Genomic DNA, 72,089 nt, shown 5'->3' with positions numbered 1-72,089 from the left:
ATTTATTTAAATTATATTTAATGGTCTCAGTTGCGTCAATTGTCAGGCCAGGTAAGATCACAGGTACTAATGGTAAGTGTGTGGTATCCTCCCTGACCGCTCTTGCCTGGCGTTTACACCTGTGTGACGCGGCGTATTTCGATGTACCAGGCAGTGATTCAAATCTAAATTGGGTTCCATTTTAAGGGTTTCCATCCAATTTGGGTACTATTTTGGAGTCTCGTTCAATTTAGGTGGGGGTTCGGATCCAATTTAGTTATTATTTAAGAGTTCGGATTCAAATTAGATTATATTTTGTAAGTTCAGATTCAGATTAGGTTCTATCATGAGGGTTTGCAGCCAATTTTGATACTATTCGGAGTTTCGAATCCAATTTGAATGTTACTTACAAGTTGTGATGTAAATTGGTTCCTATTTAGAAGGTTCGGATGCAAATTGGGTGATATTTTGACGACTATTTGGATCCTGTTAGGTACTCTTTAAAACTTACCAATTATTATTACTCAATAGTTAAGATACAGTTGATGTGATTTTCAAATGCTATTATAACTAATTTCGGATCACCTGGAGATTCTTCACCTCAGCTTATTTCACCTAAAGATTAACCACCCTAACACTAACCTAACCCCCCAAATAGTGTAAGGGTGGCTAATCTTCAAGTGAAATAAGCTGGCGTAGAGAATCTTCATCGTGTGAATTTCTGTGAGCTCAGATCCAGGGGTGATGACACTGCCTTGGGATTCATAATGCAGATCTTGAGAAATCCCTTTGAAGTGCAATTGGATTTCTCTCGCCTGCTCCTGCATTAGAGAAAACGACGAGGGGGAAACTAATGTAGATTTATGAATGTTTTTTTTTCATGGATGTATGGGTGTAAAGTATGTTTAGAGGGTGTTGAGAGTGTACCAAAGGTGTTATTATTATTATTATTATTATTGTTATTATTATTATTATTGCCTCCCCAACACTACTCTTCATCACGTGTCCTACACACCTGACATAGGGGCCGAAGTTCACCACACACACACCTGCTGACCCACTTTCCTAGCCTCGTATACATGACAGTTGACAGGTGTGTGTGTGTGTGTGTGTGTGTGTGTGTGATGATCTAATTAGTGAGAAGACCGTCTTGAGCTTATCGTTATTTTAATTATATGATCAAGTTAATAATAATAGTAATAATAATAATAATAATAATAATCATGTTTCTGTCTCCTCCCACATGTCTTTGATATATACAGATAGATAATAACAGCTCTTAGTGGTGTTGAACTCTTAATGATGGCGTCACACGTAGGTGAAGTCATTACTGTTAATAACTCCTCAGTATTTTTGAGAGACTGGAGGTGGGAGATGCTTCTGGGCAGGTGTTGTTGTGGGAGGGAAGTGAGGGAAGTGAGGGGAGTGAGGGAAGTGAGGGGTGTGAGTGGAGTGAGGGAAGTGAGGGGTGTTTGTGTACTGATGGTAATGGTAATAATATGAACATCTACTTTTATTATTATTATTATTATTATGTAGATGTTAAGAGTTATAAGATAGGGAGCGTATTGTTTTAGGTAATGTAGTTTCAGGCGGTATTTTAGCATTGGTTTAATTGATAGACTATGCGGGAGATGCTTGTCGACCTGACCCATAATGGAATGTGATAGTTGTGTGTGTGTATAGGGCAGACCCCATGAAGGTATGTTATTAGGATGTGTGTGTGTGTGTACGGTATATATAGGTTAGGTCATTATGTAGGTCATATATATGTCAGAGGAGGAGGTGAGGTCACAAGGGAGGAAGGTGCTGGCATCGAAATTTGGCAAATAAAAAAAAAATTAAAAAATATACAGAATATATTAGTAATGAAATATTAGTATCTTGAATATTTTTTCTTCACTCTTTTACAATTTTAACCTTTATCGTCAGATGGCGAAAAAAACACTTACAACTCCAAAAGAAATTAATAATTACATTCTATCGGTTTAATAATAATAATAATAATAATAATAATAATAATAATAATAATAATAATAATAATAATAATAATGATGATGATGATATAAGAATTTCACTCACATAATGCAAATGAGTTTAATCACAAGTATTTTTTCGGCTAATTTATATATGATTTCATTCTCTATTACTGAAAGATACGACTCTTCCTCTATACTGTGCTGTGTATGGTTGTGGTATCAGCTGTTTATACACGTACTGTACCTGTGTCTGTTGGTTTAACTACAAGTATGAAGAAACCATTAAGGCGACTTGGTGACTCATGTTCGCTTCCTTGGTTATTAGTTACCAATTACTTACTAGAGTGCAGGTGTGTGTGTGTGTGTGTGTGTGTGTGTGTGTGTGTGTGTGTGTGTGACTCACTCGGTCTCTAGGTCAGTATATCATCCAGGTGTAGGCCATATATTTGAGAAACAACAGGTGTGTCTGTCTGTGTGTGTGTCCTAGCTTGGTCGGTGAGACACTTGTGACCTAAACGAAACAAAATGGAAAGTTGGTAGATATGTTTTCAAGACACATTAAGGAAATGATCAGTTTTGTTCGACAGTAATTATGGAAATTATTTATTGTGTCCATAATTAACTATGGGAATATAATGTGTTATAGTGTTTTTAGAAGACTGTACAAACCCGGGCCTTAAGACTCTTGCTGATAGTCGAATGAATGATGACTCACCCCAGTAAACACCTGTTACATGTCACACCTGTGCTCTCTCTCTCTCTCTCTCTCCCTCTCTCTCTCCCATCATCACTACACCTTTATTCTCCCCATCTCAACTGCGTCCCTTTCCTCATTTCACACCTCCTCCCCCTTCCTATAACCCCTCCCTTCCCTCCCGTAATCCCCTAGTCTCTATCCTATTAATCCCTCACAGCACCTTTACTCACTCCCCAACTAACCCTATCGCACTCCCGCTTCCCTGTCACCCTCTCTCCTTCTGCCCCCTGCACTCCACGCCTATCACCCGCTCCTATATCACCCTCTAATACAATGCTCCCCCCCCACTCACACCCTCACCGTCTTTGCTCCATGTATCAGTGGCCTTGCAGTGTCCCGCCGACATTGTCGTGCCAGTGTTAGGTATTAATGATATGTAGCTTCCTGTGTCCTATATGAATGTATTTATCTGTATATTTTACTTTTTAACCCATTTACTTATTTATGTCTTCATGTATGTACTGTATTTATCTAGTTTGTTTATTTGTTATAACTATTGTGAGTATCTCGTCTAATGCATCAGCAGGGAGATGACGTCACCCAACCTATTGTACATTATTTATCAGTCGCTCATTTGACGAGATTTTGGAGCGAAGTCTTACAGATCTTCTCGCGAGATATTAAGACATCCCAGTGAGGCCAGATATAACGTTAATTGTGTCAAATTGTAATTGAAAAAAAATCATCCCTCAATCGTGAAGAAACTCTATCAGTCATGTCAGAATTACAGTGTAACTTTTCGATATATGTGAAATTCTTCTGCTTCTCCTTCCCCCTCTCTCTTCTCCTCCCCCTCCCCTGTCTTCTCTCCCCTCTCTCTCCTCTCCTCTCCTCCCTTCTCCTCACCCCCTCCCCTCACTTAACCCCATCTCGTGAAGACATGACTAAGTGCTTCCTCCCATGGCACTGACAACCAATGGATGACTCAACAAGACCCAGAAGAATGGTGCCAAAAACCAGGGCGACGCAGGTAGCGCTGGGTGACACGGAGGAGAGAGGAGGGAGGAGATTTGGGTCATCGATCGTTAGGGTAACACAATCAGCGTAGCTATAGGAACATGAGGAAGCGAGTGGCAGTGGTCGTCTGTGTGTACTGTACGATAGATAGACAGATAGATAGATAGATAAATACATACATACATACATACATACATACATACATAGTTTTGCCATGAGGAACAAGTTATTGTATGTCAGGAGAGTTGTTTAATAGACCATAGGTGTGTTTTATTGTGTATTAAGATAACAATATGTCATGCCGGAACCCAGTTGTTAGTGACATAACACAGAGCCATTGTATGTAAACAAATGACGTCACTGTCAGTCATAAGGGCAGTGTGTGTGTGTGTGTGTGTGTGTGTGTGTGTGTGTGTGTGTGTGTGTGTGTGTGTGTGTGTGTGTCTTGTATCCAGTAAAGGGTCATGTGCTGTAACGCCTCAAAGGGTTAAAACATCATTCTCAAAGGATTAACCATTTTACATTAAGGTTTAACAACACTAAAACAGAAAACACAACTTATATTAAACACACAGTACATTTTCCTAGTGTTTTTACACCTTAATTACGTATCTAATGTTTTTGTTCACCCGGGCAGGTAATGAATATAGGTATTTTACACTCGGGTTAAATACAGTTTAGTGTTCGCTAGGTAAACAACATTTAATGGTTCAAGTTACAGCCTGACATAAATAAGGGTTGAATGTTATGTGTCCAGGGCCGAGGTTATATACGTGGTCGATGTTATGGGGGAAGAAGACCTCGTATTGAAGCTGTTGGATAAAGATCTTTTTTTTTCAGCTGGCAAAAAATATATATTTTCGCGTGTACTGTATATTGACGATGATGATACTAAGAGAGAGAGAGAGAGAGATGGATGGATAAATAAAAAGAGACACAGACAGACAGACAGACAGACACACACAGACAGACAGACAGACAGACAGATAGACAGACTTACCTGACAAATAAACACATTTTGCTCATTGGACTCGGGAACAGTTGGAACAGGTCGCTTTCCCTCCTTAAACCGCAAGAGGTCATACTTGGCCCACCAGCCCATGAAGTCCCATCCATTGACGCCATGCACGAAATCTGTCACGTCGACATATCGTTCCTCCTCCGGGTTCTGAGTGCCTTCCGTTTGATTGTTGCCGTTATTTGGAGTTGGGTTCGTGGTTTGGGAGGTGTCTGTGTCATTCTGGGAGAGGCTGATGGACGTAAACGAGGCAAAGATGACGGTAACGAATAACATCTTATACAACGCCATCTTGTTTCTTCCTTAGCCAAAAGTCGTATTTACTGATTTTTTTTTTTTTATTTGGTGTCGTTTTCTTTTACTGATTAATTTTTGTTTTCGATGATATTTTTTTTCAGCTTTAGTTTATGTTTGTGTTTGTTTTTCTATTATTTTCCGTTGTCTTTTTCCTATTACTTCCCAAATTTTTCTCACCTTTTGTTATTATTGTCTGTTTCTTATAAGTTTTTCTTTTTTCTTTTACTTTTGTCTTTTATTCGTCTCTTTGTTCATACACTATTCAGTTAAAGCGTCTCCTTGTCTCACGGTCATCCCCTTAACTGTGGGTATACAGAGTTTATTTTTACAGGTTAATGAACGCCACTCACTACTATACATCATGTCAATAAATAAAGATGACTGTAAAGTGTACGAATGAGAATATACAAAGCGCTTAATTTCGTGTGTGTGTTTGCGAGAGAGATGAGTGACCCATCCAGGAAAGCAACAGGTGTTTAGGCTCTCTCTCTCTCTCTCTCTCTCGTTATATTTTACACACCACTCTAATGTTCCCTTATATAACAACAAAACCCCCCTTTTTCCATATATTTTCGCTATTCAGACATCATCGTTCTTTCCCTTCAAAATGCATAGCTCGCTTACCGTGATCATGACCTATTTCACCAGCCCACTTTCCCTTGCGTGGCGCAGGACGGATGATAACGCAAGATATACCCACTCTGTGCCTGTCTAATTCTGAAAGCTCGTATACAGTATATTATATTTCTCGTTACTGAAGCGATATGAATACTTTTAATTCTTTGATTTAAGCTGAAGTACAAAAGTTACGTCCACATTATACCAACAACGTAACACTGAAATTCTACGTTTATTTTATCATGAGTATAGTGATTGTATTTAGTTAAGGTTGAGTCTCGGTGTAATTTGAATGGTATATATAGATGTAACTTGTGTGTATTTCTATTAAGCCAACCAGTTAGAGAAAAATATTAATCGTACTAATACTAAACTCATAACCAAGGGGGTTATTTCGCCTGATGATGAAGCTCCCTAAAGTTACCTAGCAATGGTCGTTAGGTTAAGGTTGGTTTAAGTCGGGTTTAGGCTAGAATAGGTTAATGTTAGAGTGGTTAATATTTTTTTTCTTTTTATCCTCTTTACCACTGATCGGCTCGTTAGCCGCTTGGGCGATCGGTCACGTCTTAGTTACCCACTGTTGGCAAGTACTGGGCATGGCCATGCACCGGCTCCTGAATGTACCTGAACCTGCTCCAGTGTTGGTCAAGTCTGGTCTTGAAAGAGCTCACACTCGGTGCCGTCACAACACTTTCTGGCAAATCGTTCCAAGAGTTCACAACTCTCACTCCGAAAAAGTTTGCCCTCACAGTTTTCTGGACTTGTGGCTGTTTCAACCTTGCCCTGTGACCCCTTGTCAGGCGGACGTCCGCCAGCTCCAGGTATGTACATTCGACCAAGTAACCGAGTAGTGCCCCCTGAGATGTTTATACACTTCGATTACGTCGCCCCTCGCCCGTCTGTAGTATAAGCTAGGTAGTTGCAGGCGTTCTAATCTCTCTGGGTAACTGAGGTTCCGTAGAGCAGGCACCAGTCTGGTGGCCCTCCTTTGGACATTTTCAGTCAATTGACAGTCTTTAGCATACTTCAGAGATACTGTCAATTGACAGAAAATGTCCAAAGGAGGGCCACCAAACTGGCGCCTGCTCTATGGAACCTCAGTTACCCAGAGAGATTAGAACATCTGCAACTACCTAGCATATACTACAAACAGACGAGGGGCGAATTAAGTTATAGGTAGGGTTTAATCTTCACGTGCTTCTCTTCATATATCTCTAACATATTAATAAACTGTTCACAAAATTACTGGACATAGTTTACATTATATCGTTCTGTTTGGTGTAGTGTTCAGCTGTCAAGTCGGAGGCTCGTTTTCCTGTACTGTGTGTATGATTTATTTGATGGGGTTAAGTTACTAGAAGTACTGTAGAGTTATATTACCAATTACTCGTGTATGTGTTCAAAAAGTCATCATCACAGTGTTATGGGCTCCTAGTGCATATGTTTAAATCGTTTTAAGTCATTATCTAATCACTAATGAACGTGTAACACTGCGTGACTGCAACACTTCCTTTGTGAATGTTCTTTTGGTCGTAATCTTAAATCTAATCAATTTCATGATTTCTTGACCGTTCGGATGTTTTCAGTGTTTCACATTATTTGTCATTTGTTTTATATTTTTGACTACCACGTAAAATATCTTCACCATTAATCGATTTTTTCACGGCGTGTCTGTATACGAGCTCTCTCTCACTCTCGTTCAGTCGGTGTGACGGTCCTCAATGCGAACTGACTGGTTGACTCACCGTACTTGGTTGTACTTACACACACAAACACACACACACACACACAGCCCCCGAACGTCATCTCATTGCCAACACCTCGCTAACTTGACCTATCTATTATTGGCACGAATTTCAATTGTATCCAAGTATTTCGATGCAGATTACCCACAAATACACAACACCATTGCCTTGAGAATAATCCTCGAGAGATGCACACACTCAGGACCCATAAACTGTCGTCTGAAAACGTGTGAAATTGAAGAGAAGTAACCGTGTGAGAGGCAACAAGTGTGGCTGCGTTTGCATCTGCCACAGGTGCAAATAACACCTGTTGAAGCTCACTAGTGGAGGGCAGACGATCCACAAACACCCACAACACTTACTTTTTGGCCTCAATATTTAACTTAACCTAATCTAGCTTAAACTAACATAGCCAACCCTATCCAAAATTAACCTAACCAAACCTTAACGTAAACTAAACTAACTTTACCTTACCTAACCTAATTTAATCTTCACCTAACCTAACCTAACCTAATTTTCACATAACTTAACTTAATCTGGCTTACATTAACTAATTAAATTTATCATTAACCCAACCCAACCCAACTTTAACCTAACCTAATCAAACCCATAATATGTAACGTACTTGAGAGTATTACCAGAGATGCCGCGATGGAACATCTACTACGAAACAACCTTGTAAAGGATTGCCAACACGGTTTTATGCCGGGGCGCTCTTGCTTAACACAATTGCTCAAGGTATTGGATATTTGGACCCATATTCTGGAACGGGGTGGTAATATCGACAATATTTACCTAGATTTTGCCAAGGCTTTCGACAATGTACCCCACGAAAGGCTGAAAATCAAACTGGAAGGGCACGGAATTCGGGGAAATGTCCTAGCGTGGATAGAAGACTTTCTACATGACCGCAAGCAGTGTGTGGTGATTAATGGCACGAAATCGTCATCTGTACCTATAACAAGTGGGGTACCACAGGGCAGTGTATTGGGCCCGCTGTTGTTTGTTTGTTTCATAAATGACATGCCTGACGTTGTACACTCCTCCATACAAATGTTTGCCGATGATGGCAAGTTATTTCGGGAAATTAAGAACCAAGCGGACTGTGAAGAGCTGCAGAAGGACCTCTGTGGGCTCCAGGAATGGTCGAAGAAATTGCTGCTGAGATTCAATGTCACGAAGTGTAAGAGGATGCACCTGGGGCGTACCAACGGTAAGGAGGCGTATCATATGTCCCAACGGGATGAAGAAAATGCACTAGTTGAGACTGTGTGTGAGAAGGACCTAGGTGTGTATGTTGACAATGAGCTGAAGTTCTCAGGCCATTGTGAGAAGAAGGTAAATCAGGCAAATAAATTATTGGGTCTTATAAGAAGGTCGTTCAGATATCTAGACGGTCCGTCCCTCGTGACGATCTTCAGGAGTGAAGTGCTTCCCCATCTGGTCCCCGAGATATGCTAGGGACTGTCAGTTGGTTGAAAATGTTCAAAGGAGGGCCACCAGACTGGTGCCTGCACATCAGCTGCCCTGAGAGATTGGAGCGCCTGAACTTGCCTAGCTTATACTACAGACGGGCAAGGGGGACCTAGTTGAGGTGTATAAGCATCTCAGGGGCACTACTCAGATGAGTGTCCTTACTTGGAGCTGGCGGACGCTCGCCACAAGGGGTCACAGCTCAAGATTGAAGAAGCCGCAAGTCCAGAAAACCGTGAAGGCAAACTTTTTCGGAGTGAGGGTTGTAAACTCTTGGAACAATCTACCAGAGAGTGTTGTGACGGCACCGAGTGTGAGCTCTTTCAAGAGAAGACTTGACCAACACTGGAGCGGGTTCAGGTACATTCAGGAGCCGGGGCATGCCCAGTATTTGCCAACAGTGCGTGACAGAGACGTGACCGATCGCCCGGGCGGCTAGCGAGCCGATCTTTTGGTGAAGAATATCAATGAAAAGAGACGTGACCGATCGCCCAAGCGGCTAACAAGCCGATCAGTGGCGAAGAGGATAAAAGTAAAAAGTAACCATAACTAATTCTAACCTAACCTATCCCAACTAATTCTTTTTTATCCAGTTTCAGATGTCTATTGAATTTATATTTAAAATATATATATATAGCTAGAAACTCTTAAAGATATATTGAGAAATAACAAGAACCTCTCATATGGGTCAATCCCAGACGAGTCTCAGTGCTGTACGATAGTTTAGGACTGGCTGGCACTGATCTAGGCTTCTTCCTTGCTCACCCCTTATGGCAGCTCATCGGTGCTGGCGGGCGTATAAGGAGTTTATTTTTTTTAATCCCATTAATATGCAATACCCACTGAGACAAAATTGCTGAGTTTAATCATCATCACAATCGTCACCACTACAATCACCACCAGGACTACTATCATCACCACCACAACCATCATTACCACCACTAATACTTCCATCACCAATGCCAAATCACCACCACCACCACCATCATCACTTCCATAACCACCACCACCACCATCTACACCACCATCACCACCTCACCCAGGTAACCTTGACACACCTCAGCCATCAGGCAGGTAGTGTGATGGTCTTTCCTGCTGTGAGTAGATAGGGGTACCTCCACCTGCTGGTTTGCCTTCCCATAGTTCAGTATAAACGAGTATGTAGGGGTATCTGATATTAATGTTGTCTAGCACTCAGGATGGAAGGAAACTCTAATGTGGTTTTCTTGTATAATATAAGTTATATGATAGACAGTCTGGTGCTGGAGGTGCCGTGTGGTGAGGAGCTGGTCAGTAGAGACGTTCGGTGAGTAGCGTGTTGAAGGAGGTAGATGTGCCGGAGCTTCGTTAGAGAAGATGTTGCCTGTTGCTGGCCTCCTGGTTGAATGAATGCTGGACAGCTAGGAGCTTGCTGGGAGGATATGTTGCGTGTTCAGGAAGATGGGCCGAATGAGAGTTGGTTGGTGAGGAAGCTCAGAGAAGGACGGCTGGTGGGTCGCCATGCTCGCTGGCGGGAGCGAGGACCGCCAGGCAGGCGAGGAGAAGCGAGGGCTGCCAGGCAGCGGCAGAGGAGGAGGTGTTGCTTGTTCAAGAAGAATGGTCAGAATGAATCTCAATGGAGAGACAGAGCTTATATACCCAGCAGCAGCCGCCAGTCCTCTATGAATCATGTTGGGAAAACCCAGAAAGTTGCCAGTGACTAGTTTCGTTGCTAAGCAACCGTACCATCTGGTTGGTTGCTAGGGAAGGCGGTAGCAGGTGGTGACTGTGGCTACGCAGTTGTAGGCAGTTGTAGGGGAGACGTCCACTACAAGTACGTCACCAGCCATCTCTCACAATACAGTACTGTAATAATAATAATAATGCGGTAATGCTAATACTAATACTCTGTACAGTAGTAATAATAATAACAATAATAATAATAATAATAATAATAATAATAATAATAATAATAATAATAATAATAATAATAATAATAATAATAATAATAATAATAATAATAATAATAATAATAATACTGTACCAACAACAACATTCACTATCTGTGTACTGGACAGTATATACAGTACTGTACTGTACTTGTACAGCACTTTGTGTACAGTACATTGTACAGTATATATTTTCACTACTTCATATGTCCCTCCGTAAGATTATTTTCAATACAATACCTTAACAAATTGTGAAAATAAACTGCTGTTACAAACCTTCAATCTGTCTTACTAGAAAATTAAACTCTACCCAAATTTGTTTACAATTACGTACACTACTGTACAGAGATGGAGTGTGTGTGTGTAAGTTAACCGCATCATCTCCTGGGGAATACCACACAGTAGACATTTTTAATTTCTTTATTTCTTATTGTTCATGTCTGCTACTATAGTGTATGATTAACTTTGAGTATGCACTTAGAGACCTCGGTTGTTAATGAGTGATAATACAGTCCAATCCAGGCGAGAAAATGATTGAACGAGCACTGGGGAGATTATAAAATACAATCCCTCATATAATTGTAAAGAAATGAAATAATAATGCTCGCGAAGCCAGTTATGATACTCGCCTTGTAGGGTAACAACGACAAGTTCAGCTGCAACATGCTACGGCAGACAGGTCAGACAATATGCTACTGCCATCGCGTAAAATGTCAATGAAACAGAGGAGTCAAAGTTTTCCTGCCACTACCTGTGAGACGAGGATGTAGGCCAGGGCAGTAACTCTCTTTGGGCATCATCAGGAGAATGCAGACCACAGAGAAACTAAGGAGGAGAGCCCCGGCCACGTCATATCTGCTCTGTACGTATAATGGAAATATACATACATACGAGCCAATCAGTGGTGAAGAGGATAAAAGTAAAAGTAAAATGGTAAACAAGCAGTGTGTGGTGATTATTGGCACGAAATCATCATGTGTACCCATCACAAGCGGGGTACCACAGGGCCTGCCGTTGTTTGTTTGCTTCATAAATTACATGCCTGATTCTGTACAGTACATTCCTCCATACAAATGTTTGCAGATGACGCCAAGTTATTTCGGGAAATTAAGAACCAAGCAGACTGTGGAGAGCTGCAGAAGGATCTCTGTGAGCTTTAAGAATGGTCGAAGAAATGGCTGCTAAGAAAAATTTTTGCGAAGAAACTGCATTAATTCAGACTGAATGTGAAAAGGACCTAGGTGTGTACTGTATGTTGACAATGAGCTGAAGTTCTCAGGCCATTGTGAAAAGAAGGTAAATCAGGCAACTAAATTATTAGGTCTTATAAGAAGGTCGTTCAGATATCTTCAAGAGTGAGGTGCTTCCCCATCTGGAGTACTGTCATTCTGTCTGGTCCCCGAGATATACTAGGGACTGTAATTTGATTGAAACTGTCCAAAGGAGGGCCACCAGACTGGTGCCTGCACTACGGCATCTCAGCTACCCTGAGAGATTAGAGCTCCTGCAATTGCCTAGCTTATACTACAGACAGGCAAGGGGCGACCTAATTGAGGTGTATAAACATCTCAGGGGGCACTACTCAGTTGAGTACCCTTACCTGGAGCTAGCGGACGCTCGCCCCACAAGGGGTCACAACTCAAGGTTGAAGAAGCCGCAAGTCCAGAAAACTGTGAGGGCAAACTTTTCGGAGTGAGAGTTGTGAACTCTTGGATCAATCTGCCAGATTGTGTTGTGACGGCACCGAGTGTGAGCTGTTTCAAGACCGACCAACACTGGAGCAGGTTCAGATACATTCAGGAGCCAGTGCATGCCCGGTACTTGCCAAAAGTGCTTAACAGATATGTGATCCATCGCCCAAGCGGCTAATGAGCTGATCAGTGGTGAAGAGGATAAAAGTAAAAAGTATTATGGAGAAAGTCACTGGCATGAAACCACCAGGGATATGAAGGGAGGTATACATCACTCTGAGGAGACTGGCTGGATATGATAGCAGAGAGATACAGTGTCTGCAGAAAAATGGCAACTATGTATTTACATTTCCTCATGCTACATTGATCACGGTTTTCTTGTCTTTTTAGTTTGTGACTGACAAGAATAATAAACTGGTGCTGCTTAACGTTAAAATATGTAATACAGGCATCCCCTTGGGTTACGGAAGGGATGTGTCCTTGAAAATGTTTCCGTATCGTGGAATTCCGTAACCCGGGACCAATTTTCCCATTGACTGCCATTATTTAATTGGAGATGAGTTCCCAAGGAAATATTGTCGACAAAAATACGTAATGCAAGCACACATATAAATGAAAATACACATTGATTACTTCATGGTGTACCTTGACAATAAATTCACATAACACTTGAATTTAACTCACCAGCAAGGGTGGATCCAGGGGGGTCCTGGGGGTCTGGACCCCCCTTTTCACCAGAAAATTGCAATACTTTTTCTTTAATGCAGTATTGTACTCAGGCATTTTTGTATAGTAAAGAGTATTTACTATTGACTTCAGAATATCTCCTAATATCAAGTGTACATGGCTTTAAAATAGCCTCTAAATGTCCTCAAAATGCCCATGATATTGGTCAGATTTCAAAAAAATTTCTGAGAGGGCTTACACAGCCTCCCAAAACCCCCCAACTGGGTGGGCTTGCTGTACTCGCCATGTTCCCCCATCCACAATTTCTTGGTCCCCCCCCCCTTTTGATATTCCTGAATTCACCCCTGACAAGAAATGATGTTGAGTGCTGCGTGAGGTGGTGAGGTGAAGTGGTGTGATCAAAGGTACTGTGAGTTACCTTCTTAAAACATCAAGTTTAATGTCCAACATAATTCCTTTACGAGATCTTTTAGCACCACTGCTTTTACTTGAACTTGATGGCCTCTTTCTACTCATCATCTTGAATAAGGGTACACAGTACAGTAATACGTTCCTGAACACAGATGCAAAACTGAACAAACTGAGGAATGATATCAAACTGAGCGACACTGTTAGTGTGGGTATGTGCACCGTCCTCCACCATATTCAACCACCAAGAATCCACATAAAAAAATAATAATTTTGGTGCAATTTTTTGTTCTATATTGCAATTATCATGTTTAAAAAACTTAAAAATTTACCCCAATTCCATAAGGGTTAATTTTTTGGACGTATCCTGAATTTATTGGTCATAATTTCTAATTCCATAAACGCAAATTTCTGCAACCAAAGTTTCCGTATCCTGGGGGATGTCTGTACTGTATTAGTGTAAAACAGCAATGTTATGTTGTGATTTTAAATTACTGATATAAAAGCACACACTTCAGAGGGAATTATTGAACAAAGTGAGTGAGTTGTGGGAGAGCCTTCACGTACCTAGAACCTCAACTTACCCCATCTTGTAGTCAATGCTAAGAAGGCTGCAACAAGTACAGTACAATAATGTATCATCATTTAGTGAAATATGATCTATCTTTATCTTGATTGCTCCCCACATTTTTCAGTCGTGTTCCAACTAGAAAGGGTCATTGAAGAGAATACTTTAATAGAATGTCATACTGTATGAATTGGGTCGGTATTTGTACCATTTAGTTGAATAGTCAGACATTATTTTGGGACATCAAGGTGGCATTTACATATGTACTTGTATTAGTTATTCTTGAAATATTGATGGAAAGTCTAGTATCATATCAGTGACATCATGAAACACTCGACCACATTTTACCACCTAATCACGGAAAGTTACTGTACTGTACGTACTGATATACTTCAAAATGAAGGACCACAAAGATGATAGGGAGAGGAATTATGGAAACTGGCACGTCAGGGAGAAAGAAACATTATATAGTATAGATTACAGATAGAGGAGGCTAGACTTATTGATTCAATAAAATGGTGAAACATTGATATATTAACAGACTGTGATAATATCTGGAGCAACTGGCAACTGATCCAAAGATCCTCAACCCAGTGTTTCAAGTTCTTGGGAATTTTTCTGAATCTCAGGAAATTTAGATGCTTTGTGGAACTTTCTCAGATGGAAAAAATCAGGAAATTTAAGGAATATCAATTATAGAAAAGGTAAATTCTGCTAGGGAGCATTCTAATGAAGGAATCTGTCACTTGTTGAACTACCTATACTATTTACCATAAAACACAACTCATCATGATAAGTAGAAAGGAATTTAGCTGTTATTCTTTCAACCATGAGAAGGATGAGAAAGTGTAATGTACTGTAGAGTATCATGAGCATTATGTGTTGACCCATTTTGCAGCACCATGTATCCTTAACAGGTAGACATAATATATAAAGGCATGTAGACAATTGTATACATTACAGTATCAGTAATATCTCCGTTAGCCAGAATCTCTCAAACCCGGAACTCTACGAAAGCCGGAATTGAAATTTTCATGGAAAATCATTCCTAAAGCTGCAATTTTCCAGAAAAATCTGGCTTTGGGAGCAATTTCCCATGGGGCACATTTTCTGGAAAATTACGAGAAAATTTTTCCAGTACCCGGAAAATTCCGGGGATGGGGGGTCTGGCTTTGAGAGAGTCATCTCGTTACCTGGAAATCTCTCGATCTTGGAAGTGCTCTGCATCAATTGTTCCGGCTACTGGAGATGTCACTGTACTGTATTGTATTAGGGAAGCTATGAATAAATAAAGAACAAATAAACCAGCATATAGTTTAGTAATGTTTTTATTATGCCAAATGAATATACAGATAATATAATATGTACAAATATTAATAACAGGTTCCACAGGAAAGGCAGCAGAGTTTATTTAATGTGTTCATAATAATCTTGACAACACCTATAAAGATAATTTCTGTGAACATTACTTGTGGAGGGAGGGGAAGGAGGGAGGGGGGAGAAGGAGGGGTGGAAGGAAAGAGGGAGGGAAGGAAGGAAAGGGAGAGGGAGGGAAGGAGAGAGAGAGGGAGGGAAAGAAGGAAAGGGAAAGGGAGGGAGTAAAATGGCTGAAGCAACTTGCATTACTTCTGTTGCTGTAACATCAGAACACCAAAGTGGCAGACTTGATACTTAGCTCAACATGGCATATATTGTATTGGAGCATTATGTATGGTGTTAAACACTGCCTATTACCTAAATCATACACATAAGATCATTTAACATTCAGTAAGGATCCATAAAACATATACAGTAACATTATTGTCTAAAAAAATTCCATTTCAAGTTGATAAATTGCAATGTTTCTATTGTCTAGTCCCTGATAAGAAGTATTAACACCTACCTAGCAAAATCATTCTCATTAACCCCTTCAGTAGTGCTTCACCCCTGGCAGGATATTGTCTACTGTGCTAAGGATATTGCAGCTTGGTGGCCAACATGAGATTTACACCTTACAATACAGTTCACTAGTCTTGAAGGTTTATATCCTGAGAAATTGTGCCCAGACAAATGTTCAGGAGTCAGTTTTGAACAGCTGAATACATTATAGGCAAGGGATATCTGTTTCTATTGCTCTTGAACTTTAAAAATCCTTCGATACAATGAGGTTTAGTGCCTATATGTCAGCCAAATACTGTATTTATAATTTTCCTTTTTTAAACCATTAAGGTTGTTTCAAAATGGAGAGTATTAATAAAATTACAGTAAATACACAACACTGAAGGGGTTAAGAAGTTACAAATGAATGTTTGCCATCTTAAAAGACTGATTGGTGTTGCCAAGACTTAATATTATATCACTTAATAAACTGGTAATACATCTCTTACAACACCATGAATCAGGAAGCTATAACGTATTTAGCAACTAATACTCTATTTTACGGCATATAAGACGCACTTTTTTGTCTAAAAAAGGCAAAAAAAATCAGCCTGCGTCCTATATGTGAAGTTGCTGTCTCCAGTAGGCTCAATTCTACATATCCCAACTTCAGAATTAAAAATATGTTATTGCTTATTTAATCTTTATTATTATTTTGAAATTATTAAAAAATAATTATTGTAAATATAAAATGTCGATCTATAACTACTCTGTACTGTACTGATGACGATAAACTGCAACGATTAATGTCCGTACGGCAGACACCCAACTCTTCAAAGGTAGCTAAGCAGTAACCATTTTTTAACTAAAAATTATTAATGCCATACCTGCAACATTTATTTTTCAATCTTCAAATATCTGATACAAATGAAGATTTGCAGATAACTTTCTTTTCACATTTAGATCTGTTAACATCGCTGGTGGCATTGTAACCACCAGGATACTGGGCCAAGCTGTTGTTTTTCAACTCGTATTTTTGGGTAGATACAGTATTCGTAACTACAGTATCTTCATTTATTTTTACTGATATACATGTACACAACATCCTACATACATATTGCGAAAAAATTAAAAGAAGTTATTGTCCTAAGGTCAAACACATAAAAGGAATATACATTTCTTTGTACACGAGTTAGCTGGCTTAGTGGGGGAGCGGGAGGACGGCTGGGCGGTTGGTGGTGGGGGGATCGTTGCTAGGGAATCGGCGGAGGTAGCGACGCCATTACTATGGTGAACAGGGAGTACAGATGTACAGTACATAAAAATGGCGACTGTGTTAAACTTTCATTTACTGGTTTGGCAATACAGTATTTTTTTTTTGTAACTTATTTATTGGTAGTATTTTTATTTATTCCTGACATTTACTGGTACTGTATATATTGTTTTAAGAAAACTATGGCTAAAGGAGGAAAATACACACAAAAGTTTTTTCCTAAATACTCCTTGCTAAAATGGGTGTCTCTTATATGTCATAAAATACAGTAGACTATTAATATGTGAAGAAAGTTTTAAGGTCACTGTGGATGAGTAGATTTAACACTTAATTACAGTATTGTTCAAAAAGTAAATTAAACATTATTAGAGTACTGTAGTGTTTCTTAGAGGGATATCCTTTAGAAAAAATTATAAACAAACTCTGCTATGCTATGTGAACAATTTGTAAACACTGCTAAATAAAATCACAATGCTGATCACAAAGGGAGCCTTCCATCACGAAACGTAATGCTCTTCCAGTTAGTTTACCCCATGTTGAGACGGTAAATCAAGTTAGGTGGAAGTAACTTAGTAAGTTAGTCAAAAGTTAAAAGAAACATAAAGTTGGAAGTCCATTACAATCAAAAAGAAAAATAAGAATTAGATATCCACTACCTGGCAAATGAGTTTTAGATTTGCACTATGATCCCTTCACAAGCAGTGTCCCTCAGCAACCAATACCGCTGAACTTTAAACCTAGAATAGATACATACAACTATTGTACAGTCTCATTCAAGATTCTTCGAACACTGCTGGAGACAGCTGGCAACTCAAGGCCAATTGTTTACTGTAGTACATAGTATAATATAATACGAAACAACAAAGCCCAACCATTAAATTAAGCAACGGGGAACTAAGTAATCAATCACCGATCACTTTTACATTTATTCATAATTTTTACTTCGTACTTTAGTAAACAAACGGCCTTGAGTTGCCAGCTGTCTCCAGCAGTGTTCGGAGAATCTTGAACGAGACTGTACATATTAAAAAGAATACAAAATAATTTGTACTAAAAATATAATGGTTAAATAAAATACATGGTACATTTTACCTGAAAGAAAATTTTACACATGATAATTATCTTTGAGATTTTTCAACCAGTGTGGATATGACTCATGGCAAAAAATATTATTGGAAATTTCTTTTAAGTGTGATATTAGTACTGTACAAGAGAGCTTCGATTTACGAAAATTCGCTAATACTATAATACAATTTTTTCTTCCAGCACTTCACTGTACGAACGAAAACCCCACTTTTACGAAAAACTTTTACAGTACCATATTTTTTTTTAATATTGGAAACTGCTGAGTTGCTGACACAGGCATCTGAGGGCATCCCCTTGCTGAACACAGACAGTAAAAAGTGTACAGTACTGTAGTGCAGGCTAGTGTAGCAACATTACTGTGCTTATATACAGTACACATCTACAGATAATATGTCATATGAAGGTGATACTGTATACTGTATTGATCTAAAATTACAGTATGGCTAACCAACCACCAAATAAGAGAGACAAATTTATAACTGATTACTGTACTTCAATTATGGTATGTTGATATGGAGGAAGAAATTGATGAATCTGTCATATGCATACCAACAAGAACATGACAGTGACCTTAACTCAGGCCACATACAACAAGAGGAATTTAATTGTCAGGTCATACCCAATAATCTTGATAATAGCCATAAATGTTCCATCAATTGCTCTGAATGTTTTTTAGACCCAACACCGACCACCTAGTTTCCATAAGTAGAATACTGTATACTCTCAACCAAAACTTCTCCAACACCTGGGCACGATGGGTGTGAAAATGAGCAGAATGGGGCTTGTCATCTCGGAATGGTTTCAGATTCTTAGTTCATTTTTCAGATTGCATTGTGCCTATAGCATTGGAGAAGTTTTTGGTGAGTGTACAGTAATACAATACAATACTGCACCTCCATTAAGCAGAACTCTCCAATATCTCTCAATTCCAGGTCTGTGAACTAGTTTCTGAGGTTGAAAATCAGGAGTATTTTCTGAAAATTCCGGAAAATCTCTCCAAAGATTTATTTTTCACGTCTGGGAACAAATTTTGAGGTTGAAGATCATGCACATTTTCTGGAAAATTCAGAGAAATCTTCTGGAAACTCTCATCAATATTTTTTTCCGGGTTTAGGAGCAAATTCCGAGGATAAATTAATACGTCATTCTGGAAAATTCCAAGAAACATTTCTCAGTACCCAGAAAAATTCCAAGGATATGGGATTTTTTCCAGGTTTGAGAGTCGTCCTATTACCCGGAAAACCCTCATCCTCGGAAGACATCTGCACTAATTATTCCAGCTAACGGAATATCACTATTCTAAAACATATTAAATAAACTTGATACTGTACGCATTATACTGTTTTATTAATCTTATTAACATTAATACATATGCTTAGAAGTATTGTTTCCCACAATTTTTTTTTTTTAATTTGTATTTTTACGTTTGGGGACATTTTTTCTTCATGTGAAAAATGGCTTCGATTTACAAAAAAAACCCTCAATTTATGAAAAGTTTTCAGGAATGTATCCCTCTCGTAAATCAAAGTACTCCTTTAGTCCAAATGTTTATCAGGTTTGTGTTCATCTGTAAACATTAATTTTATCATCATCATCATCATATGGCCAAAAATAAACCCAGGGGTGTGCAATCACTCTAATTATGCAAAATACAAACTAAATTTTCTGAGAATATTCTTGTGAGTAAGTTAAGTTATAGTATTTGACATGAAAGGCACGAGAGCTTTTTAATATCAGTTTAGCCGCTGATATTGAAATTCTCCAAAAATTTTTAAATACCTTACATACAGTATAGTATTTCAAGATGTGATTTAAGCACAACATAATATTGTCTGTGAATATGAAGGTTGACTGTTAAACGATGCAAATAACAGGAGAGTTTGATGTTGAGTGGCTTATATGTTATAGCAGGAAGAGTACAAGGATGAAAAGTACAGGAAACAGAGGTTGTGTTCACTCTTGGTTACATTCATCCTGCACGTGATCTTGACCGAGCGCTCTTGGTGTCGTCGTCTTATGTTCCATGAACGTGAGTTAAATAATGTTCTATGGTATTTACTTTGTGAGTTACACGTGACTGATTGCAAGTATTGCACAGTTGTCTAGAGTCACCTTCTGTTTCTACATGCCTGAAGCTTAAATTAATGGAATCCGTCAAATATCTTTTCATATTCATGACCAGATTATATTTTCAGAGCTGTAAATTCATTTTAACCAATAGGTACAAATTCACCAGAATATAATCTGTTGTCTGGTCTGTGTCATTTTGCTCTGTGAATTATCAACAGTTTTATGAAGAGCTTTTTGAATTGCTAATTTTTAGTATCAAACTTCCTTGAATTCCTGTATTATTGTGTGGTTGTTGCCTCTGAATAATGATGTTTTGCATAAAAGTATGAATTAATGAAAGGCTTTTATGCGCACTTACGTACACCATTTTATATCTTGTGCATTGATCCAAAAAAGTGTTGACATGTTCATAGGATTTTGTAGTTTGCACATCCCTGAGATTAGTGACCACAGGAAACATTTTCATAAATTTCACCAACAAGAATGCATCTTAACAGTTGCAAAATGTTCCATCAAAGTTTTTGTAAATTTAAATGGATAAGCAGAATAAATTCCAAGCAATATACAGTACTGTACAGTAAAATCCCATTATCACACATATGCAACCTAATGAAAATCTCTTTTTTCCAAATGCAAGACTGGTTACACAATACTGGTACTGTACAGTTTTTTAAAATGGAAAGAATTAAATTACAAAACAGCTAAACTTGGCATTGAGTTGCTCCACAATTAGCTGCTATGCATGATGGAAACAAAGAGTCTTAATATACTCGATAAACATGTTTAGTTTGTGTTCATTAACTGCATCCCTATTTTAACTATGGTATCCAAAATACAGTAAGTTCAATGGTCTCCAGCATTACCTACTCCAGAGCATAAACAGGTGATTTACACCACCTTGGAGTCATTGAGGCAGTGAGGAAGTCCCAGAAACAAATACCATAGAATAAAGTTCAAGTTTCCAAAGTTAAATGAGATTTTCGCTTAGTTATGGACAGAGCAGTGAAGTGAAGCAGTTTTATAACCTTATAGAAACTAATGTATCTTTTGAATACTCTGTAGAGTGTCTTAAAGGGCAGACATAGTATAAGGAAGCTTCTTGTCAAAAGAGAAGTATTCTGTTGATTACAATTGACAAACTTCATTTCACAGATAATTTCACTACAATATTCTGAATAGTGCTTTGGTCCGGATCTCTTTTTGTATACAATGGGACTTTACTGTGTTAATATTGTAATGTCTGAATAACATGAAATGGCATAACAACACCTTTTGCTCATCCACTTAATGATGACAGCCGAGTACTAGCTTTAATATGAACATAACTCCATGGTCAACTTACTACATTCTATGGGCCAGACAAAAGACGACAAGAAGAAAGCACTTTAAGACCATTTTCTGCTTGTTTTTACATGTTCTCTGGTATCTTAAAGTTTGTCCACCAGATGAAACTAAATGTAGGGTGACACGAGTCTGACACTCCTCTCATGACTGCAAAACAGAAAAAAATGAACAATGCTAATTCCATATAGCTAGTTTACACTAGTCTACTATTTTAAATGAAACTTGGAAAAAATTAAGCACATGATGACTATGCAACCAATGTGCTGACTGTAAGGTTCATCAATACATTTCTCCCTGGAGGAAACTTCAAATCTTATGATTTTTGTAGCAACTCAAACACATTCCAAATGCACAATGAAAATTTTATGCTGGATCATTAGTTGCCAATTAAGTTGTGCCCATAAACACAGGTTATAAATGAAAACAGTAGTTGCTTGAACTCAATGAAATGTTGGATAGCATACAAGGCTGTTCTTGCAGTCTAAAACTCAGAACTTGTGTAGTACTGTACTACTGTACTGTACTAAGTCATTGAAAGTCATCAGTTTTGAAGTCATTACATCAAATATATGATTTCCTGCATGACTGACTGGGTAAAAATCAAAGAGCACTGTTATAAGGTCCTGTGGCTCTGAAGTAACAAAAAAAGGGATTTGTGCTCCTTACACTCTGCTGCCTTCAACTTAAAGACTCAACTTGAATAAATCACTAAACAGTACCAAAACAGTCCTAAAGACAGCCACTTATTTTTTTTAAACCAGTCAAATGGAATACTGTATACTGAACTGAGTTGGCTTTCATTAGCAGGTTACACAACTAGTTAAAATATTCTAAGCAATAGCTGATATGTTTTAATGGTTCTGTCCCAACGAGCAGTCATGCCTAGGGGACCTGTTTTCACTTTCGATGGTTCTGCAATCATTTGGGTGTTTATTCTCTCACGCACTCACACATTACAATGCCCTGGATTTTCAAAAAGGATGAAAGGTGTAGAAGTTAACAATAATTATAATACCCAAAACTTCAAAAACTTGCTTATAAAAATACAAATGAAATCTTGGTGTCCTAACTTATATCACTGATATATAAAAATACAAATGGCTGACTATACCATATTAAAACAAATAAAATTTGATAAAAATCTGTATAAATCCCATCAAATACTTAATAAACTCCATCTACCTTCCCTTACCAGACACATGACCTCAAAACATATCTGTGGGTTCCTCTTCTTAAATACATATAATATTTCTCACTATGTCCTATACAGTGTTACCCTTAATCTCTCTTATCATATCATTCATAAATTTTCTGGTCACTATTGTATCTTTTAAGCCATAACGGTCAATTTTGTAATATTTCCTTTACATTCAGGCAACTGTTACTATTCACCCATTCTCCTTATTAACAATCCCTATCTCAAATTCTTGGATGCTACTATTCAAATCTCTTATTACAAAACCTCATCTCACAAACACACAACAGTGAGTTAAGCACCATTTCTCAATCACAATGCTGACCAACACATCACATAATACCTCAAATTTTTAGCAGTATTAACTCAAGTCCCATACTCAACCTTTACTAATCCAACAGCTTTTTTCAAGAATGGCTTAATGCAGCTAATTTGTGAGAAGGCAACCCAAAGGCTAGAAGGATAACTTCAGCCCAGGGTAGCCAACCCATTGCACATCGTAGTATAATACAGTAATACCCCATCAACCCTGTTTAGTCATGAAACTGAACCTGTATCTCATGGGTGGGAAGTACAAAGAACTAACAATAATATAATGATAAAAAATTGTATCTATCAAATTCTACAACAAATAAATTCATCCTACAGTATATTCTCAGGTGTAGGTGATCGTAGACCATCCCACCCTGTCCTTCAGAATTAAATTTTTTCCTTTATTGCATCTGTAGTATATATTTCACTGAGGATGTTCTATCATCTTCCATGTACAGTACTGCACCATTTACTAGTACTTCCCAAGTGGACCTCTCCACCACCAGTGGCCCTCTCCACAACTGACTCCCACCAACAGTGGCCCCTTCTGCCAACAGTAGCCCTGTTCACCAATAGAGGCCCTTTTCACCAACAGTAGTCCTCTTCACCAATGGTGGGCCTTTCCAGAACCTCACTCCACCCCAATAATGGCTCCTTCCACTTCTTTATTCAACTAATATTGAGTCTACTAACCTCATAACTCCACCATACTATAGGTACCAGACCATTTATCCAGCTTCCAGGGAACTGGATTTACCAGAAAATCGGTTGTTTTTAACCTGGTTAGTTTGGAAACTAATGGGTTTGGCTGGCCACATTGTTTTCCTATTGGTAATGCCACAGTGTCATCAGCTTTAAACAGCTGACATTTGTGTGTACCGTACTTAAATCTCTCTACTTTGTGTGGTTATTTACCCTAATTTATGATCATTATCATCTATTAACATGTCTAAAATGCTGGCAGGAAGTCCACCTAATAATGGAACATCCAAAAGAACAAATTTTTTGCTCCAACAATAATGCATCGCGATAGTCTTTATTTGTCATTGTGGTGATTCTTCTCATTCTCTCTCACCAGTATTTTTACAAGTGGTTTGTGAGTCTACTTACTGCCTAACCACTCAGTACCCAAAAATGATGCATGAATAGTGTGAAGAGCATCTAATATCATGTAGAGTAACCATTTTAAGTAATAATAGAACACACATCACCGGTCAGCCGAGGGGTGGCTACACAAGTTGTCAGTGTTATATGTAAAGAAACTATAAAAGTTGTAGAAAAATCCTTACAATACTCTTATGTGACTTGAAAATAAAGAAAATATAAAACAAAAATAAGAAATATGAAGAGCAAGGGTTTTTCTTCTGTGTGGGAGTTGAACGTGTGTATGCAGGTAGTGAGCGGTTTGTCAACAGCACATCTGGTGACTTTACCAGTTAGCTTTATTTCAGCTTAAACATGTGTACCTCTGCTGTAAGTTTACCTTATCCTCTTCAAGCTAAATTTAAGCTAAGCTCAAAATAACTATTTTCTCGTTGTTCCTGCCTTGTGTCAACAGCTGTGTGATATCATTTCAAGTGGCATGCAGTAGCCACACACATCTCTCTCACAGTCAGCTGAGTGGCTGGCTCGGCCTCGGTGTTGCCCAGAGAATGCTTGAAAGCAGAAGGAACTTTTTTTTTTTGGAGCTTTTGTATTTTATGATGTGCTAAGTATCATTTTGTATAATTTTTAATACTTTTTTTGTTCATTGTTGGCATATGCAAAATACAGAATAACTAAGAATTTGAACCTATTCTCATTTACCCAACACTGAAGTTACCAAGAATGAAATGAATTAGGCTTAGGACCAAAAACCTGACAAATCCAGGAAACAGGTTCACCACAGGTCCCAAGCTTGGCTGTTAAATGGTCCGGCACCTGTATTTACAGTATTTCTTTATCCATCACCTAATGTAAGTCTCATCCGACACACCATCTCCAGCCACAATTTACTCTCTCCACCATATTCTCCCAACAAGTAATTTGGGCGACCTCTCCTCAGTAAGAATTCCCCCAAATAATTAAGGTCAAAGTATATACTAATCTAATTGAGCAATGCAACAAAGAGTAATGTCTGCCTCCAGCATGACAAAGATGAGAAAAAAACTCAGTTCTCATGATCTGTTTATTAAGGGAAACCTGTATGTTATTTCTCACATACTTGTACAGACTGTTACACTGAACACTGAGCTCTGAGTTATACAAGTCTATATCATGCTGGGGCTATTTACAACGATCATCAGCTTGAAAATTAAATAAATCAAATTTGGCTAAATATTACTGTTGTAGCAACTGACTCAGATAGCAGTGCTAAACTCTACTCTCAAGTGTCAGGTCAGGAAAACGAGATCAGACTCAGAATCTGCTCCTGCCCCACTTGCTGAAGGTCCATCTTCTGAGCTAACCTGTAATATTAGTAACATCTTGAGTTATTCCACATTTGAAGTCAATGGATTTCCTTATATTCATTAACTGTTGTGATTTACTTTATTCAATACTGTATTCTCTCTTATTCCTCAAAACCCCTTTTATCATGAGACAATAATGAAAGACATCTTTTATATACCCTGTATTTACATCATCCATTATAGAGTGCAATACCTACGAACTAATGGTTGGAGGATGTGTAAATAAAGCAAAGGACACAATAGTATGAATGCATGCTTAATGTTGAGGTTTTAGCTTGGCCTCATACAAATAAGAAGTTGTAATGAATGCCAGGTTTAATACCCAATACAGTACAGGGAGATATGCTTGTGTTAATTTGACAAGTCTGAATTACTTACCCCAGATGAAGTGCCACATGTTCCAAAACTGCGCCTCAGGGTGGGAGTTTGGACCGGCTCTGGGATGAGGGCATCATGCATGGCGTGCTTCCAGGTCCAAGATGTGGCCACACACTCAAACTGTTTTTTGTCAGTATCATACAATCTCCCTATCTCAGGTTCCATACATACCTGTAATATAATATCAAGTGAGTGAGCACATTTGATTGTTTTCTGCACCAAAGGATTTCATCTAGCTTAGTCCTAAAACTTGATGACCAGATCTAACTGGGTCATGATCAACAATAAAGTCATCTGCCAAAACCCTGATCTGAAATAACCCCAATTTTTACATGAAACCCACTCTCTAAATATTGGTGAACAATTCCTAAATGTGTAAAACATCTAGCTAGCCTTCTTCAAAATACCACCAATGAATACACTGAACAGGCATTTTATGAAAACACATGCCCAACACCTTAAAATGTTCCAGCAATCTTCACAAAATATTGTTAAACATAAAAACATTAACCAAATTTAGTACCATGTACATAAAAATACAGAATACAAATAGAATAAAAAATATATTCAAAATTGATTCAAAATCAATAACAACAATAATCTTTTAACCTTGGTTGAAAATGCAACAAGTAATAAGAAATTTTCTTATAAAAAATATTTATAATAAAACAGTATGTCAATATTTTTACCTTGGTGTATGGATCAGTGAGTAGTGACTGTATTGAAATAAGGACCTTGGAGATGGTGAGAGCTAAAGACCAGTTGTGCTGTATGGAGTCGATCCCAATGTCTCCGTGCCTGGAGACATTAGGGTGGAAGATCTTGGTGATAAAGCGCACAATGGGTGGACACAGTGGGTAGCTGGAAACGAATGTTACCATTATTTTACTGTAACCATGACAGAATATAAAAATATCATGCACAATGAAAATATCAAAACAGGTAGCTACAGAAAACTAATTAGATGTTACCCAAATACCTTTTATGTAATGTTACAATATGACAATAAGTAAAACGAAGTCTTCAGGGTACAGTACACCCAACCACTTATGTATTGGGTCCCCTCTCTACCCAAATAAAATATTAAAAGTGGTGTCCCCACAGTGAAGGAGTTAGTACTAAGAAAAATACATTTTCTCTGATGTACTTAAATAATATACGGTTGACGTACTGAGTGGGACTATCACCGAAAGAGGGCGTGAAGACCAAATATCATGAGTAGAAACTTAGGCAATAATTCTGCTGTAGGTCAGACTCATGGTTCAAAAGTAAGTCTAGAAATTAGTAATTGGATTTTTCTCCAATTTTGTAAATCTCAGAAAATGGTCTCACTAAATACTTACAAATTTCAGCCAATAGAACTAAAGAAACATTATATTTTTTTGTCCCTTGTTACCTAGGTTTACACACATTGGTTACAAGGCATAAACCATCACAAACAATCTACTTGACAAAGAACTGAAGATACAAGAAGAATGCATGGAGTTTATACATCTTTAGGGAGTCACAAAGACATTAAGTGATACATGAAACATCTGCACGACAAAAACTTATACTGTATACAGTACCTATGAGGTATTTGGATATACAAGAAAAATGTCCCTCCCTCATATGGGGAACCCCCAGGACCACGTATTGAAGCCTGCCAGTGCAGAGACATCTTATCCAATGGTGACGCTTGTATACCTTCAGGTGGGTCCGACCGAAGTGCTGCAAAACAAACACAATCTATTAGTAAATGTACATCAGTACTAAGAACTCAGTATACAACTCACAGCAGCATTAAGAAAATTGGATCAAGTTAATATGAGACACTTTAGCTCATTTCACCTGAAGATTAAACACCCTCATGTTACCTGGGGGATTGGGTAAGGTATGCTGAGTTAGGATGGTTAATCTGAAAGAGAAATAAGTTGGGGTGCCTAATCTTCACATAATCCAACAGTGTGAGCCATATTAACAAAATATTTAATAACCTCTCAAGATTTATTAACACTACCACTTGGACATCATGCATATTCCTGGTAAGAGCGGCCTGTACAGAAACAGTTTTTGACATGCTAGTTCTCCTTATAAGGGTACCACAATAATTGCTGCCTTTAGTCCTTTGGACAGATGCCAAAGAACTAAAAATTTCAAGTAACGAAATAAGAAATCAAAATACAGTAGTACTTCTAAGTTCATTTCGCAGACGATTTCTTCTCCATGAATTTTCACTGTTGTGAGGTGGTGTGAGAAGGGACATCTGGTGAAGACACATGTGACAGGGAGCACTTTCTGTCCTGTAACATAAAGATATTTGTTTTTAACGTATTACACCATACATTACAACTGGTATTGAAAAGTGAAAGTGGGTCCCATGGGCATGACTGTATACCAAGCCTTCGGTGGCTGGCTACACAAGGAGGTAACATGGCCGGTACTGCATTACAGATATTACAAATCCAATATATCATTATAAAGATATTATTCCATAGCAGTTGCTATAAGGTACAATACCAAACACAAAGTTCCTCACTGTGTCTTAAAGAAGCAACCTTTATGATACAAGAATAATAACTATCCCCCCCCCCAAAAAAAAGGCTTGGTTTTATGCATATCAGAGGCTCAATACTGTACTATGCTCTACCCACACAGTTCCAAATGGGCAGTTGTGCATGGAACTCAGAAATGTTTATGGATCCCCGATACAAACTTGTTGTAGGAAACCAGAATCTTAACAAATTATATTTTGCATGTTGCATAACACTAGCTTAGTGTGATTGTTTCCTTTGGTACTAAAATGCAGTTTTAGTTCAGTATTTGTGAGACCTTATTTTGTTTCCTATAAATTTTTATGTGTATCAGCTACATTTCTATGTACAGTATATAAATGAGTAATAATGTTAGTTTTAAAGATAAAGTTCTCAAGATACAAACTACAGACCAAGATCAATACTCACAACTTGGTATACACCATCTGCCAGGGAACATCCTTGAAGAGAGGTGTATACAGTGGCCATCTACACTGTGTATACTTCTGCCACTGATCATCAGACACATAGCGGTTCACTAGCTCCTGCCAACGGCGACACACACGCCCCACAGACCACAATGTCATGTCATCCAGAAGATCAAACACCAACACCCAAACTGTGGCAAGAATGTTACACTCAAAAACAGACCCTTCTGTGTGGTGCTTCTTGTGTACTGTAAAATACTTAACCACCATTTCCCACACTTAAAGGATACTGAATACATAATAAAACACACATTTGCACAAAGATGATTAGAAATGCACTATAAACTTCTGTTTCTTCTAAGTCATTATTTCTTAAGATAAAATCAATATATTTCAAGAAAAATCTATAACAAACAGTAATATCTCTGTCAGCCGGAACTCTCGTCTACCAGGAACTGAAATTGGTTCAGAATTTTTTCAAGGTCGAAAATCAGGCTTGATTTTCTGGAAAATTCCAAGAAAACTTCCAGAAATTCCTTTTCCCCCCCCAGGGTCTGGGAGCAAATTCCGAGGATGAAATAATGCAAATTTCTGGAAAATTCCAAGAAACATTTACCAGTACCCTGATAATTTTCAGGGATGTTGGATTTTTCCGGGTTTGAGAATCATCTAGTTACCCGGAAATCTCTCATCCCAGTAAAAGCTCTGCATCAATTATTCCTGCTAACAGGGATATCTCCGTATTTCAAAATATAAAAATGTGAATACAGTGGTCCCTCGGTTAACGAGCACAATCCGTTCCAGCAGGTTGCTCGTTAACCGAAAACTCGTTAACCGAAACCATTGTTTCAATGGGTTTTTGGGTAATTGGTTCCAGCTCACCGAAAATTGCCTAAATTCAACAAAAAAGGTAGAAAAGTACACTTACTTTGAGGTGTGTATGTAGAAGGCTCCTGGATGATGATGATGATGGGAATTAGAATGGGGGTGGAGGAGAAGGAAGAAGAGAAGGCATTAGAAGAGAAGTCACCCCATGGCACCATTTCACCCATAAAATTTTAGTTCTTTTGGTGTATTTCAAGATTATTTTCTTTAAATCAACACTGCACTGCATTATATATTGTCAATATGTAAAATATATTTCAAATGACCAATAATTTGCTTGGAAACACAGAAAAAAAGCGTTTAGTTGAAGAGAGTCTCAAGCAAGATGTTACCTCCAGTGAAAACAGAGAGAGACTAACGCCTGTCTGGTGTGTTAACAGGCTGGATGGCACGCCAGAAACTAGTTTTTTTACCTTCAATTATGTTCAATAATTGTTAAAATGACTAAAAAAGTTAATATTAAACTTTTAAAATTATTGAATAGTATAAACTTCTTGATATTTACTAAAATAGTAAGGAATTAAAGCCCTAAAACCGATTACTGTATTGGCGGACTAATACTACAGCTGGTGGACCGCCAAATGCAAGTGAAAACATGTTGAAGTCGGCTCGTAAAAAAATCGTTAATCGAGGGATTGCTCGTTAACCGAAGTTAAGAATCTTATGGAAGGTAAATCGTTAACCAAGGCGCTCGTTAACCGAGGGACCACTGTACATTATCTAATAGCAAGGGTTCAGTGTAAAGCAATTACATCTTAATAACTAATTACTAGTTGCATAACCTTCATACAAACTCATGTTTAACCATAAAAATAATATAGTACATTTTCTAACAATGTTTTTACCAGCTGACTTATACTATACGTCTTATGGAGTACAGTATGTAATTTTGAAGGAGCTCAAACTAACCTTCTGGAGGCATGCGATGTATCAGGGTTGGGTCGAGGTTTTCTGGAGGGCGAGGACAAGTTAGATTGATTATCTGCTCTTGAAGAGTCTCCCGTACTGCAACCATTCTTCCATCAGCGTTCATAACAAGAGGTCTCCTTGTATCTGGCAATCGAAGACTACCGCCACCTCCTCCTTGACCAGCAATATTTCTTCCTGATAATCCTCCTCCAGGTCCAGATAACCCTCCTCCAGCTCCAGGTAGTCCTCCTCCAGCTCCAGGTAGTCCTCCTCCAGCTCCAGGTAGTCCTCCAGTAGCTCCAGGTAATCCTCCACCTGATGATCCCATGGCTAGCATACCAGCACTTGAATTAACACCCACACTTGCTGCAGCTCCACCAACCATACTTCCTAAAATGCCAACACTGACTGTCCCGGAGGTCCCAGCAATACTGGCCAGCGGCTGTCCTCCTGTAGTTCCAGACATGCCGGTTGATATCCCTGCACCAGATAATTCAACAGCAGAAGCTATAGGTGATTCACTAATGCCAACATCCATGCTATCTGCAGCAGCACCTTCCACAAAATCATAGTCGTCAGTTTCTGTTTCGCTGTTCACTAACACATTTGTCCCAACACTTCCCTCCTGTTGTTGTGCCTGCTGCTGGAACTGCTGTTCTATATGATGTAACTGATAATGCTGTTGTTGCTGTGGCTGCTGGACTTGTTCCTGCGTCTGATAATAGTCTCCAGGTTCACGTGGTTCTTCATTCCCCGAATCTCCATCATCAGTTTTCTATAAAAAAAATAAGATACTGTATGGAACAAAGTAGACTTGACCTACACCACATTAACTGCTACACCCGTACTCTTGGCCCCTGATCACTGTCTATTTATAACCTCGTAGCTACAGTATTTTTGTTCTTTTATTACATACCGGTATTATCAGTATTTTGTTTTTCCATTTCTAAGGTTTTAAGTTTTTCTAAAAGCATTTATGAGTCAACTTGTGACATCAGCTAACAATCTTATGTCACGTAACACCTGAGACTGAGGATAATGATAAGTAAGATCACTGGGTGGAAGGATTAAAACTGAATATATTACCCACAGTTTATAGTGCCCTTATACCATTTGTCTGAACACAACAAACAACTTCTGTAATTTAATTGTTGTCATAGAAAACAATCATCAACAAAGTAATGTGCAATAAGATTTTTTTTTTCAGCCATAAATTACATTGGTGTTCTCCATTAAAGGCAACTGGCAAATCTTTACATGGTACCACACTTACCTCTTGATATGGGCCAACACTGGGTAGTTTAGAGGGATCATCTGGGTAGAGGAAGGAGTGACAGGTGGTACACAGGGGCTGAATAAAGTTTGGCCCGTAGAAGCCGGTGCAGTGAAAACATGCATCATTCTGAAAGGTAATGAATTAAGTCATACCTGTAATCAGCAAATATTATGGTCACATGAAATATATTCAGTAACAATCCTGTCAAACACTTCATTATTAAAATTCATTAAGCTTAAAACTACTTGTACAGTACTGTATGGGTTAATAATAATAGTGTACAGTGAAACATTTTTATTACCAAGTATCAGTCATATCTATCACTTCCCAATACAATACAGTACAATACAGTATACATCACAATGGCTCATCTTCTTGGACAGATTTTTTCACCACAATTTAGCAGGTTATACATACTATGAGGTAAATTTAAAAGCAAGAAAAAAATGGCAAAGGGTTAAGCACAAAATATCAAAGCATGAAACCTTGAGATAACAAAACACACACACACACACACACAAAGTGAGCTGCCCATTCCAAGAGTTATGTCATGGTTGGGAATACGGTATGCATGTCATACTCACACCCCACACGAACAAGACTTTCAATGTCTTCCATGCAACACCGAACTCCCTAGTACAGTACAATACAGTCCAGTACAGTGACCCCTCGTTTAACGAACGCCTCGGTTAACGAAATTTTGGTTAACGAACTGCCTTCCATAAGGATCTTCAATTCGGTTAACGAATTTCTTACGAACCGACCTCAACATGTTTTCGCTTGCACTGACCGGGCAACCAGCTTTAGTATCATTCCGCCAATACATTAATCGGTTCTAGGGCTTAAATTCCTTACTATTTTAGTAAATATCAAGAAGTTTATACTATTTAACAATTTTAAAAGTTTAATATTCAATTTTTTAGTCATTTTAACAATTATTGAACATAATTGAAGGTAAAGTGACTAGTTTAATGCGCAGCACCCAGCCTCTTAACACAGCAAACAGGCGTTAGTCTCTCTCTGTTTTCACTGGAGGTAACATCTTGCTTGAGACTCTCTTCAACTAAATGCTTTTTTTCTGTGTTTCCAAGCAAATTATTGGTCATTTTGAAATATATTTTACATATTGACAATATATAATGCAGTGCAGTGTTGATTTAAAGAAAATAATCTTGAATTACACCAAGAGAGCTAAAATTTTATGGGTGAAATGGCACCATGGGGTGACTTCTTCCACCCCAATGCCTTCTTCTTCCTTCTCCTCCACCCCCATTCTAAATCCCATCATCATCATCATCCAGGAGCCTTCTACATACACACCTCAAAGTAAGCGAACTTTTCTACCATTTTTGTTGAATTTAGGAAATTTTCGGTGAGCTGGAACCAATTACCCAAAAACCCATTGAAACAATGGTTTCGGTTAACGAACGACCTTCTGGAACGGATTGAGTTCGTTAACCGAGGGGTCACTGTACAGGTTTGCTCAGTTCTCCGTGCTTGGTTGTTTTTCAGAACAATACTGTACGGTACTCATCTCTGTATTCTTAAGATTGTCATTAGTCCTGTTCCTCAGTCCTAACATACCTATTTTCCATTTAGTAATTATAAACCTGTTGATAAAAGATGTCACCAAAACCAGTGGGATAAACTAAGATTTTTCCTAGCAGTAAGCAGAATGGAGTTTCTTGCCACTAGTTATGAATTTGATTGTGATTACAGTATAAATAACCCGAATGTGGTAGTTCAACTTAAACATGCCAAAAGAAGTGAGCTTTTAATTTCTTTCTTGTATTATTCCTTGGTTGAATAACTTGTTTATCACTATCTGAATATCAGCAATGAGATCACCTAAAAAATAGCTCCCCAGTTTATTTCACCTAAGATTACCCACCCAAATACCAATCTAACCTAACCCTTGCAAGTGAAAAAACCTGGGTGGTTAGTCTTCTTTAACTTTTTTTTTTACTTTTATCCTCTTCTCCGCTGATCGGCTCGTGAGCTGCTGGAGCAATCGGTCACGTCTCAGATGATCCATGCTTTGTAGGATGATATTAGTGAATTATACCTACAGTGACAACTACACTATATAATAAGATAACCCCATTGGCAGTGTTTACATAACTAACTATATTTTAGTGAAAAGTGGAAAAATCCATTTGGCCTCAAATGGGTATTCTTTCACTTTATCATACGGTGTCTCGACCGCTGATATACCAGACTAATTCACCTAACACACATGTAACATACAGCTTAACACACATGTAACATACAGCTTCAAAACACAGTGACATCACTGGACACGGGACACACTCGAGGGCTGGACTGTGTGTGTGAGTTGTGTCGTGGTTGGGAATACGTGTATAGATGTCACACCCACACCCACGGTCACTCCCCCTCACATATATTGTTATACCAGAACCACCACCATCATCTTACCTTATGTGTGAAGTCCTCGGGGAACTCCATCAGAGTCCCGAACTAAGTGTAACACGGCAGGAAACGGAATTTCATAAGAGCAGCAAATTTGCAGGCAGACGCCATGGAACTAATGTACACACTGATGGCCTCGGGTCCGGGCTCGATCAGTGTTGACAACACCGACCCCGCCGACACCCGACACCGACCCCTCGAACCCCTTACTGAACTAGACTGCTAAGATAGATCATTAGCCTTAAGAATAGTCATTCAAGTTCACGTTAATTCAACATGTTCATTACGGATTTAGAGATACAAACAACAGGAAACAGTCGATCCCATTTCAAGCAAATATAGCTCAAAAATATTATTGAAAGTTTATTTCCTTTCCTTTGAGGAAAGGAAGAAATATAGAGAGAATTAAATAACAGATGTAGAAAACCTACGTTGATCTACTTAGTAGTGATACAGTTTACATGAATACTTGTAGTTGAGTAAAGCAGACCCGGTGCAGTGTAGTGAACCGAATTCCCATCCCCTCCCACAGGAAACAACGGATAAGCTATTTTTCAAAGTACTGTAGTGAATTTTTTGGGGGGTTTATCATAAACACATTAGTAAAGACTTATATTAACCAATGTGTGTATAAATAACTTTTTAAATATCATTTAAAACACCAGCAAATTCCAAGCTCATTAGTTAGAGAGCTTCTGTCTCTTGTAGAGATTAGTGACGGTAATCCTGTCTCTCTTTCAGGTTGGTAGGACAGAAGGCAAACATAATAACTCACATTATAATACAGTATATACCATCAGGATTTGGTCGGGGTTACAGGAGTACAGTACTGTAGTGTTACAGTTACAGCAGCAGAAGGATACCAGAAGGGTTGTTGTGGAATTGAGGCGGTGCCGTGAGTCCTGAGGGAGAAGAGGATGAGACCACAGTCGATAAGAGGGCGAGCCTTTGTGGGGAACAGGTTATTTGGTTCACACTCAGGATGGGATGGAGAAAGGAAACTCACAATGTGCTCTCTGTATACATGTTGTATTGGAGGTACAATGCAGCTTGGTGCTGGGAAGGCAGCGTGGTTACAAGCGTGATGTAGAGAGAGCTGGTTGGGGAGGGTGCTCAGAGGAGGACCAGCTTGTGGGTCGCCATGCTCGCCGGCGGGAGAGAGGACCGCCAGGCAGGTGGAGGAGGAGGTGTTGCTGGCTGGTTGGTGGAGGTAGAAAGAGGGAGGTCACCACGAGGTCAGGTCTTTTATAGCGGAGGTAGGTGTGGGTAGATAGTTGACCCCCGCTCCGTGGGCGGCGCTGGTTGACCTAGACCACGAGGCATACACTGGGGAATTCGCGGGGTCGGCTACTCAGCGACAAACAGCGTTTGTAGGGGAGAAATACACTACACCTTTCCTGACCTGGGCGTGTGGGAACTGAGAAAATGGGTCCTTTGAGAATACCACGGTCTTCCCATTGGTCAAGGTGTTATCTACGCAGGAGGGATGCGTGCCCGAGTAGAGTTAATCCGAGTGTGACAGGAAGAGAGTTAGGGTGCTACTTTGCTTATACTTTTATCCTCTTCACCGCTGGTCGGCTCGTTAGCCGCTTGGGCGATCGGTTACGCCTCTGTTACGCACTGTTGGCAAGTACTGGGCATGCACCGGCTCCAGTGTTGGTCAAGTCTGGCCTTGAAAGAGCTCACACTCGGTGCCGTCACAACACTTTCTGGTAGATAGTTCCAAGAGTTCACAACTCTCAATCCGAAAAAGTTTGCCCTCACAGTTTCCTGGACTTGCGTCTGCCAGCTCCAAGTAAGGACACACACGACTGAGTAGGGCCCCTTGAGATGCTTATACACCTCAACTAGGTCCCCCCTTGCCCGTCTGTAGTATAAGCTAGGCAAGTTCAGGCGCTACAAACTCTCAGGGTAGCTGAGGTGCCAAAGTACAGGTACCAGTCTGGTGGCCCTCCTTTGAACATTTTCAACCAACTGACAGTCCCTAGCATATCTCGGGGACCAGATGGGGTGACAGTACTCCAGATGGGGAAGCACTTCACTTTTCAAGATCGTTACGAGGGACGGACCGTCTAGATATCTGAACGATCTTCTTATAAGACCCAATAATTTATTTGCCTGATTTACCTTCTTCTCACAATGGCCTGAGAACTTCAGCTCATTGTCAACATACACACTTACGTTCTTCTCACTTTCAGTCTCAAATAATGCAGTTTCTTCATCCCGTTGGGACATATGATACGCCTCCTTACCGTTGGTACGCCCCAGGTGCATCCTCTTACACTTCGTGACATTATTTTCAGCCTTTCGTTGGGTACACTGTCGAAAGCCTTGGCAAAATCTAGGTAAATATTGTCGATATTACCACCCAGTTCCAGAATATGGGTCCAAATATCCAATACCTTGAGCAATTGTATTAAGCAGGAGCGCCCCGGCATAAAACCGTGATGGCAATCCTCTACAAGGTTGTTTCGTAGTAGATGTTCCATCGCGGCATCTCTGATAATACTCTCAAGTACTTTACATATTATGCTGGTCAGGCTCACCAGTCAAAAGTTGTTCGTGGAGTGACTATCGCCCTTCTTGAAGATAAGACTCACATAAGCCGCTTTCCATTCATTGGGGACCTTTTGTTCATCCAGGCATTTACAAAACAGGATCTTCAGGGGCTCGGCAAGCTCGTTGCACAACTCTCTTAGCACTCTTGGATTTACCATGTCAGGGCCGGGACTCTTATGGACCTTTAGCTTGGACAGTTTATTTCTAATACCCTCTTCTGTGAACTCAACGTGTATCAGTGCTGTGTCGAACCGTCTGTCCTCAAACGCAGGAAGGTTAATCGCATCTCTCTTGTGAACACCGAAGAAAAGAAGCTGTTCAATGCCTCAGCTTTATCCTGGTCAGAATCTGCGTAACTACCATCTTCAAGCCTCAGGTCTGATACTCCTACTCGCGTTTTTAATTTCGACTTTGCATAGCGGTAAAACGCCTTTGGATTTGACTGGATTTGACTTGACCTCGCTTGGAACCAGCCTCTGGAACTCCTTTTCAGCCCTTCTACACTCTACCTGTGCTTGGTTTCTGGCTCTTGCATACATCCTCCCGCCCTGCTCATCGTTTGATCTAACCCACGTCTTGAATTTCTGGGTTTTCTTCTTAACTTTGTCGACTGCCGCATGGTTCATGTGTAGGGATCCCCTTGTATTCCTAGAGGCACTGGGTTTGGTCTTGGGTATATATTTATCGATCAAATGGATCACTTTACTAGTTATGATATTCAGCGTAGTGTCTGCGTTCTTGTGCCTTGACGAGTCAGGCCAGTGGATACCCCTCATCTCTTCTCTCATCCCGTTGTAATTTCCTTTGTAATATTTGCACCTTGGCCTGGTCTTATCTTGAACTAGGTAACAGTTAAATCTGAATGACAACACTATATGGTGACTGGTGCCAACTGTCGCTACTCTCTCTCAGGACCTCCAAACAAAGGTAAACAAATTGGAAATGTTTTCTTTGATTATCAATATTTGAATTGCTTTGAAGGAAGTTTTAATGATGCGTTCGTTTTAATGTAATACTGTACTTGTTTTCAAATCCACTGTCAGAGAAGAAAACGGAATAACCGGAAACTAATTTACGCTGGAAGTCTCGCTCACAACGGCTCCTTTAATACATTAGTCAATATTGTTCCCAACAACACGAAAGAAATAGCTGGATTTCACTTAACCGGGAAGTAATTTAAGCAAATTAGATTTAGGGAGGATGATTGAGTACGATGTGGTTTTGGTTTATTTCGCTTGCGGCCAGAAATTACTTGGTCCTGTAACCTCCGCCCCTCTTGTGAACAGACAGAACCCCTTAAGCAAGTACCTCCGTGATGCTGGACCTACACCCTCCGTGATGCTGGACCTACACCCTCCGTGATGCTGAACCTACACCCTCCGTGATGCTGGACCTACACCCTCCGTGATGCTGGACCTACACCCTCCGTGATGCTACACCCTCCGTGATGCTGAACCTGCACCCTCCGTGATGCTGACCTACACCTCCGTGATGCTGAACCTACACCCTCCGTGATGCTGGACCTACACCCTCCGTGATGCTGGACCTCACCTCCGTGATGCTGGACCTCCACCCTCCGTGATGCTGGGCCTACACCTATGCTGAACCTACACCCTCCGTGATGCTGGACCTACACCCTCCGTGATGCTGGACCTACACCCTCCGTGATGCTGGACCTACACCCACCGTGATGCTGGACTCCGTGATGCTGAACCTGCACCCTCCGTGATGCTGGACCTACACCCTCCGTGATGCTGAACCTACACCCTCCGTGATGCTGGACCTACACCCTCCGTGATGCTGGACCTACACCCTCCGTGATGCTGGACCTACACCCTCCGTGATGCTGGACCTACACCCACCGTGATGCTGGGCCTACACCCTCCGTGATGCTGGGCCTACACCCTCCTTCCTCTACCACAAGAGGGTGTGTTCGGCCGGTCTCCTTGCAACTTATCGTAGTCATAAAGAAATATCTGTCAGCCTGTCCATCCAACACTACAGTAGGTACGGTCAGTTTCTTCCCTGCCCACCTAAGTCCCGTCGGCGTTCACTTATGGTTGGGACACACGGTATTGTCTCAGCTCGCATTATATAGACTTGTCTGGTAAGTTTCTGAGGCGGAGTATATCCTGTACTTCTCTTCTTGTAAACTGATTAGGTTCCATATCTAATAGTCGTCACCACTATCGTCAGGGACCTGTCAGGGCCTCAGAGGGAGTCACTCATCACAATGTCAACATCCGCCAGTATGCTAGATAAATCAGATACGCTGCTCACACTTTAATTGTTTCTTCTTTTAATTCACCATTTCACCACTATCAGCTTCATAGCCGTTCAAGCGGTTGTCTGTTCTGAGTTTCTCTGGAGTACCCGGAGGAAACCTGTGATGTTTGGTAGTGAGGGTCACTGGATAATACCCTTCTCAGGTCTGTCCCGAACCAGTAATCGAACCTAGGACACAACAGTGATAGATACATGGGTTCCCGCTGTCTTGTTCTCCATATAATACGATATACTCGACCGCGTGTTTTCTCCTTTTTTTTTGCTAATTAATTAAGCATAATTAATAAAAACAGGTGGAGGAGGAGGGGGGCGGGGGGAGGAGTGGTTTTCTCACACCTGACCCTGGAAGTGATCATCGAAACTAACCACTGGTGGTCCATAAGTTATCTTGGATTGATTTCAACTTGCTGTTGTCTATACTCCTGCACTGTCTTTTGCTGAATTAATGTGCCTTTGTATGACAATTTTAGTGGTTATTTATCTTAGTTAATTAGACAGATAGATAGATAGACATTTATCAATAAAGTCGTCAAACAAATTCACATTGGCGGCCTGTCATTGTTCTGGTTGTTGTGAGGAAGGAGAGTGGCAGCGGCCCACCGCCTTATGAGATGCTGTTGCCAACAACGCCAAGTCGCCACTTCCAAAATCTGAGGCGCTCCGGACCACGACCTGTCGAGCGTCGCCTGCCTATTCCCACACACCCTTTCCTCTCTCTCTCTCTCTCTCGTAGAGGAGTGCGAGTCAGGGAGCAGATGGTGGACGTCGTGGATTGATGTGATTGTTGACTCTTATTTTTTATATTCTTCATCTTTATTATTAGTATTAGTATTTTTGGTTAATTATTTTGGTTTCTGATATTTTAGTACTATTTTCTTCATATTTTACTTTTATCCTCTTCACCACTGATAGGCTCGTTAGCCGCTTGGGCGATCGGTTACGTCTCTGATTACTTTTCCTTTTCTTTTCTTGGAGCTGCTGGTAAACAGGAGAATATATATTTTTTTTTCTTGTAAAATACCCAAGATTTTCTTAGCTTCACTTTTTTTTTTTACCCCTACGAGAAAGTTGAAAAACATGTGAACGATGGACCCAATACTTGTTTTATATAATTATGTTCTCCAAACTCTCTTATTTCAGACCCAATCGATACACAGTCGGTTAGGTTAAACAAGAGGGCCGAAAGTAAATATATTATGGTCTTCATTCCTGGCGGGGCAGCTCTCACACTCTAGCCATTCTTGCATGTCTCGTGCGCTTCCTCCTCCTACTCTCTCTCTCCCCTCCTCCTCCACCCTTCGCTTCTTCCCAGCCGCGATAACCTCACAGACTTGTTCCCCACGGTTGCTTCAGTTTATTTAAGTATATTATTCAGTGTTTGTGTGAGTCAGTCCGTAATCAGTGTTTGAGTATGTACAGTATATCTGCCGCTATTACGAGAGCCATCTAGTCTGTGACCGGAAAGCGGCTTATATCTGATAACACCAACCATGTCGCTGTTTTCTCCGCACACACTTTATTTTACTGGGCTGTCGGTTACGTCTCTGTTACGTACTGTTGGCAAGTACTGGGCATGCACCGGCTCCTGAATGTACCTGAACCTGCTCCAGTGTTGGTCAAGTCTGGTCTTGAAACAGCTCACACTGGGTGCCGTCACAACACTCTTTGGCAGATTGTTCCAAGAGTCCATAACTCTCACTCTGAAATAGTTTGCTGTAATAATTTTCTGAACTTCTGGCTTCTTTAATCAGAAACTGTGACCTCTTGTGGGACGGTCATCCGCTAGTGCAAGATATGAACACTCGACTGAGACTGGTATCCCATTAAATCACTCCTCCCCTTACCTATAGTATATAAACCAGGCAATTGCAGACGTTCTGATCACTGTACAGGCACAGGTAGGGGATTGGGCCTCCTTGATGAGGTTGTCTCTCTTGGCTTTTTTCTGAGTTGTAACCTGGGAAGAGAGATCATTAATATTGTCTCCTCGATCTCTCCAGAGGGCCTCAAGCCTCGTTACCTGGGGAGAAAGGATCCTTCCTGCTTCACCACACACGTTGGCGAGGTAGGCGCGTCGGCATGAATTTCTCATTTACTTATCCTCTTCAACATCACCACTTTTCAGTTAACTGGCCTTAGGGTTTTATTGGCGACTAAACTTAACTTATGAGTAACGCAATATTCTTAGAGTTTGGTTGAGTATCCTCGGTCGAATTGACTTATTGTTTACCATTGTTTGTATACCTGCATTATCTTTGTACATTGTTTACCTGTATTGTTTTTCTGCCTATTGAGCTGTATTTTTGCATTGTCTATATATATATACTAAATCATTATAAACTTGTATAACGATTTTACTGAATAAATACCAGTGCCTGTACACTATCTCCTCTCCCCCCCTGCGTTATGATATCATTGCTAATATGGGAGTTTGTGTTTTAATGTAAACTTAATATCACTTGTGGGACGTATTATATCTAATATACCATTTTACAATACTAACAACCCACTTCTTGTAATTTTCGGTGCTGACAATTTGTTTTTGTTTCCAATGATAATATTAATACTGGAACAACTAAACTTACTAGACGCATCCATATCCAATTCCAAAACTTTTTTTTTCATTTAATTGTAATCAACAAGGAAATAAAACTTATTTTTCTATTACCAAGTGGAGCATTCTACGTAATCTTGTCTCTTATCATCTTTCTTGCTACTTTATCATATCATTATTAACATTTATGTTACGTGAAATTATGAAAACAATCGTCATCAGTAGGCTTAGGATAATTATGTATTTGCATATGTGCATATGCAAATGCATATTTAAGCCATTTTTGAGGTAAAGTGCATATTCATATTTATTTGTTTTATAAGGCATATATTTGGAAAATTCCAAAATATTATAAAACATTCCTCAACCTCAAGGGTCAAAAAATTCGCGAGCATAACAACAACGCTGGGGCAGAAATTACTGATATTTGAAATATAAAAGTACATTTTATTGCACTACATGTAATACAAAATCGAAAATACGCGATTTTGTTTTAGCGTCATAATATCCAAAAGGAACATACTTAAGTGACGTTTATATAGGTCAACATTAGGCTGTGGTTAGCTAGGCCGTGATGGGCTGGTCAGTGGACATGAACTGTACGTGATGGGTTCGTGTTCAGCCAGGCAGGGTATAGATGCATGGGCTCCATTAGTTCCCTCCTGACACTTTTGTTCTTCTATTTTCTTAAAAGGAATACTTTTTTCAGTATTGTTTAATGAATTATTTTGTCAGTATATTGTTTTTTGCATTTAATCCTTCTTTATAAAATCCTGCTTCGGCGACATCCTGTCTGGGAAAGTAAATTTACTGAGAAAATGTACAGAAAAGGAGTTATTAACTTAGTAGTTATTATTTATTAACTTATTTTAAAGTGCATATTTAAGTGCATATTTTCTCTTTTTACTGCATATCTGCATGCATATTTAGCCATTTTTATGTGCATAATTATCTTAAGCCTAGTCATCAGTGTCACTCATAGAATAACTCCTATTTAGATTCTGTATCACATTTTCTCTGATAACGTTATACAACTTTTTCAGTAATTAGGGGAATAAGGTGATATTTACCTGTTATTTTATAAAATAAATAACAAGAAGGCCTGTCAGGGACCTGCCACAGCAGGGGCGGATCCAGGTATATCAAAACTAAGGGGGGGGGATCCAAGACGTTATGGGTGGGGGAACCTGGCGAGCATAGCGAGCCCACTCAACTGGGGGGGGGCGCGCTGCCCCCCAGATTTTTTTTTTAAATCTGACCAATATTATGGACATTTTGAGGCCATGTGCACTTGATATTAGGAGGTATTCTGAAGTCAATAGTAATTACTTTTTACTATACAAAAATGCCTGAGTTCAATACTGTATTAAAGAAAAACTATTGGAATTTTCTGATGAAAAATGGGGGTCCGGACCCCAGAACCCCCCTGGATCCGCCCTTACACAGGGAGTCACTGATCACATGTGCAATATATTCAGTTGCGTGTCCCCGATAATTTGAATACTGCCCACACTCTGGTGGGTGGCTGTTTTATAAATTCACTTGCTGCCCCTTGGACACAGCAAGAAAATAAAACTGTCAGCTTACTAACTAAATGAGATTCTTTTGCTGTCGTCATTAAGTCTAGCTGAGTTTCCGTATTTGGTCGCCAGTCCTCAGACATCCTCTTCGCCACTGATAGGTTTGACTGTCAATATACCCCTGTTGTGTATCACTCATTGTCCATAACTTGGGAAGTAATGCAAGATGTTTTATTTTGCATTTTTTTGTTAAAGATTTAATTGAAATATTGGCTTATTAGCTTGTGCAATAAATAATACAACCTGTCATATAAGTCTGAAAATAAATATGTTGGCCAATTACATATTTTCAATTATTTTTTATAACAATATCATTTATAATACAGTTTCTAGATTCTTCGTGAGTGATGGCGATGCAAGTGTGAGCTGCCCCGAGGCTGAGACAACGCTCGGGCTCGCCGTCAGTTGATTGCTGTAAGGTGTGTGCAGTGTGTAGTAAATCGTCTCTGAGTTTTATGCATTAAGTGATTATGTATTAATATTTTGGTGAGCATTTCGACATATTTGATGCATTAACTGGTTGGCATTACGTCATTTGTGTTAAGTATGTTGTTTTGTCTCTCAAAATAAGTGCAGTATAAGAACAAGATGTGGACAGTACAGGTAGGATAGGAGAACAGGGATCAAGGGGACAGTTCAACTTAGAGGAAAACTCGTGAAGTAAAAGGAATTTGAGTTAAAAACCTGTTACATAATGTCTCTCTTGTCAACACTTCAACCACGAGCATAATACGTATCTTCATTCCGACTATTATAGTATTAGAATGATAGATATATTATAATTGTATTCAGAGAAATTCTTCAATACGACTGGGGACTTTTATCTCATCCTTTAGTAAAAAAAATAATAAAAAAGACCAATGACGCCATGGTAACTTTATGCAAGTTGATGATCATTCGCGCTATATGTACTTCTGTGCTGAACTATGAAGGATTAAACTATGTAATTGTACTTGTTAGGTTTGGTAAGGGTGTTTATATTTACATCGAGGTGTCAAGCTGATAAAGATCCTATCCTCCTATTGGTCGTTGGCTTCTTGGTGAGCAAATGATACGCGAAATTTGATTGGTTACAATGTGAAGCTCTTGCCAGATATATATAAGAAAATTACAGTAAATGTATATTAATCAGTACTCGGGTTCATGTTCCCGAGTGTTGTTTTGCTGTCATACATGAGAAAGAAGTTGGAAATTGTTGGATTATATACAAAAATGTACAGTAAACAAACAGAATTAACAAATATATGAAAATGCTATCTAGCAAGCTTGAAATTAGGAATAAAAAATGCATTGGGTGCTTGAATCACTTTCTCGCATCTTTAATTACGCCGCAATATTATAATCTTTATTATTACGAGAGACAACAATACTTAACCTTTATTCAGCAGTACGGTGTAAAAATATCGCCGTTGGTAATGTCATCCAGACACAGTTGATGTTGATTCCTTCAAACGCAGAATATTTCTATGGTGTTTACCTAGGGCGACAAGTGCTTATTATAACACATATTCATATCTTTTTTGTATCAGTATAGCCAGAAGGAGTATATTGTTTGTATGTTTCCTTTAGTCGTCAGTGTTTGCCGTCACTTGTCCTCCCTGCGCAGGGCGAGAGTCGTCCTGCCGCAGCAGCCGATCAGTGTTGTTTGGTAAACATCGGGGAGGAGGTTTGTTTCTGCTACACGTCCCTCATTATCTCCTGCAAATCCTTTATGACAGGACTTCCTCAACCAGTTTAACCTGAGGATCCTTGATCCTAACTTGGAGAGGTCAGTAATCCGTGCGTGAGGTTAAATTAAGCTCCTTTTTATTCGAAGAGATGAATCTCAAGTCAGATGTGAGACTCCAGGTCTGAGAATCCGTAATGTTGTCTCCAATATGCATCGTTTTTTTTTATTCGTGTGTGTTTTGTCTGAGAGAGAGAACTGGAACGTTACAGGAAATGTAAGAGCGGTGGGAGAGAGTGAGTGAGGGATGAGAACAGCAGGTCAAGTCAACTGGTGTCAGGACCATAAGACGTGGTGGAGGGAGGAAGGTGCCAGTTGCCTCTCAACCATCCACTTGTCTAACTAACTAACTAACCAAACCTTATTTTTCTGATATTTATAATATTTGGCATTATTCTTAGCCATATATGAGATACAACACTATAATTCACATGGCCCTGGGAGGTGTTGGTCTTAATTTCTGAAGGAATTAAAAGAGATCTTACAACTCCAAGTGTGATTTTGGTTCACTTTTGTCCTTTATGTGGAACACAATAGTTGATAGAATTGGAGGACACTTTTGTGGATATTGTTGGTTTATTTTTCCGTATTTCCTCAATAATATTGGCCGGTGGTGGATAAGTAATGTTTAAAGTAGGTCTTCACTCTTAACACAGAAAGATACAATTGGAAACTCACACACAAAGCAATTTTCTGCTTTCAAGAACTTATTTCCGTGATTGGAATTAATTTAACTTACCTGAACAAAGTGTAATTTTACTGAAATAAGTGGAGCTCTCCATAGGAAACACTACAGTCCTTGTCAACAGATATGGGTAAATGTTGAGGGCACTGATGCCACTAAACCACTTGTTTTAGGATTTCGTTATTAGAAAAGTTATTACTTGAAGGTAATTATAGTTAATGGCCTCAGTGACAAAACTATATACAGTTATTTTGACATTACTGAGGAGTAGGTTTTGGTCTCTGCTCCATTGATGTGTCAACAAATTGACCAAAATCATTACTGTGCTATGTATAATTTTGGTTCTTTCCTGCTAACATCACACATAGTTCATCAATGTTTTTGTTAACTTGCAGAAGTCATGAAAGCAATGGCCTGCTTGTCTCTTCCTGAGTAACACAAAGTGTTCTTTTTTGGGGAATTTCAACACCAGATCCATTGACTAGAAGTACATTCTATGCAAACAACAAAGGCTTTATCAATAAAATTTCCCAAACAGTTACTTTAATGGCACCCCTAAACAGTTAATTGGCTCCGCTATTTTTAACAGTTACTTAAACATCAGCTTCAGGTAAGGGGGCCAACCTGCAGGTAGCAGTACTGTGTACTTTACCATCTTTGCAACTGATTGGCCTGTGAGCCATTTGGGCAGAACACTAAGGAGGCCAGAGGCCTGTGCAGAATCCCTCCATTGTTCTTGATAATTTTGTCAAGGGCTAGTTTGAAGTCCAGTACTGTTCTTGATTCCACACTTTGGGCTGGTAGACCATTCCAACGGTATACCACCCTCTGTGTGAAAAAGTACAGTATTTCCTTAGATTCATTCTGTAGTTACTGTAAGTCCTCTCGTGTTGGTGTTGTGTGACATCACAATGAAATGTTTTAGTTTCGTGTTTTCCATCACTTTCAGGATTTTGAACGTTTCAATGAGATATGCCCTATTGTGCCTTGTCTGAAGGGTTGTTAGTCCTAAGGCCCTTGGTCTACCTGTGCCACCTAACGTGTTTGCTTCCTTCTTCTTCATAGAACTTGATGAATTGTGGCTCCATTAAGTACTGTAGCTGTAAAGAGAACTAAGAAGAGGTGAAAACAAGCCGAAATAAATCTCAACGAGTGGAAACAAATATTATTTTGCCTCAACTTATTGAAACAAGCATTGATTTAACTGAACACCCAAGTTATATCTATGCAGTTACCACTGTGTGCGGTAATCTCTCTGTTAGACAGAATAATTTGTGCAAAGCAGTTTCAGGTTGAGAGATTTCTGGGTACTCAGGCATAACTCTCCATGCATGGCTGTGTGTTCTGTGCATATATGGAACACCAATCAAGAACCCAGTAAATTACTCTCAAGAAATAAAGTGGTAGAGTCAAATTTACCATACTCTTTATTGCTCAGTGTTTTGACAGAGTACTTTATTGTATGTTGTATATTTCATTTTGTGCTCCGGCACTCGCTATGCTCAGCTATGTCAACATTTTTGTATTTTCTTGACTAAGTAAACCATTTCAATTTTGGTACACTGAAATTATAAGATTTTGCTATAGATTACTGTAATGTGTAGGCTGGAATACTATGAAATACTATACAGTATATTTATTTATAACTACTGGGTACTGTACATATAGTGCCTCTTCTTTTTCCTTTTCGTGAGTTATTTTAGTCTTATCCCAAAGTTCACCCATCTGTTACTAATCCAAATGTATTCCCATTAACAGGTGTGGCATTACAATGAACTTCCCTGAGGTGCGGTCTGTTGGAGGCAGTGTAGGTGGTGGTGTAGGCATTGGTGCAGGTAGCTTAGGTTGTACCTCTGCTGGAGGTGACTCTAACCTTACTGTTACCTCACCTGCCTCCCCACCACCAGAAACAGCAGCTTATATGGGTTTCCAAACTACGTCACCCCTCTCGTCTCCTCAAGCTAGTTACCCACCAGTGTCCCGTCCCAGCATAGCCAGCATGTGGGGTATTGGAGGCTTCACAACACCACCCATGCCACCCCCACCCGTTGTGTGCCCAAATACCATTGCCTCAACCCTCGGCATTCCACAGATGCCCAGTGCTACTTACTTCAACTCTCGAGCACCAATGGGTTTTAACTTCAGGTGGGGACTTTTCCTAATTATTGTTTACTTGCATATTATTAATCATGTTTGTATTTGCAGTATAGTATATTGGTGTCAGAGAATTTTTGTGTTATCTATTTATACTCATGTACAGTACAGGTATTTGCTTTGATCTTTTTACACTGAAACAAACCAGATTCTGTTAACTAATCTGTGGACACTATTTTTGGCAGTAAGAAAAAATACTGTATTGGTTTATTGATTATATTGACTAATATTTTGCTTTGGAATAAAGTTAATTTGAGGAACTATGTCTACCCTATCCTGTCATTTACTCCCCCCATTGTCTTGCACTCTTCCATCCTATCTCTCCTTTCCTCCTTCCATCTCCCCACCCCCCACACATGTGCGGTACTTTTTATGCTCACTGGACTGTCAACATTCACATCACCGTCTTCACTTACAGGCTGTAGTGTGGATTGGTGTATAATCTGTTAATTAATGTTGTCTTCCAGTCTTGAAAGGTATTTGGAGGAGCTGTTGTCAGTTTTTTATCTTGAGGAACTTCTTCCTTTATTTTCCAGTAAGGAGTTGCCTTTGATAAAGTTCAGTTAATCAGATTTCACGCCAGTTTTAGCTATACTTTACCAAATTTTGAATATTTCACAAGGTACTACTTCACTTGCATATAAACTTTCTCGCAATATTCATCGTTCATGAACAGTGCCATGCAGTGTTTCCCGTAACCCCAGACTTACTTCATTCCATGCCACTCACCCCATTCTTAATAAGGTTATGTGGGGGAGCAAATATCTACGAGCCCCTAGAATAGTGAATCCACAGGTCTGACTGGGGGGCTTCAGAGCCATTTTATTGTGTGGCAAGAAGAGCTTAGACAGTGAAATAAACAAATAAATATATACTGGTACTCTATATATATATATATATATATATATATATATATATATATATATATATATATATATATATATATATATATATATATATATATATATATATATATATATATATATATATATATATATATATATATATATATATATATATATATATATATATATATATATATATATATATATATATACTTCTGCAATGTAACTCTGGGTTCAAGAGGTTGTTATACAGTACAGTATAGGCATTCTAGAAGTTAGTACAGTAGTGGCACAGTGTTGTCAGTACAGTATCAAGATGTTGGAGTACAGCATACTGTTGTTCTCTGTAAGGGATTTGGAGGTTTAGTAGTAGCGTTGAGACCTGATTGAGTTGAAGAATGGAAAGATCAAATGTCAAGTGTAGGAGCATTTATATGGGATGGACATTATGCTGCAGGTACTATTTAAAGTTAGCAATTCCTGAGTGAGGTTCTCAGTAATTCCTTTCTTCATAACATGTCATGTGGTGTTAAGTAATTTTTGGAGATGGACAATCTTCTGTTGGGTAATGTTAGGTTGTGTAGAGCCCATGGGGTCAACATAATGGATATTTGGAGCCTTGTTGTAGGAGAGGAACTGTAGATGAAAAGTCTGTGTATGCATTTGTTATTAATTGTGGCCACCCTTTACTATTGTGGGAAAGGTTTGATGTGTGGAAAACTAAAGTTATGTTTCATGTCTTGTATTGTCTTTTTATTTTATAGATACTTAATTGGTTGTATTCTAATGAAAGTTTATTTATTCCAGGATGGCAGGTTCTCACTTAAATGGCATACCCTTTGTTTTTAAACGCAAGCCAGAGGAGGAACCAGAAGCAGTGTGAGTAATTTAGGGTACAATACAGGTGTTGATTTTATCTGAAGTTGTACATTGTATCAAAAGAGGTAAAGAAACTGTACACTGTTTAATAAGCTTTTAAGATACCTGTGTACAGGTCTGTATTGTTTATTTTTATTATTATAATATTTTGTTTTTCCATATAACTCTCCTTGTTAGGTGCAATGTAACCATTGATGGAAAGATAATGGTTAAGTATATACTGTACAATAAGTGAACATTATGAAACACTAAACCAACATCTATAATAATTTCATTACCCTAGTAATACATCAACTACTATTTGAATTGGAAATACTGTACTGGCATGTTATCTTCGAAAAAATCCCACAGTTGAACCCCTGATGAGTTATTGCATCATCCTAAATTCTTGTTGCTCTGTTTACTTGATGTGAACACTGGTCACAAATGCCTTGAGCTATGAGTAATGTTGGTACAATTATCAGGCTTTAAGGAGTCTTGGTTCCTTGTTTATTATTAATTTTATTTTGCATTCACAATGCCCTCAAAAAACACAAATGTGATAAAACTGAGTTTAATAGTGCTAAAAGGAAATGTAAATTGCCAAGTGGAAAATAAAATGATGGAAATTCTGAAAAAAATGGACCAATGGCAGTCTATGAGGAACTGAATATTCCACTGTGCTGTGGTTGTACTTTGGGCTGGTTTAAAATCTTTAGAAAGTGGTACATATCTTAACCTCGAGTATGAGGGCTTGCTCTGTGCTGAATAAAATTGTCTGGTGTTGGCCAATTAAAAAATTAAAAGTGGCATCCAGTAGTGAGGGGTTAAAACAACTGGAGAAAACTGTGAGCACACAAAGAGGTGCAAAATGTTTGTACAGGTACACCAGCCAGGTGTCTGATGCTTCTCGCGCATTTACAGCAGTTTTTACACCTCCAAAAATGTTTTCGCTTCCAAATTCCACTCATTTTTCTTAAAACTGTACAGTACACAATTACAGTATTGTAAATACTGTAATAAGCATATAAAATTTTGAGAATACAGTACGTAATCTACTTGTACTGAATTTTCCACATACTGTACTGTATTACATGAGAGTATATGAGGAGAAATTGGACAATCAGGTAACTGGTTAAGTGACTGTGTTGTGGTGTGAGGTCTACTTGTCTTCACATGAAATTCAGGAGCGAGTTTTATGGTGATTTTTGGAGGATGATGACACTGATAGTTTACTTGTAGAAAATAATGAAGTAAGTTAGTCTACAGGTATTTGCAGTTACTGTACTTTATTTTTCAAGGGATAGAGTTGAATGGTGTTTGGTTGCTGTATATTTCTCACTAGTGTTAATTGTTTATGCTGTATATGTAATCATCTTAGATTCATGATGCCACTCAGCAAGTGGTTGGCTGCCATGTTTACCCTGGGGTTGTGGCCATAGTGAACCCGGCCCACTTTGCTCTATTTTTTCCATGTCCTTTACAAGTTCTAACTGTTTTTGATGATGTGTATATACCTTGATCCTTCCTGATTATGAATTATCATTATTTACATACAGAAAGCCAGTGGCCAAACAGCACATTAGTGAGGAGAGAATGGCAGCGCACCTTAATTCACTGCACCTCTCAGAGAGTTTCTACAACCACCGACTTGGTAAAAAAGTAAGTGTATAATGTTATGTGTGCCCAGCAAAATAATTGGATCTCATAAATATTAGGTTATCGTGTACTATTCAGGTGCTTGCTCTTCAGGTGGCTAATGAGACCCAACCACACATTATCAGGTATGTCATCAAACCTGCTTCAGTCATTGTGCTGAGTACCTGAGATACCTTCAAAGAGGTTGCTACACACTACTAAGGTAGATAAGGTCACACTGGGCTACTGAATATACTATGAAAAATTCCTTGTAACCAATCTTAGACATAATATTCTCCACAATCTGTAGTTAAAGATCTTTTTATTTAGAGAAATCACTGCTACAAATAACTGACCTTTTACTGAAAAGCTCAAGGGCCACACAAAAATGGGTTCAGGGTCTCAGTACTGTACTGTATCCTCTTCTTTATGACAACATTGTTCTTTGGATGTGTCATTTTATTTCCTGAGCCCAGTCAGCAACTTGCTCTTTTATTTTTTTCAGAGTTGTTCTGATGTCAATGATATGGTGCTGGAGGACGAAGCTGATGAAGGTTTAGGAGAGGACGATATTTCACGACCATGGAAATCTAGATCCAAAGGCCCTGCTTGCCTTGTAATAGCTGATGAAGTAAAACAAATTATCCCTGGAGAATCACAGCTTCCAGCATCCTTATTAAAAAAATTGTAATGTATTTTTATTTTTATTTTTTTATAATGAAGTAGCTGGTAGTGTAAATGTGACTCAATAACTTTCATTGAAAATTAGACACTGGAATAATGACTACATACAGGGTGTCTCAAAAACATTTATACCTGAAACACTGCCTTACAGATTTTAGTGTTGATTCCATGAATGTTGTACAGTATTACAACAGCAACTCTGTCCTCACTTGTTGATGCACGAGGTCTCCCTAAAGTGAGGACAATGTTACTGTTGTAATACAAACATTCAGACGATCTCCACGAAAATCTTCAAGATGGTATGTAATAATTTTTCTGAAACACTCTGTTTTGTCTAACAGTGTAACTGTTAATTAGAATATTGAGGTGTTGGATAGCAAGCTCAGAGTATAGCTTGTAGTAGAATGGTACAGTCTCGTTCAAGATTCTTCGAACACTGCTGGAAACAGCTGGTAACTCAAGGCCGTTTGTTTAGTATAGTACATAATAAAAATTATGAATGGATGTAAAAGGTTAGTGGTGATTGGTTACTTAGTTCCCCGTTGCTTAATTGATGGTTGGGCTTTGTTGTTTCATATTATATTATACTACGTACTATAGTAAACAAATGACCTTAAGTTGCCAGCTGTCTGCAGCAGTGTTCGAAGTATCTTGAACGAGACTGTACATACAGCAGTTAACAAATCATATTCTTATCCCCTGGTGTTAATAAAATAAAATATTAAAAGTAGTGAGTGTCCCAGTAGTGAAGGGCAAAGGAAGTGAGAGGAGATATAAAGGCCTAATTATTATTGGAACCCTGAGTTGAATGTGTCTCTTAGGGACTTTATTTGTTTCATATTGGGAAAGTTATTCAGGGCTGCTGAGGTGGTTAACCCCTTCACTACTGGGATGCAACTTTAATATTCTTGATACCTTGTACAGCAATATCTCCATTAGCCAAAATTCTTCTTAACTGGATATCTCCATTAGCTGGACTAAAAATTTTCTAAGGGGCACATTTTCTGGAAAATTCCCCCCAAATTTACCCGGTACCCGGGTTTGAGAGATAAAAAGCAGGTGCATTTTCCGTAAATTTCAAGAAAATTTTTCTGGTACCCAGAAAATTCCGGAGTTGGGGGATTTTTTCCGGCTTTGAGAGTCGTCTTGTTACCCAGAACCTCTCATTCTCATGAGTGCTCAGCACCAATTGTTCCAGCTATCAGAGATATCACTATAGGTACTCATATTTTATATAGCGAACAAGAGAATTTTATTTCGTTCTGAGGGAGCCCCGTACACTAGGAATTTTTTTAGCTATTTCATGGGGAATTTGAGGTAATACAATGATGGGAACACTTGTGTTTCTTCCCCTGTTTATTTTCTTGAGAGACATGTGAGTCGGATTCATAATTGAGAATGAGTTGGTTCCAGAGCAGAAGTTTTGGGGGTTACTATTGCCCTTGTAAATGTTATATGAAAATGATATTCAGGTGTTGGCAGTAGCTATGAACAGAAGTTGGATACAGTAGACTCAGGTGACCTAAGTTTGGAAGGGAAAGGTATCAGAAAATTATGTGATTGCTTTATTTAGCTATAATGAGGGTGTATGGTTAATCTATACTTGGTGTTGCACTATATTGCACTTGCTATATGATTGTTTAAATGTGACCTCATTCCATCCATCTAACACATATCATATATTGTATGTAGATACTTACAGAAGGTACTGACATAATTGTTATATCATAAGTATTATTGTTTAACTTATTATATGTCTTTTTCAGAACCAAACCGAGCATGGAGGTGGTTTTGTGGCAGCCCCCGGGAAACATTATCAGAAACATAATTAAGCCAAGCATACCCACTGAGATAGAAGTTGTGGAAAGCAAAAACTCTTCCTCCGACTCCTTGGTAAATCCTCCTAACTCAACAAGTACTGGGGAAACATCCACCAGCAGCTCTCCAGACTCGGGTATCTCTGTCTCATCACCGCCGCCATCATTATCTTTTCTCAGGCAGAATTCCACAGCATCATCATCATCATCCTCCTCACAGTCATCCTCAGCATCGTCATCATCGTCTTTGTCATCCTCATCATTAATATCATCATCGTCGTCATCCTCACTTGGTACAGGCATTGCAGCATCATCCTCAGATGTTAACGATGATTTATTGTCTCTGCCGTCTACTTCGTCTGGTTCTCGGGGAGGATACTTGCCCTCCCTGAGAAGGCCTGCCAGCCCATTACCCGACCCCATGGCAGACGACGACTTCTCCGAGCGCATGGAATTTAACAATAACAATAATAATGCGCCCAATTTCATGTGGCTGGAAGAAAACAATAATACCGCGTTACTCGATCTTAATGCCGTCGAGCCCCCCAGAACTCCACAGTTAGAGGACTTGCCTGATTTGCCTGACTCTGATGACATGGACTTATAACACTGCCAGCGTGGGATAGTTCTATGTGCCTACTCACACCTTTAGTCACTCTTGGCAGGTACTGAGTGTGTCTCAATGTGATGGTAACAAAAGAAACTATTTGGCCTCTTCTCTAAAGAAAAAATACGATACTTTGTACTGTAGTGTTAAACTTTGGATGCATACGATCATCATATATTTGATTATGAGAACCAACACAATATTACCTTACATGTAAAAATAAATAGCTGCAGTAACCAATTCTTGTACAGTATACATTACCTTTGCCATACTTTTTTTTTCATTAGTTTTATTTCTTGGCCAACTGTTTGTTTTGAAGCTGCCCATTTACTTGCATAATAAGAAAATTGCTTTTTACAGAAATATCTCGAATTACAAGTTTTAAATTTTTACTCTTATATTTAAGTGTTTGGGTAAAAGAAAATATTTGCATTTAACATCAGGAATTACAATTTAATACAAATATCAGCAAGGATCATTAACAACTGAATTTAGTAGATTTTCTAAGGTTTATAAAATGGTTAATGTTTATTACAACTGCTGTTATTACACTCAGTGAAATACAGTTAGGACAGCACTAGTTGGTTCAGGTCATTGATTCTTTAATGCAAGTCTGGAAACTTTCTGGGCATTCTTTATAAAAAGTATATGTAAGGCAAGAAAAGGTTCATCATACACAAAGATGATACACTGCAGCTGTCTTTCTAATTGTCTTCTGCTGAAAGGTAATTCTGATATAAACTTGAAGATGTGTCCACACACCAGTATACTCGTACATGTACTAAGCACATGCCTTACATTTGGAACTGAACAACTTAACTGTGTCAGATTTAATATTATTTATATCTGTCACCAAACTATGATGATGAGAAAATTCTTATGTTTGTTTTACATTTGCACATTTTCTTTCATTGCAAACTAATAATTTTTAGGTATTAAAAGTAGCATGTATTTTTACAATGCTTAGTGTAGAAGTAAACAGCTATATATTGATTTATATTCTCACAAGATACTGTTTGGAATCACGAGCCATTGAGAATTATTACGAGTATTTGCAATCTCTGAGGACGAGCTGAAACAAGTTGGGGGAGAAGAAGATAACTGCAAACTGTTCTGTGTTCCCCAGAGCCAGAATGAAATTGCATGAGGCTGGTACCTATTGTTATGATGCTGCTGCAGAGAAGGGAAAACTCTGCCATTATCAGTATACAGTACAAGCACCAAGCAGCTGATGAGAGAGAGAGTTTGTTATCTGTAAATGAAGAAATAAAATGTTGGGCATCAAGTTTAGTAGTGATGTGGATTTCAGTATTATTAATATTATTATTGAAGCCATCCTCCATCATAGTAGGAAAAGGCATAAAAAATTTTGAAGAAAAAAAAAGTGAGAAAATATTATCATTGTTATTACAGTATATGCTAATGAGTGATGCTAGGCTGTATGAAGGGACGGGGGTAGACCAGGTAGATATTTGGGGCCTTGTTGTGGTAGGGGAGCACTGTAGTAGAACACATCCTTTACACCATTGAAAAATAATGTCTTTTTGGTGGGAGACCGTGTAGTCGCTCTCCATTCTGTCCTCTCTGAATTATAGCAGGACGAGGCTTAGAAGAGTGAAGATGTTATCATGACTGTATTACTATCATATTTTTTTTTTTTACTTATTTTGTAAGAGAACTGAATGAATCCTTTCCATTTATTCACATAGTCATATATGTTATGTTCATGAATAGTGTTTAGAAATGAAGTACTGTATACTTAACCCATGGAACTCTGAAGTTAAGTTTCTCAATGGGTGAAGGAATTTGTTCCCTGCTTTTCTTTATGATTTTGAATACTTATTATGTCATATTTTGTAGAGTAGTGTACAAATAATAGTTTTGATATAAATAGCTCATGATGTGATTGTTTCAGAAACTCATCTTACATGTAACACAAAGGACAAACTATTTTTATTGAGTTACTTTGCCTCTGCTTAGAAACTAAGTATACAGTAATGTTTGTTTTTATGGTTATTATTTAGATGGAAGTTGATAAATGTGTTTATAACCACAAACTTCTTAGTTAAGCGTCTCCTCATGCTAACACCACCTTAGACTAAAGTCCAACTGTACACAATATCACATGATAATGAGTTAAGGTATAAATATATTCATGTTCTGTGATGAGAACTATGAAGTTATGAACTTAGTACCAATGGCCAGGGTCGTAGAGGTCTGCTTTGTTTTCATCCTGTACCTTAGTCATACAAAGTTTGTTTGCAAGTGCTTGAGCTTTCATTGGCACTGAATAGGCATTACACAAATATTTGAAGAGGTGGAGTATCTGATAACAAAGTTGTATATTTTGTTAAAATTACTTCACCATTATTGTGTGTTGTACGTGTCTCGAGTGATCTGCATTCATACATAGAAATTTAATGCTGAGGTTTTTGTTAGCAGTGCAGTTTTGACATACACTGTACTATCTCCTCAAAGACCTAATATACAGTACAGTACACAGTTTTACTTGTGCATCTTTTGCTTTCTGTGCCTTCCTCATCCTCCCATACCATTGCTTTTACTTCATCTTCAATATCATCCCAAAAGATTGTGTGGAGTATATTCTTTCAGGTTAAGAGGGTCAGTATTGTTCATTGATTTAAGTTTAGACTTTGCATAAACCCATCACTGTGTTAAGCAAAAGGATACCACTACTTTATCCTGTCCTGTACTATACATGCTCTTTGTGTTTCAGGTGCTTGGAAGACTCTGATTAGTCAAATGTTGTTCCTTCAAGTAAAAGACAGTACATTCATCAATGAAACTTGGGGTGTTGTGGGAGGGGGTTACCATAACATAACATACCTATTATGGCAAATGGCAGTCTGTGTTGCTATTGGTTACACTCATTCTGCCTAATACTATACCAGAAAAAGGCTTGTAAAAGTGGAAAATAAAAATATTTAAGTCATTTGGAGGAAAATCGTAGCCCCCTTCTCCATGCAGTTGAAAGAAAGCTGTCATTTACCCTTGTATCAGCATTAGTGACTACCTCAAAACACTGGTTATTGATTACATCTATCAGATGGAATGGCCATGGCAGCTACCGCCAGATGAGTGAGCTCTGTATTTAAGAGATTACAATGGTTAAATTGGCGCCCAGCACCGAATGTAGGATGTGTGGGGTCTCTGGTTTTCTCCTGATGTTTATATTTCTTCTTGAAAAATCAGTGACGTTTATTTAATCACATAAGATACTGTAGATTAAGTTAGGGTATTCACATAAGTGTAGTGGCATATATAGTATTATATTACATGAAACGACTTTGAAATCTAAATCATTACCGGGCTAAGGAATAAGTTCTACTTTATATACGATTGTATAAAGTAATAGAAAAATGCTTTTTACTTTTTCTTGTGGTAAATTATATTCTAATAAGTCCAAATTACAGCCATGTTGGATGAGAAGTAAGAGGTCACAGTCAGTATACTATATTAAATAGTGAAAGTCCTAAGTGTGGGGGAGGGCAGAGTATAGGTGTAAGAAAAACACTGGAGGGAGAGAGAATTCAAAGCCTTGACTGGGGGGGAAAAAAGTAGGTTATCATAAAAGATTGTCCGTGAGTCGTAGGATACCACATTCTATCTGTGGGAGGAAGCCGCTAACCATATGTCCTGAGATAAAATCTTACAATTCATACTTGGTCTTACAGCTCCTGAGCACAGTGAATGATTTAAGACAGTACTGTACTGTACCTGTAAAAGAGAGGAAGAGACTCAACATTCTCTCAAAGAGAAAGGGGTGGAAGAGTTAATGAGGTGGAAAGGTTTTGACACCATCTTATCTTATAGGCAGAAGATGTTCAGGGGTTTCCAGGGTAGAATAGGAGTTATTGTGATACCTAACATGTTTTTGTTGCTCTGATTAATTAATGTGTGTTGGATATTAATGGCTGGGAAAGTATGAAATTTATAATAAGATGTAGAACAAAGTAGGCTTGGCAAATTAAACAGAACTGATTAATTACTTCCCCTGCCTGTGATGCTGTACAGGTCGGGATGATGGGAGGAAATGTGTGCAGCTGTAGCTCAAGAAGGAGAGAAAACATTGGAATTTGGGGGAAATGTGAGTGAGTTGATGAATGTAGAATAGGGTCAAAGATTGAAGAGGGTACCAGTGGGTGGGAGATCAGAACCCTAAGGGATATCACTGTTCATTGAGCAAGAAGTAACTACCCGTACCTGTACTGGGAGGAACTACAGTACAGTTTTGGAGAGACTTATGAATTAAAGAAGAGCAGGAACCAGGAGGAACATAGTAAGGCAGTTTAAAAAGTAACAATACTGTATGTGCTATTTATTTGGGTTTATTTCCAGAAGCTAATTTTTCTACTTGATTTTTTTTATTATATTTAGTCTTCTATTGTAGTACAATACCATTATTATTTAGTGATAAAATGCTAATAGTGTTAACTGTATCGTACTTCTTTTTATATTGAAACTGCCATGTTTATGATAATGCTGTAGATGGCTATTGATATATGTGAAAAATAATTAGCCAATTATGATCATAATATACAGTACTGTACTAAATATTGTATGAGGGAATTTAGTTACAGTAGAAATGAGAGAATTTATTTACAATAATAATGAATATTATTTTGAATGAAAATTACAGATGAATGTTCGTTTAAATGAAGGAATGTTAGATACCCTGGGGTGGATGTTTCTGTGAATGTGGCATAAATTGAATCGCAAGTAGTGGAGGGAAAGAAAGTAATAAGTACATTGAGAAGTATCTGATGAGTCAGAGATGGGGATGTACTGTTGCCTCTTCTGCTGCTCCATGAACACCAAGATTCAGAACTAGTACACCTGAAGCAGTAGACATTATTCTGTTCATAAGTGCTTTGGATTCACGAGTCTGAATCTCAGGATTTGTGATTTAGGAGAACTGGCGACAGGATGTTTGTGGGTGACTGTACAAGGTATGGATGTAAGTGGTAATAAATTAGAATAAATAAGATGCTTGATAGTAGTATGTAGGATGCAGAGAATAAGAAATAAGGTTTGGAAGTGAAAGAGTGAAAAATGGATAGGGTATGAATTAGAGGTGGATGGTAATAAGTACAGGGAAAGACCAAGGAAATGGATGGATAGAGAGAGGCATCAGATAAGTGGAGTGTACTGTGAATGACAAAGCTACCTTCCCAATTTTGGATGAATGTATTGTGGAATATACGAGTCTTTCGGCATGCTGTCTGGGAAACTTTTGAACAGTTGGCGGACCTGGAGAGGACTGATCCTGAGTTTCAAGGGTATCTTTGTTGTCCATTTGTCATGACTGAAATATATCATTTTCCATATTAACCACTTGGGATGTTTCGAACCTTGATATGCTTCATGTTCCGTTTAGAGACTTATGGCTTCTCGTCTCAGATGAATCAGCTTACCTATTCAGACATATCAACATTTCTTACGTAATTGAGGTTAATCATTGACTATGTCTCGCCAGCCTTAAATAACTATCAGACAAAACTGGGAAGATGGTTCACATCACTCGCTATACATTCAGGAGACACCGATTTGCATGGGTGACCCAGAATTAAGGCATTGGGTGATATTTAGGGATGGATGTGTTGTTAATGGATGATGCTAAGTTGTATGAAGAGACGGGTGAAGCAGAAAGGAAACACCATAGTAGAACACATCTATCATAGCATTTAGGAAGAATATATAACAGTAAGTGAAGAATGGCCTGAAAAGTGGAAAAACTAACTTCTGGTATATGTCACACAGGAGGTTGAGTTCCACAGAGTAGTACTGTAGCATTTATACTGAACCTTGCTTTTAGGAACTAGTGATACACAACATGAAACCTCACATATGGAAAGCGGGAGTTGTTTTTAAAAGAATTATTGTATTTATTTTTATATTTTTTTAATTCGTGTTTATGTGAATGATTTATTGCCATGGATTGTCATCTGTTTGTCCATACAATATCTGTCTCAACTTTTCACTTCTAAGAAACACCATGTGACTTACAATCTGATGTAGTATGTTCCCTTAACATAGTCAGTCTGTTGTCTGTACTGTACGTGGCATCCCAGTTTGAACTTGGATACATAAGGCTTTATTCTTAAAATAGAAAAGAAAAGAATTTAATGAATCAGTAAGTGTTTTTTCTGGTCGTTAATTAATTAAATAGTATTTTTTTAATTGGATTTTTTTCTGTGTGCAAAGCTGTAAATCAGATGCCTTTTGCTTTATGAGACATAATGTTTCCTTGTTCATAGATAACATTTGATTGGGTGATTTTTTTTTTTTTTTAATAAATAAGAAGTGTTATAGTATCCCAGTTTACAAGTTGAGGGACAACAATTTTGTCCGTCTGGTTGTAAAATGTGGCAGCATTTTCTTGGTCATTTCATAGAAGTTTTAGAGGTTGGTATATCTTTCTGTGAATTATACCTGTGCCCATTGCCTATTATTGTCTCCATAAAACTGAAAATTCTATTACTGGGTACAGTACTGACAAGGTTTCTAATTCTTACTGCCAAGATGTATTGTGTTTCTTCCCTCCCAGTCCTGTTGCCAGCCTTTAGTATGAGTGAGGATGTGTTTGGTGTGATGATGGACAGCACAATATTAAGCTTTTCCTTCACTTTAATCATATATTCAAAATGTCTGTATAAGTGTACTTTATGCCAGGAGTATATTGCCAAGCATTTTGTTAATGACCTTGTGAAGATATACATCTTGCTCCTCACTTCAGTAATAGAGATCAGGTCATGTTAACATTAGTTATTATCTTCATGTCAGCAACCTTTGACTTATCATTATTTAGTGATTTAGGCTGAGATCTAAGTATATTTCTTTGTATTCTTTATGAAGTAGACTCGGGCCATGATATAAGTAAATCTCTTCATTTTCTCTATGAGGCAAACTTCATGGATAGTATGTGTAATTCTCCACTTGTGTTAATGAGGTACAGTAGTTGGTGAACATGATTGTATGACTACATATCACAGTGTAATGGAGTTTATTATAGATTTGCAGGGATCACCACACAGATATTTCAAGTACTGTATAGAGGCTTCCAACAGTGCGTAGGGTTGTGACAGCTAGCGTAAACGATGTTATCATCAAGTGAGCAAACTGACACCTTGTAAATTCCAATACAGGTATACCTAAAAGTATTCATTGATAGTTAGGATCATGTGAATATTAAACACCCCAACTTATTTCACATGAAGATTAAAAACCCTAATGTTAACCTAAATCAACCTCCTCCCACAGAAAGCATTAGGGTGATTAATTTTCAGGTAAAATAAAGCTGGGGTGTCTAATCTTGAAGTGATATGATAGTGGTCACCGAGACATAAGAAAATTTTATTTACAGTATTTTTTTTAGCAGAGCAAAAAGAATTTTTTGCCTTAGTGCTAAAAATTCAGGTTCATGGGTGATGCTCATAGATCAAATGTGGCAGACTTGTGGTGATTCCTGTTTTGAATATTTGTTGCTCTATAAATATTAGTTAACCACACATTTTGTATGCCTGGTAATAATCATACATAAGTTTTATAATTTTGAACTATAAACAAGTATATTTGTATAATTACATTCACTAATCAATTTCTTTTTAATTTAGAGAGAATTTAATAATTGTGCAGTAATTTAATGTTAACAAATTCCCTCAAGTGGAGTTATTGGGGATTATTAATACCAAAATAGAACTAATTGTGCTCTTGACTTGACCACCCAGCACTGTAGTGGGAAAGGGTGTACAAGAGTAAAATAAAACCGTGAAGAACATGTGAGGCGTCCCAAATCGTAAGGTGCATTCAAGCCATCTGGGTGAAACCCATTTTTTGTTGGAAAGCACTATTTTCGGCTCTATATGATGGTAGTTAATAAGATCTCCTTACTACACTGTAAATAAGGTTGAAAGCCCTTTGAAAATAAGGTAGAACATCGATTTGTGGCAGGCAGGAAATTATGGGCTTGGCTTTCGCATCATAAGGTGCTCTCATCCCATCAGTGAGTGAGTGAAATGAGCGGGCGGCCAATCACAGCGGCCAGCCTACAGCCTCCTCCCCCGTCTTGGCCAATGACAGTGAGTGTCTGCTTTCTATGTCACGGCCCCTCCAGTGGGCAGAGTCTACACTCTGATATCGATTAAAGTAAAAAAAAAAATATATAAGCCTGTGGGAGTTTTGTTGCTTCAAGTCAACATTGCAACAACCCAGTACATTACTTCATGACGCTCTACCTACCATCTGCAAGTACAGTCCTTCAGCTTCAAAATGTATAAAAAATGAATGTTGTATCTCAAAAAACAACAGTTATGCATGTTTGAAGTTGGGAAAACTGAAACGCGGATTCTCGGTTTAAAATTTTGGCGCAAATAAACCATACGATCCAGGCACCTCATGTCCTCAGTATATACAGTAATGTAACTTACTCTTGGTTACATAAAGGCACACAATTTAAATCACCCGAAGATGAGCCCTCCCAGCCTATCTCACCTTAAGATTAGCCACCTTAACAATACCTTACCCAACCCTCCAGGTAGTTTTATGGTGTTTAATTATCAGGTGAAATAAGCTAGGGTGTCTAATCTTCATTTAATCCATGATTCATATTCCCTTTTCATTTTTCAAACATATTGCTTGGTTTACTTGTTTTGTAAGTATTTGTCTTAGTTATATATTGCAGTACAGTACAGGTATCTCTTTATTTTCCAACATTCCGTCATATAAGCTTCATTTTATTCTCATTTGCGTTGTTTTTATCGTACAAACACAATATGAATTTCGTTTGGCACGGTTACTTGTAGTTCTCGGCAGAGCTTGGAACTTTGGCTCTTTCTTTTAGGCCAGACTACAACACTGGCACTAACTCTGCTCTGCTACTGATGGAATGATGTGTTGTACTGTATTTTTTATTTCATCATTTTAGTCTGCTGTAATCTTGATTTTATATTACAAGAGCATACTGTACAGTACTTGTTTTACAGACTTTTATTTGAGTTACTTACATTTATTTTACTGTACGATACAGTATTTTGATTCTTTGTAAATAGGTGAACTTGAAAGCAACATTGCTAGCTTTAAACTTGAATATTTTCCTACAGTTGCATTTGATGTATTAGTATTATATTAAAGACAGGAATGCCTCTTAACCTCAAATGTATGTTTCAAGTAAGTATAGAAAATTATTGTCAAAGTATGCAACAATATTGACTTTGATATTACTGAAGTTGTATGCAAATGATTTGTGTTCAATAGCCTGTGAACAAATATGCATATTTCAGTACATTATCTCCAGCAGGGTACTGTATAAGCCAAGCGGACACCTTACCTTCCTTCACATGCTCTGCTTTGGAGGTCAACACTATTTTTTATTTACATTGTTGTATTTTATGTTCAACACGTTTCAGTATTTTGACATACAGTAGTCTTTTATGCAAGTGTGTACCGGTAGCTGTTAAAATCTTGCAAATCTTCAATTTTAAATCATACATATGCACTTGAAATGTTAATGTTGAGATAATTGTTGGAGTTGCATTTAATTACAATGATGAAGGTAGTTTTATACAACATACCATATAGTCAGTACAGTACAGTGTTCTGGTGTTGCCGTGAGCGAACTGTCCGTGTTAAGAGTTCTTGGTTTCATAAAGTTTCAACTAAGTTTTAGTGTTTATGTTTGAACAGATTTTGATGACATAACTACATTATGTATAACTATTAATAAAACTTGTTTATACATATAAGTCTTTTCTTTGTTCACCTGTTGATACGTTAATGACATGTAAATCAGTACAGTACACATTCTTGGGCTGTCTGTCCCCCTTTTCACCAGAGAGTAACTAAACACAGGTGTGATGATGGTGTTGGTATTTGGTGTTGTTGCAGTACAATACAGTAATGTAGTTGTAAAGCTCATTATCTGTCTTACTCAAAGGTTACTTCTAATACAGAACTTTATTTTGTTGACCACAAGTAAATTTTATCCACAAAAAGAACTGTGACTATTAACCACCAGCAGAAACAAAGAAGCTAAACAGCTATGAAAGGGTTTCATTGTTGGACCCTGTTCAAAAGTTGTTCTGTTAGTAAGTTGGAACAGTGTTAATAACATAGTTTAGGTTAGCTTAAAGCACAAGTTTGCCCATTCAAAACATCAATAATATCTCATATATAACAAATACTGTTACATAAATACTGCAAATAAAGTGATGTTAAACTGTATGAAGTAATGTCAGAAATGGGATTTTAGTTTCAGATTTTTATGATGAATATACAACATTGTGATACCGTTCATAAGTCCGGCTATCATAACTCGGGCACCGCTTGTATTTGTTTTAAAGTTACCATAACTATGCAAGACGTAGAAAAAATGTGAACAGAAAGGATTAACACATAAACGGAGGCTAAGGATTCCCTCGTATGTGCAAAAATGGAGTACTTTACAAGGAACATTAAACATCCATTGGTGTTGGCTGCTGTCCCTACAGCCAACATCCTCTGGTGAAGACATCGCTGTATAAGGGTAAATAAAGTGCACTGCTTAAGTTGTTTATTTAATATGAAGAAATGTATGGCACTTGACCACTTCCAACCTGCCTCCTTCTTATTGGACCTCAACACACATCAGGTTGAAATCCACAACCTGATGTGGATCTCCGCATCACTATAGATAACAAACTGAAATGGAAAGTATACTTCAGTACACTGTCAAATCTTCCTGCTACTGTCTCTTGGAGTTCCCAAGTCTGAGCTCTTGGATGTTTACACAACATTCATACTTACTAAACTCACCTATGCTTCCCTTGCTTGGTTGTCTTCCTTAAGTTCTACACAATGAGGACACTTACATGGAGTGCAGAAGAGGACATGCAAGACTATTTACTTCATCTTCTATACCATTTTTCAAGGGGCACTTAGTACACTGAGCCACTGAACTGTCACTGATCATCACCAGGACCTCAACTGTCAGTTTAGGAAGAGCTTCTACATCACCCTCACTACCATATGTTCCCACCTGAGATCCCCCATCATTGAATTGCTGTTCGACTCCACAACCACATCCAACCCCTACGACAAGTACTGGTCACTCACTATAAGAACAGCCCCATTCCAACAGTTCTTAGATGAGGTGTGTGTTCACTCCCTGCCAATTTCAGTTTTGTACAGTCTGCTGAAATTCCTTGTTAAATGATCTTAACCCCTCGTCATTATTTATTACATGTGCACAGTAACAATGATATCATTTGTATGTTTTCAGCTTGTGGCTGCTGTATTTGTTAATAAACTGTTAATGATTATTATTACACACACATACATATATACACACACACACACACACACATCACAACACAGATATCCTTAATATCACTTAGTATGTAATGTTGCATCTGACAGTGGTGCCTAACCCGACCTAACCAAACTTAACCTAGCCTAGTTTAACCTAATTTAATGTAATTAACCTAACCTAACTCAACCCACCCCACCTTAACTTAGCTAATTAACATAAAAAGCTAACTTAACCTTAACTAAGCTATCCGATCCTAAATTACCCTAATTTAATCCAACCTAAACCAAACAACCAAATCTAAATTAACCTTACCTAACCTAAACTTAAGCTAAACATAATATTACCTAACCTAACTTATCCTAAGCCCTCCAAGGTAGGATATTTAATCATTAGTTAATCTAACCCAACCCTTCTGGGTAGCATCAAGTTGCTTAATTAGCAAGTGCAATAAGCTGAACTTAACCCAAAATACAGTACTGTACTATAGTATTCTCCAAGGAGTATACAGCACTATACAGGTATAATTTGATATTTTTCTGTGGTATTGTAAACTACAGGGTATTTACTATTGCTTTACGAGGTGTTAGTATAGATTGTTTTGCAGTAAAAGAACAATATAAACTAAAAGGTTTTCCTTGAACTATTCCACAGGGGGTATCGCTAGTTTCAGAGGCGGTGTTCTGCCAGTGCAAGTGTAACATTTGCCTCCCCGAGTTAAAGGGAAAGTTGTAACACACCTCTTGGTCTACAGCATCACTCAGGAGGGGACCTCATGCAATGTTATCAGGAATGTGCTTGGATGTACCTATGAGCACACCTATTGACTTATTGGCTTATTTCTGCTGCCAACCTTCTCCTCCACACAAGACACGATATTTGCTGTCGACTGTGGAGAATCTCAACTGGAGATGCATCTCACCCAAGATAAGAGTCGAGCACCTGGCGCCCTCCTTGGAGACTCAACTCAGTGCTGGAAATCTTCTTAAGTCTCTCAAACCCTTTCTTTCTTTGTTCTTACATTTTTTTTTCATTCTTTACCATTGCGCTATTCTGTAATTTTATTTACTGCAGTACCTGGTGCGGTGATCACTGCCTCTACAAGATGGGCTGTGTGCTCCTTATGCATAATCTTCATTTGTTTTTAGGATGCTCAACAAAGTACTGTATAGTAATGTCCATTCAGTTCTTGTGCGCCATAAAAGTGTGTGACATGAAAATAATGTATTTTACTCAGCATTAATCAATTTTGTTTGACGTCAAATAGGCTAATATAACATCTGAACACGAGGCTAATAGGAAATGTTAATGAGTTTTCGACACAAGAAAACACTTTTTAGTTGTATACTCATTACTCCAGCATTAACATACCAGAAAACAAATACACAAGCAAAACACCATCTTATTATAGAAAAATTATGCAACCGCTGCAATAAGTTTTGAGTGTATTTACAGTACATGCGTGTTTCTCTTTGTCTGTCTGAGAGTCGAGACCTGCTCTATAAGTTATTTATGAATAGCTAACTTCAAGCTGAAATAATTAGCTCGATATGAACTATGCAGCTGTTGTGCCAAGTTCTGAGTGTAGCGATTTTATGTGACGGTGAGTACGAGGGTAATCATCACTTACTGTTAAGAATAAATGGGATTTAGGAAAGTGCAGCTCAACCCTACACTTCACACACCTCACCTTACTCCATCTCACCTCTCCTTAACCTCACACCCTCGCCTTAAACCTCTCACACCTCATCTTACCTTAGTCCCTCATCTCAACTCGCCTCACTCCCTCAACCACAAGACGGGGAGGGGAAGGGTGAGGCTGAAAAGATGAGGAAGGAATGGGAAGGGGAAGAGGAGGTGAAAGGGGAATAAGAAAAGAGGAAAATGAAAGGGAGTTAAGAAGGGGAAATAGACGGTCAGATGATAAAAGCCAGATAAAAAAACAGACGATTTTTTACCCCACAGCGACTATTTCCAGCATTGACGACTGCCAGATAAAGTGACTTCATTTAATAGAACAAAGGGCTAATTGTCGTCTATTTTGAGCGCTCATTAGTGACTATATGAGGTAACTCTTGATTTTTGCGCTTTTATTTATTTATTTTTGTGTAAAGTAGCACTGCCACATGCATCATCACCTTCACTATCACTGTCACACACATCATCTCTACCACCATCATCACTATCACTGTCACACACATCTCTACCACCATCATCACTATCAGTCACACACATCATCTCTACCACCATCATCACTATCACTGCCACACACTGATCTTATCCGTGCACAATTGTGAATATCCATAATAAAACACAAAGCGTTCAGCAGTGTTTAAGTCAAGCACCCTGCCACTCACTGGTACTATGGTCGTAGTGGTAATGGTGTTCGTAGTGGTATTGTAGCGTAGGGGAGAGTATCCACTACAGTATCGACACTCACAGATACCTTGAGGCAAAAGTTCCGATAATAGCTAAGGCCTCATAAAGCTGTTTTATGTGTGTGTGTGTGTGTGATGAACGTCTCCTAAGTTATCTCGGGTACAAAATAAGAAAACTTTAAAGTTATTAATTATTTCCTTTTTAAATATTAGAGTAAGATAACAGATTTTAATTTAATGACAATCTTAAATAATCTTATCTAGAAAATAATATTATAAAGGCTAGATTTCCTGCGCCTAATTCACTAGTCTGATTTTCTCCACCTCACGTCAGACCACATCGTGTAGCCCACAAGTGTAAATTTCCTCGTACTGTAAAACCTACCAGACGCAGAAATACACAAAAGTTTCCTCACAAGCATTTCTCGATTCTCAAGCGAGTTTGATGAGGCAATGCTAGCGAAACGAACTAGGGAAATGAAGTCTTTGTACACTTTGAGACGCCCGGCACCGAGGCTCTCAGTCCTCTCGGATAGTATTTCGTATTTAACAAGGATAAACTACTAGTGAGGGTAGTTTACCAAGCACTTGTTTTACCCACAATGCACAGGTCGGTGACGTCACTCGTAAACATGTGTCATCTGGCGAGCTTTGTGTCTCAGGTGTGCCCGTGTCTGCTCCCTCAGACCAGTGTATCAACAATTATGGTTATTTGTGCAATATACATCAAGTATTACAGATATCCCAGAGATAAGAAAACTTGTGATAAATGTATAAATCTGCAAGCGGACTGATAAACACCACATTATTGACCATGTGTACAGAGTAAAGAATGTACAGTTAAAAGTGTCACCAAGAAAAAGTAAACCACTGTATCCATGGACTGTGCCAACCATACAACTTCCAACGGTAAAATCAGATGCAGGTATGTATTGTTTTATCAAAGTTGAAACATTCTCTTCTTGCTATATAAAATCAGGAAATATGTCATGTCTGATTCGTACTAAGCTAGCCGAGAACTTGTTTGAAGAGAGTTCATATTTCTTTTGTATCTCCTTAATTCTGGAATGTCTGTCGATATCCAGGTGTCTACAGGAAGGTGAAATATTCTTTTTGTTATATGTGGCCCAAAAGAACTCTGAATATCTTTCATAATCTTGAAAAAAATGAAAGTTAAGTACATCGGTACGTGGGTTTCCACACTGCGCTTGTTCCAAGACGCGAGGGAAGATTTCTTTTAGTTTCCTAATTCTGCTCTGTCAGTCAACTTCAGGTCATCCAGAAGACTGTAAGACATTGTTTTTGCCTTGTCTGACAAAAGTAAACAATAATATTGCCCAAAATATAAGAAAAACCAGAGTTACTTCACTTAATTCACCAGCGACGGTCGTGATGCTTAACGCCTAGAGAAACTTGCTCTGTTTCTTAAGTATACATTGTAAGGCAATATCCAGTTGTCCGGAGTACCCTCAGACACTCACCTAGCCATGTCTGGCAAAAGGACAATCTTTACATTGCTAATAAGCTCAAATATTGAGTTGCTAAGTCCGTGTCATCAGCGAAATGCCCGGCACCCCACGGGTCTCCTTGTAACATTTTGCTATTTTTGTTTTTTGCTATATCACTTATTTTTGGAGGACTGTGAGAATATAAGGCATTCATTTTGTTATACCTGGCCACAGAAAAGCTTATGCCTTACGAGTATTATAAAAAAATGAAACAATCAAATGTCAACCAAGGCAAGGCCATCACCATCTGTGACTGCCCAACAGAGGACGTGCGTCGCTAATGTGACGTCATTGCACGGGGCAGAGTTAAAGTTCATGACGTTACAGTGGTCTGTCCTTACTGTTTATAATCCTTAGTATTTACAGTATAGTTTCTGGTGAATAAATTTCCTTAATATTCCCCTTACTATTTTTTCTTGAGTAAATGTTAGAATAGAGAAAATGTGTATTTATATTTTTTATGCATAATTATAAAAAAAATGGATAATTGTTTTTTCATAGAATACTTTTGCATATTTTATATTTTACTGAGGTTATCGTTACAAAGTTGAGGGAATTAATATTTCAGCCACTAATTAGCGAAACGGTCCAAATATTCAGAGTAAAAGTTCAGCAGATTATTCAACCAAGTATAAGAAAACTTCAAATGTTCACAGATGTTCACCAATTAATAAGGGAGATCTTCAATAGCCGGGTCTAATATTACAAAGACTTTACCCCTCTGGCTCACCCTCACCAAAGATTTTAATCCCGTACGTCTCAATACCAATTACCGATTACCTGCACTGTACTGGCCTTAACAATGAACTTTGTGTCAGGTTACGTCTTATATCTCTCTCTCTCTCTCTCTCCTTTTCGTCTACCGTGTCATTTGTCAAAGTTCTCATACGTAAGTCTGGCAGGTGGCGCCCTCACCACAACGTCAGAAATGGGAACTACTTATGTCAAGAAGCCTATCACTGACAGCCAGCCATGGAATGTAATAATAATAATAATAATAATAATAATAATAATAATAATAATAATAATAATAATAAAGTAATGGACTCAGTAAATAAATAAAGCCAAAGAACGTAACCAAAATAAATGTAGGAAAAGAGAAAGGTGAAATATTCACAAATGTTTAAGCATGAAGACTCACCATCCAGATTCAAATTACACACTTAATTAGTTGGACAAAGTATGCTGCGGAAAAAAACTTCGTTCAACCATTTATTTTCTTGGCGAATTTTTTTTATGGCCTAACAATGATTTTTATTTATTTTTTTTCTGTTCCCGAGTGAGTTGACCTCTTGACCCCTACGAGTTGACTTCTGTCCTCTCGGCCCTGTAATATTGGATATTTACCTTTGCTTGTTTACTTGACCATATACTGTACCACAGTTCCCTCCCACGTCCCATGAAATACCACAGCTCCCCCAGTTTATAAAACCATTGGCCTAACAAAATCTCTGTGTATCTCTTGTACTTTATGATCTCGATATAATATGGTGGCTCTGGAATAATTTCATTGCCCGTATAGCACCGTCGGGACAGAGGACAAACATCTCACTAGAAATATATACAGTAGTTCATAAGCTGTTACATTTTACTATATTTTGTTCTACGTCTTTTAATGATTAATATAATAACTGATTCAGTGGTTATTTGAATTTATTATCGAGGGTAACAGGTAAACAGCGCTCTGTTTGACCTCCACACTGCTACCACGTGGTCAACCAGAACCTCCGCCCACAGCTGTGTGACGACAATGACAAACAGTGCTATAGCTATACTGTAAAACTATAGGACTTTATATCTTATACAGTAGCGCCACCAGCGGGCTGGGTGGAGGATATACTGTAGTCTAGCTTATACCCTGCGACCTCCAGCCAACTCAACGGGCGAGGCTCTCCCGTAGACAGTCATGGCTGTGAGATACTGTAGGTCGTTTGGTTTGAGTGTAACTAAAGAGATGTATCTTAAGTTATATTGTTGATGATTAGTTTATTTACTAATCTACAAGGTGCACCGTATAAACGGAACTAAACGAAGAAGATTAAGGTTAGGATTAAAATATAAGAGAATTGGTGTATTTAGTTTTGACAATTTTCTTATTTCCTAACCCTAACTTTAACACCCTGTATAAACAAATGATTTGTCCTATTTCTTACTCATAAATAATCACCTAACCTACCCCATTAGGTTCTGTTTATAAAGAACAATGTAGAAAACTCACCTTAATAAACTATAAACAACTTTTGATGGCTGGGAGATCACCCATTTTTTTATCTTCAGAGTCTTTATATTTACTCAAACCTTGAGCTTTTACCCGAGTCTTTAGGGAGGAACATTTTCATTCAGGTCAGGTGGTAGACATTCAGGAGAGGACAAAGACTATTACTCTAACTTCTGGAC

General features: G+C 38.5%; 2 protein-coding genes across 6 annotated transcripts; one reads left to right on the top strand and one right to left on the bottom strand.

Moving 5' to 3' along the window:
- Positions 1-18,165: 18,165 nt before the first annotated feature.
- Positions 18,166-34,646, bottom strand: LOC121870120. 2 transcript variants are annotated; one of them, XM_042371892.1, is made up of 9 exons: positions 34,518-34,646; positions 32,079-32,207; positions 30,806-31,580; positions 29,013-29,202; positions 28,243-28,352; positions 27,639-27,780; positions 26,760-26,931; positions 26,071-26,241; positions 18,166-21,882 (listed from the first exon to the last, which is right to left on the bottom strand). In XM_042371892.1, the coding sequence occupies exons 1-9, from the start codon at positions 34,545-34,547 to the stop codon at positions 21,877-21,879; spliced, it is 1,725 nt and encodes a 574-aa protein (XP_042227826.1). In that variant the 5' UTR covers positions 34,548-34,646; the 3' UTR covers positions 18,166-21,876. The 2 variants fall into 2 exon arrangements, with proteins under 2 accessions (XP_042227826.1, XP_042227825.1); XM_042371891.1 differs by lacking the exon at positions 18,166-21,882 and adding an exon at positions 25,396-25,689.
- Positions 34,647-43,826: 9,180 nt separating this feature from the next.
- LOC121870119 (putative mediator of RNA polymerase II transcription subunit 26) lies at positions 43,827-64,260 on the top strand. 4 transcript variants are annotated; one of them, XM_042371890.1, is made up of 6 exons: positions 43,827-43,909; positions 47,660-48,046; positions 49,708-49,779; positions 51,318-51,420; positions 51,902-52,083; positions 53,847-64,260. In XM_042371890.1, the coding sequence occupies exons 2-6, from the start codon at positions 47,673-47,675 to the stop codon at positions 54,502-54,504; spliced, it is 1,389 nt and encodes a 462-aa protein (XP_042227824.1). In that variant the 5' UTR covers positions 43,827-43,909; positions 47,660-47,672; the 3' UTR covers positions 54,505-64,260. The 4 variants fall into 4 exon arrangements, with proteins under 4 accessions (XP_042227824.1, XP_042227822.1, XP_042227823.1 ...); XM_042371888.1 differs by having other exon boundaries at positions 43,895-43,976; XM_042371889.1 differs by lacking the exon at positions 43,827-43,909 and adding an exon at positions 45,060-45,156.
- Positions 64,261-72,089: the final 7,829 nt, after the last annotated feature.

This window comes from Homarus americanus, unplaced genomic scaffold, assembly GCF_018991925.1.
Source record: "Homarus americanus isolate GMGI-L3 unplaced genomic scaffold, GMGI_Hamer_2.0 scaffold25129, whole genome shotgun sequence".
In the NCBI taxonomy this organism is placed as follows: Eukaryota; Metazoa; Arthropoda; class Malacostraca; order Decapoda; family Nephropidae; genus Homarus; species Homarus americanus.
This window is presented reverse-complemented; position numbering and strand designations above follow the sequence as displayed.

Excerpts from the sequence above, each read along its gene's own strand:
- LOC121870119 (XM_042371890.1), top strand. The coding sequence starts at position 47,673 with ATGAACTTCCCTGAGGTGCGGTCTGTTGGAGGCAGTGTAGGTGGTGGT. Across the intron at positions 49,780-51,317 it reads GAGGAGGAACCAGAAGCAGT|AAAGCCAGTGGCCAAACAGC; the intron begins GTGAGTAATTTA and ends ATTTACATACAG. Across the intron at positions 52,084-53,846 it reads GCATCCTTATTAAAAAAATT|AACCAAACCGAGCATGGAGG; the intron begins GTAATGTATTTT and ends TGTCTTTTTCAG.
- LOC121870120 (XM_042371891.1), bottom strand. The coding sequence starts at position 34,547 with ATGGAGTTCCCCGAGGACTTCACACATAAG. Across the intron at positions 26,242-26,759 it reads TCACTGATCCATACACCAAG|GTATGTATGGAACCTGAGAT; the intron begins GTAAAAATATTG and ends ATTATATTACAG. Across the intron at positions 25,690-26,070 it reads CATGTGGCACTTCATCTGGG|GTTAGCTCAGAAGATGGACC; the intron begins GTAAGTAATTCA and ends CTAATATTACAG.